Here is a 71,909-nt window from a genome sequence, read left to right on the forward strand (position 1 = left end):
CCCCCCTTCCATGCCGGTCGATCGTGCATCCTTTCTGGGTTCCGACAAGAGCGTCAGAGACCTAGATCCCACCAGCGTGGAGGTGGAGTGTGTCCCACCATCCCCTGCTGAGTCACTTGGCTCACCCACCAATGTCGACTCCATCTCCAAGTTGATGGTTGGCCTTTACCTACATGCCAACGAGGCATAGGCTTCTGGGGGCGTTCAGCCCCATGGTTTCCACTACCTAAGGCCAGAGCGTCAGCTTGACACCATCCTAGGGCCACGCCCGTCCCAGGAAGATCTCCATGGCTTCCATTCCATCTCCGCCAATGCCTTGTCATAGCTCTCAGGGGAACCACTACTCTCCCTGGAGATAAGCGTTGCGCCAACACAAATGGTGTGGCCTTATGGGCTACACAATGGTATGAAGACTTACAGCCATCTCACATGGTGTGTAGAGGATTCCTCCGCGGGTTTGCCATGCCACCACTTGGAGTCCCTCTCGGAGCTCCTCGCGACCACCACGACGTCCTCAAGCATTGACTCCGAGGAGGACGATGGCAGCTGGGCTGATGCTGATTTCTCTAGGCTCAATGACCCAGAGGCTCTGTGCTAGTTCCTTTTTAGCAGCAACTACCTTCTTGAGGGTTTTGACTCCGATGACGAGAGCCACGACCCATCTCGAGAGTGCTTTATGTGTGATGGGGAGTTTCACGAAGGAACCCCCAACGAGAATGAGGGTGAATGTTGATGGTGGATAACATCAATATTTTATATGTGAATAAACAAGAGAAATGGTTCAAGTACAAGAATATACTTAGGTCTAGGGTTTAAACCGATAAATTCCATGAGTTTTGGTGAATCTCTATTTTCTGTAGGAATATTCTAGAAAATGTAGGAAGGGGGGACCTAATTGAGAAAAAAGGATGAAACTTGATCGTGGTGAAGGATACACTAGAAGACTATAGAAGACACCAGAAGGCACGGGAACGAATGGGAGGACGAGACGCCGCTAGGTGGGGCTGGCCAGCCCCACCCTTGTGCCGCTCGGCGCCCTATGAGGGGATTCTTCCATGAGCTTCTAGAGTATTCCTCCTCCACCTCCTAGGATGCATCTCCACCCTATGTCAAAGTCAGTTTGATCCAAGGGCTTGCGTTCAACCCCTAGGGCTATATAAGGAGCCCTGCACCCCCTTGAAGCATCAAGTCATCAAGCTATTTAGTTGAAGATCAATTCATCCAGAGCCAACCCTAGATCCTCAGAGTTCCTCTAGATTAGAGCTTAGGCTAGTTAGATTAGGTCTAGAGGGAGATCAAGCAACGCTTGGATTCCCAATGTTGGCAAGAGCATGGTTCGGTATATCTCTTATACTTTACTCTATTTCTTTATTTCATTGAGATTGTATCATTGCTACTATGTTTATGTCAACATTAAGCTTTATATTATTTATGTCATTGAAAGCAATGTTCATTGTTCGCTCTAATTTTATATTCGGTGTAGCTAGATTATGGAAACCATGCATAAGATCGTATAGCGCTCACCCTATAGGACCATGGGTGAGTGATAGACATTATGTGAGCGTGGTGCTTAGATATTTGTTCATCTGCGGATGCCCTTATATGCTGGGACATGTGGTAGATAGCATAGGTGACAGCTGCGTTGAGTCCTTTGCAGTCCATCCCCCGTATATATTGATGTTGGTAGAACCCAGTCTCAAAGGAGAGGACTCTGTTTCCAACTTTCCTAAGTTGATGTTCCTTATGTGGCATAATTTGGCTATGATCACTAGATATAATTAATTAGACTAAGCATTTGACATGTTAGTAAGACTACCTAGGAATTATCTTTCTAATATTCTAATTGGACTTAACCTATTGCTTAACTAGAGTGCTCTGAGTTACTATTTATTTATCATGATGATTGATCAAGTACTTATCATTTATATATCTTTATTTATTATCTTGTGACTTATCCCTGTTTTGAGTAGAGTATATGATATTGGTTCATTCTCTCATGCATATTCATAAATTATCAATACTATTGTATTCATAGTCATACCTTCCTAGTGGTAGAATTATAAATCGATAGCCTAGTAATACTCTAGGTAAAATGCTACAATGGTATAATTATCTGTCCGCTTGCATAATTCTTTTCATTCTTATCTTTATATTCTTTTTAGTCACATGAAATAATAGATTCATGTTTAGTGTTATTCTTGTAGTAATGCTAGATAGAACCAACAAACATTTCTAAGTTCCTCACTAGGGATGACAACCTAGTTTAATATTAGAGATGAAGGTTAATTGATAGGTGGTTGGCTACTGTAACAGTGACAAGTTAATAATTACCATATCATTTCTGGCACCATTGCTATTAGTAGGAGTAATTCTATTTTTAGTAGTGGTGCTAAAAAATGCCAACAAGCATTTTTGGCGCCGTTGCCGGTGAAGGTATTTAACTTAGGAAGTATTGATAATTTTATGTAACTACTGAGAAGAAAAAATGACCATTGATCTCTGCTCATAACAGGCTTACCCTTGTTTTTCCTACTTGTGTATCTTATGTAGGGTAATGTATGTGTAATCTTCCAGAGAACTTTGTTGACGATCTAGAAGCATTACTCAAGAAGACTAGAGCTAAACTCAAGAAGGTTCTTGCTCTTGAGTTGGAAGATCACCGAATCAGAAGAAGTTTGACACCAGAGTTTGAGGCTATGGCATAGAAGAGTCTCCGTGAATTCTCTGCTCCGACAACAACAAATATTCATACTAGACCAGAAGTCAATGTTGGAGACAATGGATTCGAGCTCAAGCCTGCACTCATCACTATGGTGCAAGCTAATCAATTTTGTGGAAAGGCTCATGAAGATGCAAGTGCACATTTACAACACTTTCTAGAGATCTACAGCACCTTCACTATCAAGGGAGTACCTAGAGATGCTATTTTACTCCGCCTTTTCCCATTTTAACTATTGGGGAAAGCTAAGTAGTGGTTCTATGCAAATAGAGAGAAACACACTACATGGAATATCTGCTCAACTGCTTTCCTGGCCAAGTTCTTTCCCACAAGCAAGACCAATGCTCTGCGTAGAAAAATTTCAAGCTTTCAACAACAACATGATGAATCAATCCCCGAAGCTTGGGAATGCTTTCAAGATTACATTGCAGAATGTCCTCATCATGGGATGGAGAATTGGCTATTACTGCAGACTTTCTATCACGGGCTAAACACTAGCACCAATGAGACCATTGATGCTACTGCTGGAGGTGCATTCTTGTCACTCAACCTCGTAGATACAACATCACTTATTGAGAAGATGGCTTCCAATCAGAGCTGGAATGAAGAACGTGTTCAACCTCGTAAGAGAGGAGGAGGTATGCATCAACTCAAAGAGGAAGACATGTTGATTGCCAAGGTAGATCTGCTGATCAAGAGGCTCAAAGATCAAATGGGTGAGAAGAAAGAAGTCATGCACATTCATGATTCCCGCATGACTTGTGAAGAGTGTGGAGACACTAGGCATTCAGGGAGCAACTGCCCTGAACTCCAAGAGGATGTGAACTACATCATCAACAACAACAACTATCGTCCTCAGCAAAATTAAGGATGGAATCAGCAACAGAGGCCAAACTATCAAGGTAACTTTCAAGGTAATAATTACAATGCTTCAAATCAACCACCTTTGAGAGATGTAATTGCTGGTCAATCTAGATTGTTAGATCAAATGACTAGAAAGGTAGCTTCTACTGATAAAACTTTAGAAACTATAAGCACTAGAATGGATGCCTTTGCTTCAGCCATTAAGAATCAGCATAGCTTTAATAAAATGATAGAATCACAATTAGCTCAGCTAGCAGCTGCTGTTCCTCCATTGGAAAAGGGTAAGATTCCGGGCCAGCCGAAAGATTTAGAAACTGCAAATCTTATCGATATTTACAATGCAGCCAATTATTACATCGAACCACCGGAAGTGAAGTGGATTGATTACACACTTCCCGACAAGAAAGGCAGTCCAGGGAGACCAGTCATTCCTATCTCCATAGGATGTCACATTTTCCAGGAAGCTATTTGCAATTTTGGCGCAAGTATCAACATCATACCCAAGGTAATTTATGATAAGATTTTAGGAGATCCTTTGTTGTACACAAATATGCGTTTGCAGCTTGCAGATCAAACACTATGCTACCCTGAGGGAGTTCTTGAAGATGCTATCATCAGAGTGGGACAATCATATGTTCTTGTAGACTTTGTGGTTGTGGACACAGGAGAAGATGAGAAATCACCGATCATTTTAGGCCGACCATTCCTATGCACCACGAAGGCCATCATTTATGTGGAGCTTGCTAAGATTGTTTTCACTATTAAGGACAAGAAAGAGAAATTCTCATTCAGGAGCTGGATGCTGCACACACCTGCATGACCTCATGTGCCATACAAGAGAGATGAACCAGTGATGATCAAAGAGAAGAAGAATCCTAGAAGTTGGAGGAAGAACAAGGCTTGCTAGGCACAAGAAGAGACTATCAAGATGATCAACACAATCCAATCAGAGTATGAAGGTTTGCTCACTCCACCATTCCTAGCCAAGAAGGATGATCCTGGAGTACCGACAATTGAATGCTTAATCAATCAGAAAGTTTTCCATAAGACCTGCGATATTGGATCAGGTGTCAACATAATGTCAAAGGTAACATATGAATATTTATTTGGTAATGAACCCTTGTATCCTAAATATATGCAGTTGCAGATGGCAGACCAATCAGTTCGGTTCCCAAAGGGAATAGCGAAGGATGTCATTGTACAAATCCAAGATCGTTATGTTCCTGCTGATTTTATGGTCCTGGACATGGGAGTAGAAGACAAAGAGACCCCCATTATCTTGGGAAGACTATTCCTCAACACCACCAACGCTGTCATCTACATTGGATCTAGACAAGTCCACTTCCAATTCCCAGATGGAAAGGTATGCTGTCACTTTAATAGTTATACTAATTATGAACAGCCCAAGAAGAACCGCAATAGGAGGAGATGTTGATCCCGCCGTCAAGCAACCTAGCCCTTGAAGGATGGATTGGCAGATTACCCAGGAGAAGTATCAAGGTATGAAGACCGCTGGAATGAATGGGACACTCAAGACAAGAAGATTGAGGAGCCTATTAATGAAGAAGCTACATAGCCAGATTATGGTACACAGATGTGGCAGAACCGCCTAATCTGATGCCTCTTAGGAGTGCTTGTCTTCCATTAGATACTAAGCACTCAGGGGAGAACACTAAATTACTCGGTTCCGTCGGGCACACCCGAGGAGAACCCGAAAATCCATATTTTTCATCAGGATTACAAATAAGAGAATAAAGCTCACATCATTCTTAACCATTTCTTACATCACTTTACATGTACATCAGAGTATAACATTTATTATTATAACAATGGAATATAATCATATTATCAGAGTTGTGAACAATTTAATGTAACAGCCAAATATAAATATGTGATCTGAATTACAGCGGAAATAATTATCTATTCATGGCATGGTGAAACATTGATATGTAAACTATGACAACAGATTATAAATCTTTCCTTTATAAAACATTTGGTGAGAGCTATAAATAAAAACTATGATAGCAGCGTAAAGGAAATCCTCGCTAAGCCCACAGGAGATATCCACACACAAGGGTCAGCTCTAGCATCCACCTATCACCTGCAACAGGGGGAATAAAACTGTGAGTACTTAATTGTACTCAGCAAGACTTACCCGACAGGAGGAAAGAAAAACCTCCAAGGATATGCAAGGCTATCTGGCTTGAGGGTTTATTGCATTTGCAGGAAGCATTACTAAACGTGCGTCCTTATATTCGATTTTTATTAATAGCCGCATTGGTTCATTAACTAACCATTCCATGTAAGCACCTGTACTACTTTCAAGCAGGTGGTAAGCAATCAGATTTCCTTTTTTCATCTTTCATCTTCAGTTCTTACTATGGTGCTAGGCATAAGACAAGCCGTACTGACTCGACGGCGATTCACAAACCAATGTCCCAAGCTGGGTACCCCGAAAACACACGCCCCACTTATATCCAAGGCACAAGCAGGACCAACCCATCACCCTCCTGTCTTGGGGTCCTAGGTCCCTGTCCAAATTAGGACTCCAAGCCCCCGCCTTTGAGTCTCGGACTCTGTGGGGTGCAAGGACCTCCTCCACCAAAACAAAACCCTAACAGTCGATCCGGAAAGAGACAAAACCCACGACAAGAGAGCAACAAGTCTTCCAAGCACCCATACACAAGTATGTGCTCGGGATAATAAATCTGTGACTTGCCTCGATGGCTTATGCAATGACTGGTCCTTAACCGACATAGATAGGGAAAGTAGTGTAACCAAGCCATGCCCCGCATCCACGGTGACAACCTCTTGCACCCACCAATACCCAAACCATATCCCTGCCCGGTCACCATTTTTTCTTTCCACCATTTATATTTTCCAAGTGATGATGATATAGTAACATATTTCCTATATCTCGTGAGTGACAGGCAATCACTCGACTTCTATCGTTTCCTGTAGCATAGCAATCTACCCGATCCTGTAGCATAGCAAGTGGGTTTCAATCAACTCCTTAAAACTTAATGCACAATTATGATTTAAACTACAGAAAAGTAGGGGTTATGCACCGGGGCTTGCCTAGGTAAGATATAACCAAAAGTTAGCATTCTATTTCCGTGACATGATCACCATAGCATCATCTTTCAGCTACTCCAGTTGATCCCACGATCCCTCATTGTTCCTCCGTCGGCGTCCTCAGCAAACTCCTACTAGCAGTCTAGGATCTCGGGTATGGCCTCGAACTCACGGTACTGGACTCCAACATCCTCGTTCTCTGGCTCATTCAATCCGTCAAGCATGCAACGATCGAAACAGGCAAACAAACACAAATAAATATTCACATAAATTCAAATGAGCTCTAAAAATCATGAAATTTATATGAGAGATAGAGTTTGATTTTAGATGAATTTAAGAAGAAGAATCGATGTAATAGGATTTGGCATTTGGTTGTGCGAGGTGGCCGCAATTTAATCACGTGGAAAAAGACTAATGCGTGATTAGGGAATATTCTTTGGTCTTCACGTGGGTGTTTGGCATGGTTCTTTTGCATGTGTTGTTGCTTAGGGCCCATGCGTCATGTACACATGCATGGGATGGGAGAGAGAGAAAGCTACGAGCGTTCTTCTTGCTTCATGCATGAACGCCATGGCCAAGCTCGTGGAGCTTGTGGGCAACTCGGGTTGGAAGAAGAGGAGCAGGGAGAAGGTCACGGGGGAAGAGAGGAGAGCAAGGGGATGCTCATGAGCTGCTCACCTTGCCAGGCGAGTAAGGTCAACTCCAACCCGCATGCAGCTTGTAGACAGAGCAAGGAAGTCGAGAGAGTGAGAAGAGAGCTAGAGCTATGGAGAGAAGAGGCTCGGCTACTCGGCGTATCCTTTTTAAAGGCATGAGACGCGGAACTACTGCTGTCATAGCATAGCCCTATGCTGCTACTGTCCCCGCTGGGTCTTCAGTCCAATCGTCGTTAGTCTTCACCCTCCGACACGACAGGCACGGCTCATGGAAAGTGTCCATTATGGAGTAATAATGCTACTAGCTCTCTAGTAATGCTAGCTCTCCGATCAGTGATCAGCTGTGGTAGACTGAGAGCGGAGCCGACCGGGTGGCCAGCGATGCACGGCAACATATGCATATAGGGAGCTAACGACGGCGTATATGCAGATGCAGGAACGGGCCACACACGGACGACATTTATTTGCATGCTCGGCGTGCACGGGCAGTGATGCACTGCATGCATGGTGGCATGCCTCCCTAGCAGGGTGGTCGGGTGGTCCTATGCATGCATATGGGCCGGGATAGCAAGCAGTGTAGTACTAAATCCTATCTGTGTATGCTTTGGATGGGAGAGCCAAGGAGCCATTGCAGTGCAAGTGCAGCATAGAGTACTCTACTCTATACTACTACATAGAGTACATGTTAGTAGTACACAGGAGTTATGGCGAGAGTAGAGTGGGGGGTGGTCGGTTTGGTCCGGAGCAACGAGTAAATGCATGCCTCGGCTCTTATACTACATGCCCAATTCAATGTGCAGCATCATGCACTGCCTACTACCCCTTGTTGATGCGTGCTTGCTAGGAAAATGGTGTGCTACTGGCCTGCTGGGGAAGCCAAGCTCAAAGTTGCTCAACCACTATAGTACACTAGCACTATTTCGTGGCACATCTAATGATATTAGTTTGATGTTATAAAAGTTAGCGGTCTTTTCTATAAATTTATTTGAATTAAAAACATTGATTAAGACACAAATCCTAAGATATTTTGTATATTAAATTAATGGAGGATCTAAGTTCCAGCGGGATGTGTTTGCATAGAATCATGCATATGGTCATTAGTGGCCACAGTTGAGTCATCGTCTCACAAACAAAGTGGCATGTTGCTTTCACCCGTCCATCTCAATCGACTCGTCAAGATGGTGTCCATCAATCATCCTGCATCCCAAGTAGCACGCACTCCATTGGTTTAATTATCCTAGTCAAGACCTATAGTATCTTCTGTGCTGCTACAGTGTTCATCTACAGTATTCCATGTGGAAAGGGTGCCTGAGCTGCGTTTGCAGAGCAGTGAGCGAGCGGCGTGCTCAGCGGGCCGAGCTTGTGAGTGTGATTCATGCGTAGCGTGTGTGATGCTGTTGTTACGGTCGGTCGTCGCTGTGCGCGGGCTAAGCAGAGTAGTGGAAACAGCGGTAGCCGAACTCAAGCTCGGAGGCAGGGGAACAAGCGGCAATCGTAGCTCGGCCTCGGCTTAACGACGCACAAGACACCGACATGCATCGTGGTAAGGACACGGGCAGCAGCAGAGTGAGAGAGAGAGAGAGAGCATTATGCGGCAAGGCCAGCAGAGGGAGGGAGAGCAAGCAGCCGGCAAGACCAGCAAGCTCAGTCCTTTCTCATAACGGGCGCATCGTACCAGCGAGATAGGGGAGATGAGTGGCCAGTGACACTTTCATTTTTATTTTTATTTCATTCATATTTATTTTTAAACTAACAAACATCACATTGACACTCGAACAAGCATACCAACATATTCACGATGTTCATATCTTGCTGATGATATGATTTTTTTTCTGTTTATATTTTATATTATTTTAGCTTCCAAAAATTTATTTTCTAAAACAACTTTATGCATTTACAAGCGTAACTAAAGCTCTAAGGTTTTATTATTTAGCAAATTTTACTTTCAACAAATTTTTGTTTTGCATCTCACCACATAGATCAATATTAAAACATGATACTCATGACATGATTAGCAGACTTAGCTAGAGTCAGCCCTCCCTCCTTAAAAGAATCTCGTCTCGAGATTCGAAGCTAGAACCAGAAAAAGGAGAAAACGCGATTACATTTCGTAGATCAGGGATTACACAAAAGATTACACGACTTCGAATACTAAACCACACGGGGATCTAAGGATACATGGTTAAGAGCAACCTAATATAAACGAGACTTAATCTAGAAGTTGAGATAGACGAGGACAATGGAGAAACAACAAGATAATAAGTATCCAAAACATGGCATAGGCCCAACAGATCCAGAAACAATCGACTGAGAAGTAAAACATCGCGAATCCTAAAATCGAACTATCCAAAGGAACTTGAACTTCTTCGGCGAACCAGATCATTTCTTCTCTTTAGGTTACACCATCACCTCAGACTGACGAACCTAGCTTCACAAGGTCAACTGGATTCCGTAGCTCTGCTCTGTATGCGAGGGGAATGGGGATGAAGAAGAAGAGCAAGCACAAAGGGTTTCTTATAGTGGCAAACGGCGGTGGAGCGCAAATCACTGGCAGTGGAGGCGGAGTGGATGGGATACATAGATGGTTCATGCTGTGAAGATAAGATCGGACATGGTGTGCTTCCTGCGCGAGCGACAGAGGGGAAATAAAGGAGAGGAGAGGGGGAGGTCCGCTTGACGAGGCAAGCGTGCGGGCGGTTGTGTCCTCAAAAGGAGAAAGAAGAGAAAGGGGATGGAGGGGGTCCGATACAGGGGGACGAGGCGTGGGAGTCGAGAGCCAACCGGATGCTGGGGAAAAGGAAAAACGCACGGTGCACATCGAAAAACATAAGAAAAGAAAGAAAGAAATCAGCTGAGGAAATGGGCCACATGGACACATATATTTTGTCAGTGCTTGTTGGCATGTTCTGGCGATATCAAGCCTAGGACGCTAAATGATCTTGTTGGTGGCCCAATTACAAAATGGCCCGGCTGCCTAAACAAAATAAGGCCCATTTTCAGCTTTCTTTGTCCACGAAAAATGGTGCCTGCGTTGGGCAATCTATAACTCTTATAAAGCAAAACCCCACTACCTATTTCTCTTGACATGCAAGGTGTCCACCTCAGCAGTCCACTATCGCGTCCACCTCAGCAGTCCACTATCATTTGCAATTAAAGTTCACTACCACAAGAATTATGATATACACGTCAGCGAGACACATCTTCCACTATGGATACAATCTCCACGATTATACTAATAAATCTATACATATATTATATCATGTTCCTGCATTAACAACACCATACATATACATCTCCTAATTTTTATTAGTTAACATTCTAAACTATTTATCGTACCCGCGGCAACGCGCGGGGAATCCTCCTAGTTTGATTGATGATGGATACCATTACACGGCAATCATGATCCAGAGATACTGAAACCTAGAACAACAAGAAGGAATCACATATAGTGCTTTCCGACCTTAAAATCTTGTATCAATGAAGAGAAAGATACAAAACTCAGAGTACACTCTTTCAAACCCGTATATTGTGAAACGAGTGCAGCTTAGATGATTGGCTTTCTTGTGTGGTGGAACCAGTCCACCTAAGTTTAAGTCATGGGTGCTCACACTTTCCTAAATTTGTTTCAGAATTTGGCGACGTTAGTTGTTCTTTTAGCGGTAGATGTCGTGCTTGTTGACAGCAAGGTGTGTCAATGATCTCAGAAGCGCGTGGTCAACATATTATTATTAGGTGTGGATTTTTTGTAATGTAGCCCCTATGTATACGTATCATATCAATTTAGGACTGAATCCACTAACTTATCCCTTGACATGTACCTTGGCCATCTACAACCCAACGCCTCAATGCAAAATCCAGTGCTACCACCATCTTCTTTGCAGGCGCTGTCACTGCATGCTCTCTACCTGAACCCTAGGCTAAATCTTTGTAAGCCCATGCACCCCCAAGTACCTACTATGATGTCGGCCATGAGTTCTTGTTCCTTGCACCCACTTGTGTCACCTCCATCTTGGATCCACCGAGGTTCTCAAGTATGGGATGATAAGTAGGCTACCCCTTGTCCCTTGTATAAATGCTGCGGCGACAATGTCATTAAGCTCACATGCGGTACATAGTTCCTCTCAAGTTCGAGGACATATTTTGTTCAAGTGCAACCTCCTTGAGAGAAATGTAAGTCTTCTTCAATTAATGTCACATTTTTTTTTGCAGAGTGTGCATGCCGCACACAGATGAACCGTAGCAACTTGGGCTGGCCGGTCTTTGCTGGCATTAAAAAATGATTAATTTCAATGATTACTTCAATTTAGGTGGCACTAACTAGCCCTTTCTACTTGTTTGCTGACAAAAGTATCAAAAGTGGCTTTTGCAAAGTGGGTACAATGTATATTTAGTTAGAAGGATGGACCTTGCTGTTTCTGAGATTCCAGCTCGAGGAATCGACCAACAAATCAGCCAAGAAGGCTCATTGCTGCTTCACGTTGGTCGCTGCCTCCTTTATCGCGCATCCGACAACCGATGATCACCGCTAACAATCTTTGTGCCCGTTGACCCCTCCTCTTTCCCACAGGCAACACACTCGAGGGGATATGGGAATGGTTGTGTGAGGGGAGGGTACAAGGACCTTTCTCCAATTTGTTTCCCAAATACACCTTGACCACGTGCCCCTAATAAGGCGGCATCCTTCCAGGGTGGCAGTTCCCTCTTCCCTTTATGCGGCAGAGTCCTCGGTGACAATGATATGGCCGGATGGCAGCTATGGTACCGGTATAGATCCTCGATCAGATGTGCAAAAAAAAAAGTTGATGGACCTAGGTGGAAGGTGAAAAAAGTTTAAGAATGCACACCACAATTTACTCAAAAATAAATTTGCCGGAGTGTATCAGATGGCTCAACAAAACTTGCATGCATTGTACCCCTGGTACTGATGATGAAAATAGGTATACGGTAGTAGCAGGTAGTAGGTACAGTGCGAATTAAGCAGGAAGTTGCGACAAGTGTTCCAGTAAAATGTTGTGCTGCTTATATTATTATTTGCGGCCTTGCGGGGGTAGAAAATTAAGACATGCGCGTAGTATAATAGGCCTGTGAACGAAGAGAGAAACAATAAACATCACATGCACAAATGATATGTTGGCTGCGCCCTATATTTGAACGACGTGGACGCGCACAAAAGATAATAAAGGGCGACCTTGACCCGGCCCGGCCCGGCCCAGCCACTAGTTTGCGCGCGCGACAGGAAATGATACAGCAACAAATAACAAGAAGCACAGTCAGTGGGTCCCTGTATAAAAACCCAACTTGCAACACGTATTATTGATGAACATACGGAGAGGAGTAATTATCAGTGTGCTCGACGACCGCGGAAACGTTCTTTATTTGGGCCTCCGTTAACCATTGGCTCGGCGTTTCTGTAGTCAATTCCGTGGGCATTTTTTCTTTCTCCCAGTTTTTCTTGTAAGCATAAAATAAATACAATATTATAGGTTTTTGAACTCTTAACTTTGTCCTAATAAATAAATATTTCCATCACTAAATTGTATTGTTGATGTAGTTTCGATCAGAAATAAAAATTATTTTCATCAAAATCTAGCTAGATCAGCCGATTTTAACTCATAATGTAACCATGAATTGAAATGTTGACGGTTTATTATCCAATCTATCTATAATCTAAATAAATGTATCTTCAAGTTGTACGAATAAACTCGACAAGGCCGGACACACCAACACAATGACAACTAACTCCTTCAAAAATTAGTACCTATTTCTACCCGTCCACGATGAAAATGAAGAAGCTCAACATTTAACTCTACCAATACTACATGGATAGTATGGATGTTATTTTCATCATAAATAAATTATAGCTTCTTAATTTTATAGAAATGGTAAAACATAAACAAATATATGTGTAATGTCCCGTCTTAATTTGTTTTCTATTAATATTTGATAGCTTTTTTATTCCGTTGTAGCGCAAACGTTATTATTATTATGAATATACATGACGAGAGCTAGCACAAAGGTCGTCGTCGACCATGTCTGCCCCGTCTATAAAAGTCACCAGCCATATGATACATTGGCAGTACACTGCAGCACCGGCGGGGAAGCAAATAAGGCAAGGCTGCTAGGTACGACGACGACCTTTAGATATAACTACCTCGCCGGCCGGCCTCGTCCATCCTAAACCGACGGGCGGCGCTAGCTATATATCCACACCACACGGTGATCTCTATCGAGACGATCGATCGATGGGCAGCGTGGGCGTGGAGGCGGATGACAGTAGTAGCGTCGTCAAGGAGTTCCTGCAGCGGTGCGAGCCCTCCGGCGACGCCGCCTACGGCGAGCTCAGATCGCTGCTGGCGCGCCTCCACGACCCCGCCACCAGGCGCGACGCCCGCGTCTTCCTCGCCGCGCTCCGCCAGCAGCAGCAGCAGCAGCAGAGCTCGTCGTCGGCCGGCGGCGGCGGCGACCGAACACATGAGAACTTCTTCCGGCGCTTCGGCTTCCGCATCCAGGAGGTGCTCCTCCAGGATCCCACCACCACCGACATCACCGCCTCCACCTTCCTCTCCACCAACGCCGCAGGTACATATAGAAACCTATATTTTAGTATGTAATATAAACCCGCTCTTGTTTCCTTAATTTTCTTGTTTTGGAAATTGGAAATATATATACTGTATATAAGATAAGATGACACAAACTAATTAAGGAAGCCGTCAATATCAGTACGAACTAAACAATTCATATAATCGTCGTGCAATGGCCGTAGTACGTAGCCGATCGACACTGATACATTAGTATCATAATAATATCGATCAGTTGCTTTCATTCACTAATGAAAACATAAACTTATATTACTACTAACACACACTAGAATAATGCATGCATGCAAGTATATACAGTGGTTGAGAGATGGTGACGACCCACGGTCCATCGTTAAATAATAACCCCTCCGTTCATAAAAGAATTGGCTTTTCGGCAAGGCAAACAATTTAAACTTTAACTAAAATTATAAAAAAATACTAACATTTCTAAAACAAAATTAGTATCATTCATAGAATATACTTTCATAATAAATTTACTTGGATACATAAATATTAATACTATTTGATATAAATTTGGTTAAACTTCAGGTACTTTGACCGGTACGATCTCATAATTGTATTTTTTTATAAATGGAGGGAGGGAGTATTGTATATATATTGGGATCAATTATTGGCCACATGCATTGCCACGCAACTTTCCACCGTAGTACCGCCATACAAAATTCAAGCGTGTCTCTTCACTTGGCACATCACATTCTCACTCTATATTTTTCTTCTTTGACTGCACGCGGGGGCGGTGCTTTGCTTGCTTGCTTGTGTACCAACCTGATTTTTCTGTATATATAATCGGCTCTGCCTCCTCCGCGCTTTATACAAAAAAAAAAATCGGTGCTTAAATGAAACACACTACTTATTGAAAGAGAAAATTATAGCTAATTATTAAGTGGGATCTATCCAAAATCCAATTATCTATGGTTGCTTGTCTCTTCAATTTTGCATTGGTCCTTCCCGCTCCGATCCACCTGTCAACGTACCGTCACCGTCACCGTCACCAGCCACAAAGAAAAGAAACACACAAAGTTAAGCAAGCATACGAGATGAACCATATATATTTGACAAGGCCGAAGCCCACACTTGAATAAAAAGATAATTCCATCAAGATCAAGACTTCCAAAGCTACAGATTGTTGAATGGACACCACACACCATCACGTACCATTTATACCTCACAAGTCACGACCCCTTCCATGGTCCCTACTATTATTCCCGGGTGATAGAGATATTATTCGAATATCCTACTATGATCACTCAGTCTTGAAAAGGACAAAAAGGACACATGTGTCCCTACTGTTTTTATTCTTCACGTGTATTGATTGGACAAAAGCAAACGACAGATTGCACCTATAAACCTATACTTTATCGCATTGTATTTCTGATGAGACGACCATATGGTTGCTGCAGTGCTAGAATTACAATCATTCTACCTAAGTAGGGAAAAAAAAATAAACATGCATGCTGCCCTTATAACTGACAAAGGCAATAATAAGCTTTAGCACGCGCTAGCGAAAAGTAAGAGTGCATTCTATTCTATTAATTGATGGCCGGCCGGGTTGTTTTTTTATTTATTTATTATTGGTTTTTGCATCGATTGTCACGAGAACTTAAAAAAGAGGATGGGAGGAATATTTTGCGCGTGTGTTTAGTTCGGTGAAAGTTGGAAATTTGGCTACGGTAGTATTTTCGTTTTTATTTGGTAAATAGTGTTTAATCATGGACTAATTAGGCTCAAAACGTTTGTCTCGTAATTTTTAACCAAACTGTGCAATTAGTTTTTTTTCGTCTACATTTAATGCTCCATGCACGTATCGCAAGATTCGATGTGATGCTTACTGTAGCACTTTTTGAAAATTTAGGGTGAAAACTAAACACGCGCTTTATTGGTTTCAACGACAACACGTAGATCCGTATCGGACCTCGATGTGTGAAAAGGACATCGGAAAGCTGCCTTGCGCCCTTGCCTTAATTTCCTACTCACCAAACGCACGCACGTACTAGTACGCCAATGAGATGAGCCTGTCTCTCCGTTTTTCTTTCGAAAAATGTGGAACACATGATTTCAATTTTTGTGGCACCGAGATGTAGACAGGAGTATTTTTTTTTGTAAAATATAAAAGGTATACATTTACAGGCAATGTTGGAAGCTTTTTTATAAAAAATACCACGCCTCTTCAAAAATTAAATTACATTCAAGTTTTTTTCTAAAAGAAAATAAAGGCGCCTCAATCTTTAAGAGGGTACAAAAGGAGACACATTCCACGCTCACACCACACATGCATGAGCCCATACACGTGTAAAGAAATAGACCGGGAGACTCTAGCCTCTCGTGCATGGAAAATACGCAAGAGTGTGTATACCCTATCATTCTTTGGAAAAAAAAATTTAGAAAACACTTTGTGACATCAGGTTCAAATACTAGTGGGTAGCATCTCAGTGGACAGGTCCTACCACGACCTTTTACCAATTCTATAGCATCTGATGTACAATTGTAGGACTTGTTTCTTGAGGTCAAAGAGGGTAGGAAGGGAGATGCAACCAATTTTACGATTTACTCCCTCCGTCCTATAATACAGTGCATTCTAAAAATTTAAAAGAATTTAAGAGAACACTCAAATGACGCGTGTGACCATGGATTATACCCAATTAAAGAGTTTCTTCACAAATTATGGTTTCCTTTTAAACAGACTATGCCAAATCTAGGCTTACTCGTCACATAGAATACATTACATTTCTGTATAAATTTTTGAAGTCACATGCACTATATTTCTGAAAAGGAGGAAGTATTTCTTAAATTATATTCAACCTAGTGCTAACAAAAAATATATGTACTAGGATGCTATTTGAACGTCTTCGAGCCCCCAACCATCGTTCTTCATTAATGAAAGCATCATTGACAAATATTTTCATAGTAGTTCGTCTTTCATATATGAACCCAAGAATTTCACCTCTGATTATGAAATATGAATGTCTCCCCGGCTATCACTATTAATCATTACTCCAATCCTGAAGGCTGACACAACATGACAAGAATCCTATGACGTTATCCCATGCTAATGTATCCAGAGCGATGACTTACTTTGAACACTCTAATTTCTTGAAAGTAAGGGGGTGTTTGGATGCAGGGACTAAAGTTTAGTTGGTGTCACATCGGATGTTACATGAGGTGTCACATGGGGTGTTCGGATACTAATAAAAAAATAAATTATAGATTCTGTCGGTAAACCGCGAGACGAATTTATTAAGACTAATTAACCCGTCATTAGCACATATTTACTATAGCACCACATTGTCAAATCATGGACTAATTAGGCTTAAAAATTTCTTCTCGTAAATTAGTCTCAATCTGTGTATTTAGTTTCGTAAATAGTCTATATTTAATACTCCATGCATGTGTCTAAACATTTGATGTGATAGGGACTAAAATTTAGTTGGCTGAACCAAACACCCCCTAACAACATCAGAGACACAGCCCTGACAATTAAGGCTAGGAGTGCATCGTCGATAAAAGGGTCGAGTAAGTTGGTTCTTGCCATGAGGCAGACCAGCGGACCCGACCCAAGGTCCAAGTATGAGCTTTTTAACCGCGACAACTTAAATATACACTACTGGAGCTAGAATTACTGTGGCTGTCTGCACCAGACTTGCCCCCCAATGGATGATGTTAAGGGATTTAGATTGTACCCACTCCAAATACCAGACAATAACCCACCCAATATTATTATTTATTGTCACTACCTCCTCGTGTCAGAATTGGGTAATTTGTGCGTGTCTTCCTTGGATGTGGTAGCTGTTTCTCAGACTCTCTCTCCAAAATCAAACCCTAATTCTCGGTCACCTGTCACCACCACGGTAAGCCCCTATCCTACCATCAAAAGTTGTTAGGGAAGAAATTTGAATGATGCATTTAAACCGGCACAAGGGCAGTGCGACCCGTCAAGTTATCATGAATTATCGGATTAGCGAGCAGAGCCCGCATCAGCCTTTTATCTAATAAATGCAAAGTCAGGGTTTGTTGCACGACTCTAGAATTATTACGGTTATCCGAGTAGCATGTACCATCAAACAAATTATAAATAATTTAATGAGTTATTCATAGTTTCACAGTTTGAATTAATTTATACTCACATGCATCTTAATTTTGAGACAAGCATATGAGACTACCGACAGAATTGAAGGCTCTAACACTCATTTTCTATACATATATGCCTACCCATTATCGTAGCTATAAAGTAGCTATAATTTTGGATAAAAACTGCTCCCTTCTAACAAAAAAAAGTTGTTTTAAGATTGTCTTAAGTCAAATATTTTAAATTTTAACTACAAATAAATTCTTTTAGGTTGAGTTTGAAAATAAGAAAGTGATGAAAGTAGATTCATCTCAAAATATAGTTTTATAAAAGTATATATTGACTATATTTTATAGAAAAAAATTCGGTCAAAGTTGTTTTTGAGACCATGTCGATATCCAAAACGACTTTCTTTTGGGACATAGAGGAAGTATATGGTATAAAAAAATCATGTGGTGGGGGACTATTATTTATTACCATCACAAAAAAAAGCATAAAACTCTAGATAAATATAAGGCCGATCTGAATTGAGAGTTTCATCTCCCAGTTTCCCAGACTCAATATGTTGAAAAAACACTAGGTTTTATTCCCATAAAACTCATTTTATCTTATAAAACTTTTATCATCTCTCTATTTATTCCATGTGACGTCAACTTATTTAATAACATGAAACTCGTGAAATTCTTATCGAGACTGACATAAGACGATCATAAAAAAAATTCTAAGATCCGGTTAACCTACGGTAAAGGTGAAGCAGTTAAAATCATTTTACTTGTTTACCCCCTGCCGACCCCGGTGCCCTCGTCGACGGCGGCGTCGTCTCGTCGGCCCGGCCCACCACCGCCTGTAAAGGCCCCTCCCCCGCCATTTTCTTTCCACCTCACTCTCCGTCTCCTTCTTCCCACCTCGCACTCTCCTTGAAGCATCCAACCATCTCCCCCACCCGCGATCTCCAGACCAATCCGATGGCGGCGCCGGCGGGCGGGGACAAGGACGTCGACGCCTTCCTCGCGGACTGCACGCCCTCGGGCGACGCCGCGTACGGCGCCGCCAAGGCCGTGCTCGAGCGCCTCCACGCCCCCGCCACCCGCCCCGCCGCTCGCCGCCTCCTGGGCGCCGTCCGCCGACGCTTCGCCGCCTCCCGCGCCGCGGGGGAGGAGTGCTTCCGCACCTTCCACTTCCGCATCCACGACGTCGTCCTCGACCCACACGTACAAGGTCCTGCTCGCCTCTCCATCTCTCATCCGTCGCCGCGGCGCGGCGCGCCACAGCCACAGATTTGTTGTCTTTTTCGTCAGTTTTGGTTGTATTTGGACTGCACTGTGCGATCTGCTTTTCATCAAACCAAATCTTGCGGCAACGTGATTTCCCATGCACATTTTTTACGGCCTGTCACCAGTAATCCGTGGTAAAATCTGCTCATAATTTTCATTTTCAATGTAAAAAAAAAAAAGAATCTTGTGATACCTCCACTACCCGCTACTAGTCGCAGTACCAGACCCATGGGTTTTCATCGGAAAACAATTATCTTTATATAAGAAAAAGAGCGATTATGCCTACAGTACCCACAGGATCTTCTGGAACCATGTGGCCGACGCATAATGATGCTATATATATATATATAACCAACCATGTGGCCGATGCATAATGCTATTGTTTGCTACAGGGATTTATGTGTACACTTCTGGAAAGCTCTGCTTTCGATGCTCGTTATCCAGGGAACAATATGCTTTGGTTGTTGAATAATTTAGATTATCTGTTTGTCTACTGCACATAAAAGGCAACTGTTTCCTTCATTTGTCTTCCAGTAATTTTTTTGGGAGGTAAATTATTTACTTTTAAATGACATCAGCCTTGCTTCAGAATTTCCCACTATATAAATATGCGCCCCTCGTGCAAGGCATATTCTGAGGATGACTCACTCTAAACACATTGAATTAGAAATGTTTTATCTATTGTATCTCACACTTCTCTGTGCCCAGTTGAGTACCTCTTGGCATTCCTGCTGTACAAGCTCACATTTTACGGGCACCATACATTTTACTTGGTTTTCTTACATTGGATTCAGAAGGTAGTTGTTACATTGTACTCCCTCCGTTCCAAATTATAAGTCGCTTTGATTTTTTTTTGTACATCCATTTTGCTATGTATCTAGACATCCGTTATATCTAAATACATAGCAAAATGGATGTACCGAAAAAGTCAAAGCGACTTATAATTTGGAACGGAGGAAGTAATGACTATAATTTAATAGATCGTAACACAATCTATAGTCCATTACCTGATGGGAGGTCTATTGTTGTCATTTGGGTGTATAAACTGTTGTCTCTTGTTGGCTTTGGCCCAGTGGCAAAAGCTTGGCCCAGTCTTTTTTTGGGGTAAATTATTTACTTTTAAATGACATCAGCCTTGCTTCAGAATTTTCCACTATATAAATATGCGCCCCTCGTGCAAGGCATATTCTGAGGATGACTCACTCTAAACACATTGAATTAGAAATGTTTTATCTATTGTATCTCACACTTCTCTGTGCCCAGTTGAGTACCTCTTGGCATTCCTGCTGTACAAGCTCACATTTTACGGGCACCATACATTTTACTTGGTTTTCTTACATTGGATTCAGAAGGTAGTTGTTACATTGTACTCCCTCCGTTCCAAATTATAAGTCGCTTTGATTTTTTTTTTGTACATCCATTTTGCTATGTATCTAGACATACGTTATATCTAAATACATAGCAAAATGGATGTACCGAAAAAGTTAAAGCGACTTATAATTTGGAACGGAGGAAGTAATGACTATAATTTAATAGATCGTAACACAATCTATAGTCCATTACCTGATGGGAGGTCTATTGTTGTCATTTGGGTGTATAAACTGTTGTCTCTTGTTGGCTTTGGCCCAGTGGCAAAAGCTTGGCCCAGTCTTTTTTTGGGGTAAATTATTTACTTTAAATGACACCAGCCTTGTCTTCAGAATTTTCCACTATATAAATATGTGCCCCTCGTGCAAGTCATGTTGTCAGGATGATTCACTCTGACTACATTGAATTAGAAATGTCAGTTGAGTATCCCTTGGGATTCCCACTGACAAAGCTTGCATTTTATGGGCAGCATGTCTTTTACTTGGTTTTCTTATGTTGCATTGAGAAGGGAGTTGTTGCATTGGAATGACTATAATTTAATAGGTCGTAAGTTCATAACACAATCTATAGTCCATTACCTGATGGGAGGTCTATTGTTGTCATTTGGGTGTATAAAACTGTTGTCTCTTGTTGGCTTTGGCCCAGTGACAAAAGCTTCCAGTATATAAGCGCACTAATTCTACCAAGGCATCTGGTTTTATCATAACAAATTTACAAACTGTTTCTAGGTTTCCAACAAAGGAAGAAGCTGACAATGATGGAGATACCAAGCATCTTCATTCCTGAAGATTGGTCCTTCACTTTCTACGAGGGCCTCAACCGTCATCCAGACTCCATTTTCAGGGATAAGACAGTAGCTGAGCTGGGATGTGGCAACGGTTGGATATCCATTGCTCTTGCAGAAAAGTGGTGCCCTTCAAAGGTTGACCTTTCTTTTCCTGTGCACATTTTTTTGTACCCTTAATTCCTCATTGGTAGCATAAGCTGATCTGGGAGCACTTTTACACTTGGGCATTTGTTCACGTTACAAGATGGATTAAGAGCTGCTGACTTGCCTAGTGCATCTGAGGAAACAACATCCACTGACTCAAAAGTTTTATTTGCATTCAGCTTGACATGACCCTGTCATTTTAATCATTTGTCTGGGCTATTTTTTTTTGTTGGAATCCAGACTAACTATTTTTTTTAACAAAAATTCTTTGAAGGTCTATGGTCTTGATATAAACCCAAGAGCTGTGAAGATTGCATGGATAAACCTGTACTTGAACGCATTAGATGACGATGGTCTCCCAATATATGATGGGGAGGGGAAAACGTTGCTCGATAGAGTTGAATTCTATGAATCGGATCTCCTTTCTTACTGTAGAGACAACAAGATAGAGCTTGATCGCATTGTTGGATGCATACCACAGGTACAGTTAAGAGTCAGTTGTTCCCATGTTTGGTGAGATGAAATGAAAGAAGGAAAATATTTACTTCCACTATATCTTTATTTCAGATTCTCAACCCAAATCCAGAGGCGATGTCAAAGATTGTAACAGAGAATTCAAGTGAGGAGTTCTTGTACTCCTTGAGTAACTACTGTGCTCTTCAGGTTAGTTGGAGGATGTCTTTCATATATTTGTCTCTCGATCAAAACAAACGCAGTCAGATGCATGAAACCTAACACATGCTATTTAATTATAATGATTTGTCTTCAAGTTATATGTTGATCTGGAGTTTTGGATCAGAGTAAATCTATTTATGCACTATTTACTTTGTAGCTACATTTTTGGCTGTGTGCATTTAAACAATAGACGTCTAAACACCATGTTAAGTGTATGTCATGTTGTTTCTCGAAATGGTGTATGTGAAATTTATTGATAAAGTAGTAGCAACTGCAGCAATGCTATTTATTTGTGTTGCGGTTCTAAGATTCATGCAAATTGAATATCTTGTAACGATTTTGGATGTATTGAGTCCTCTATCAGAGTTGAAGTTAATAGTGATTTCTAAAAATGTTAGGACAAAATGCTGCACGTAGGTTTCCTCAAGTCAATATTTACTTAAACTATTATTCTAATTTCCTTGTTTGCTGACATTGATATCTTTCTGCATCCAGGGTTTCGTCGAGGACCAGTTTGGCCTTGGGTTGATTGCACGGGCGGTGGAAGAAGGGATATCTGTCATAAAGCCTTCAGGTATTATGGTATTCAACATGGGAGGTCGACCAGGACAGGGTGTCTGTGAACGTCTATTTCAACGGCGTGGTTTTCGCATCACTAAGCTCTGGCAAACCAAAATTATGCAGGTAAGTAAGGCTGTGGCACACTAGAACATTTTCCGTGTCTGTAGTATGTTCTGGTTTCGGTCTTCTATAGGGCCTATAGTTTCATCTATTTTCTAATGCTTTATTTTGTTTAGCATCGTTACTAATAAATTGGTTTGCTTGCAGGCTGCTGACACAGATATTTCAGCTTTGGTTGAAATTGAGAAAAATAGCAGGCATCGCTTTGAGTTCTTCATGGATCTTGTTGGGGATCAGCCTATCTGTGCTCGCACAGCCTGGGCATACTTGAAATCTGGTGGCCGCATTTCACATGCTTTGTCTGTGTATAGCTGTCAACTTCGCCAGCCCAACCAGGTTACTTTGTGTTCCCTAATGATTTCTAAGAGTAATAATGTGGCAGTTGGAATAGTACTCTGATTATTGAACTTTCAGGTGAAGAAAATATTTGAGTTTCTTAAAGATGGATTCCATGAAGTAAGCAGTTCCCTTGATTTATCCTTTGACGACGATTCTGTAGCTGACGAAAAAATCCCCTTCCTAGCATACCTTGCTAGTTTTCTGAAAGAGAATAAGTCAAATCCCTGTGAGCCACCAGCTGGATGTCTAAACTTTAGGAAACTTGTTGCTGGATTTATGAAGAACTACCATCACATTCCTCTAACTCCTGATGTAAGATTTGTCTAAATTTGGCTTAATCTACCAGTTCTATGTTTCTTGTCTATGATATGATTCACATGATACTCATTTTTCTCCTGTCACTAGAATGTCGTTGTGTTCCCTTCTCGCGCTGTGGCAATAGAGAATGCTCTTCAATTGTTCTCACCGGCGCTTGCAATTGTTGATGAACATTTGACCAGACACTTGCCCAAGCAATGGTTAACATCCTTAGCAATTGAGGTACCTTGCTTACTCTGTTATATCTGTGTGAATGGTCATGGGTCTGGATGTTCTGCCATACACACATTTTTTTATGAAATTTCAGGGAAGTGCAGATTGTAATCATGCCGACGGTACAGTCACTGTAATTGAGGCACCACGCCAATCAGATTTACTGATTGAGTTGATCAGGAAGCTGAAGCCTCAGGTGGTTGTTACTGGCATGGCTCAATTTGAGGCTATCACCAGTGCTGCTTTTGAGAACTTACTAAACGTAACAAAAGATGTTGGCTCCCGGTTGTTCCTGGATATTTCTGAGCATTTGGAGTTGTCTAGTCTGCCAAGCTCTAATGGCGTATTGAAATATCTTGCTGGAAAGACATTACCATCGCATGCAGCTATACTGTGTGGTTTAGTAAAAAATCAGGTGCCTACAACTTTAACACATCAATTGATTTCCATTGGTGCACTGGACTGGCATGCTGTTATCTGTTCCATTTGTAATCGCTTTATCTGATTTGTGGATTAAACTTGTAGGTGTATTCTGATCTGGAAGTTGCTTTTGCCATTTCCGAAGATGCAGCTGTATATAAAGCGTTATCACAAACTATTGAGCTATTGGAAGGCCACACTTCTCTGATCAGCCAGCACTATTACGGCTGCCTTTTCCATGAGCTTCTGGCATTTCAAATTGCTGACCGGCATCCACAGCAAGAGGTAAAGGGTTAACCTCATCCATAATCCATGCTTACCATTAACTTTCATGTTCAACAGTTTCCCTTTGTAATGATTAATGAACCTTCCCTTAGCATAAGTCAGGTAGTCCTTATCTTCACCTAGTTTGATAGTAGCTACCCAAAATGAACAGCTAAATGTGTAGTAGGACGACTTATTTTGTTTTCCAGACCTTAATAATGGTATCCTTGCTCTTTTTTTCAGAGACAACCTGCAGAAGTGATACCTCAGCAGATGATAGGATTTTCTGATCCAGCTATGTCTACCCTAAAGGCTGCTGAATTTTTCGTTCCTGATTCAGCTGAATCCAACATTATTCACATGGATTTAGATCGCAGCTTTCTGTCAGTACCTTCTGCAGTGAATGCCTCTGTTTTTGAAAGTTTTGTCAGGCAGAACATCACTGATTCTGAAACTGATGTCCATTCCAGCATCCAACAGCTGGTGAAAGATAGCTATGGTTTATCAGCAGATGGTTGTTCAGAAATTATCTATGGCAACACCTCCCTAGCACTCTTCAACAAGCTTGTTCTTTGTTGCATGCAAGAACAGGGCACCTTGCTTTTCCCCTTGGGCACCAATGGCCATTACGTCTCTGCAGCAAAGTTTGTGAACGCAAGCACCTTGACTATACCGACGAATTTTGGTACAGGATTCAGGATTGAACCAAAGGTTCTAGCTGACACTCTTAAGAATGTATCTCGGCCATGGGTGTATATTTCTGGCCCCACGATCAACCCTACTGGTTTTCTGTACAGTGACAATGATATTCAAGAGCTGCTCTCTGTATGCGCTGAATATGGAGCTAGGGTAGTGATAGATACCTCCTTCTCTGGCCTGGAGTACCAAACTGATGGCTGGAGTAAGTGGAATCTGGAAAAATGCCTTTCCTCTTTGAAACCTTCAAAGCCATCATTCTCTGTGGTCCTGCTTGGAGAGCTGTCCTTTGAGCTGACTGCAGCAGGGCATGACTTTGGGTTTGTGATATTGAGCGACTCATCATTGGCTGAGACGTTTCATAGTTTCCCCAGCTTGAGTCGGCCGCACATCACATTGAAGTACACTTTCAAAAAGCTACTGGGCCTTAAGAACCAGAAGGATGAGCATTTCTCCAATCTAATGGTGGAGCAGAAGGAGGAACTGAAGAATCGCGCCAACCACTTGATAAAGGTTAGCCCATCATACACTCTGAAACTCTTGTCTGATTCCATCTATCCTTTTCACACTAGTGCCCTGTTGAAGTAAGATCAACAGAATGTAGCTGATTATACCCATTTCACTACATTTAAATATCTGACTGTGACTTGATAAACACATCTAGCTATGAACTGAATGTTATATTGTGTTAGTCGCTGAATTCTCACTCTTGGTAGTAGGAGAATTCTTACTCTCATCGAGAGAGGATGACACTAGGAGTTGGGGCAATTTTCTTGTCTATTTCTCACACAAGCTCACACAAATGCCATGCCAACCAGAGGGGTTGGGGTTACATATTTATAGGCTGCTAGCCAGCCAAGCATATGCCAAGATGCTAGTCTAAGATGCTAGTCTAAGATGCTAATATGCTGTCCTAGCTAAGATGCTGTCCTCTAGTCTAAGATGCTGTCCTCTAAGATGTTGTCCTCTAGTCTAAGATGCTGTCCTAAAAACAGAAAAACAGCCACAAGGACCATGACCATGTGAGCATCATAGCCCCACAAAGACCAGCCACACATGAGACTTATCCATCATTCTCCCCCTAAGTCTTGTGCGTCGTCTTGTGGGAGAGTTGAACCAATCCGGTCCTGGAGCAGAGCTCAAGGAACTTGATCCTCCCAAGGGGCTTGGTGAGCAGGTCCGCAAGCTGGTCCTTGGTGTTGATGTAGCTCGCCTTGATGCTCCCTTCCTCCAAACAGCCTCGGATGAAGTGGTACCTCACCCGGATGTGCTTGCTGCGTTCGTGGAACACGGGGTTCTTTGCCAGGGCCAGAGCGGACTTGCTGTCCACCCTGAGCTCCACCGCTCTGGTGTCTCTGCCGAGGAGATCACCAAGCAGTCGAGCGAGCCAGAGCGCCTGAGTCGAAGCGGTGGAGGCCGCTATGTACTCGGCCTCGCAGCTGGACAGGGCCACCACCTGCTGCTTGACCGACTGCCAGCTAACGAGGCACTTGCCGAGGAAGAAGAGGATCCCGCTCGTGCTCTTGCTGGTGTCGATGTCGCCGGCGTGGTCGCTGTCGCTGTACCCGACGAAGTGTGCCGCCCCAGGGCACCTCGGGTAGTAGAGGCCGTGGTCGAGAGTCCCCGCAACGTAGCGGATGATCCTCTTCACAGCTTGCTGGTGCTCCGTCGTCGGTCGCTGCATGAACCGACTAACGTAGCCGACGGAGAATGCCAAGTCCGGCCGTGTGTGGGCGAGGTAGCGAAGGCTCCCCACAAGACGCCGGTACTGCGTAGCGTCCACCTCCTCCGTCGTGCTGTCGCGGCTCAGCTTCAGCCTCTCCTCCATCGGAGTGAGAGCTGGGTTGCAGTCGGTGAGCCCAGCTAGCTCAACGACGCGCTTGGCGTAGGCGGTCTGTCGAAGCGTGATCCCAGAGTCATCCTGGTGTACCTCGATTCCCAGGTAGAAGGAGAGAGGCCCCAGGTCACTCATCTGGAAGGTGGCCTTCATCTCTTCCTTGAATGCCGCCACCTCCGCATCCTTGGTGCCGGTGATCACCAAGTCGTCGACGTAGACACCCACCAGCAGGGCATTACCTCCATTGCCCCGTCGGTAGATGGCCGCCTCGTGCGGGCTTTGCTCGAAGCCCATCCCCTTTAGCGTGGAATCCAGCTTGGCATTCCACGCCCTCGGTGCCTGCCGCAAGCCATAGAGGGCCTTGCGCAGGCGGAGCACCTTGCCCTCCTTGCCGGGGATCGCAAATCCCGGCGGCTGGTGCACGTAGACCTCCTCCTTCAAGTCGCCGTTAAGGAACGCCGACTTGACGTCCATGTGATGAACACGCCAGCCCTCCTGGGCAGCTAGCGCAAGGAGGAGTCGCACGGACTCCATCCGTGCCACGGGAGCAAAGGCGTCGTCGAAGTCGACCCCCTCCTGCTGCACGAAACCTCGTGCCACCAAGCGAGCCTTGTGCTTGACGATGGCACCGGCTTCATCCCTCTTCAGCTTGTACACCCACTTAAGGGTGATCGCGCGATGACCACGAGGAAGGTCAGCAAGCTCCCAGGTGCGGTTCTTCTCAACCGCATCCATCTCCAACTGCATCGCGGCGCGCCATGCCGCGTGTCTCTCGGCCTCTGCGAACGACCGAGGCTCGCCGTCGTCACACGCAAGGTGCAACTGCGCCTCCAGGTCCTCCAGGTCGTGAGGCACCAGTCCCGGCACCGGCTGGTCGCCGAGAAGGTTCTCCACCGTACGGTACCGCAACGGCTCACCGTCGTGGTACGCGTCGACGCGCTCCTCGTCGTGAGAGAGCGGAGTAGCGAGCTCAACCGGGCCGTGCTCGACACGAGCTGGTGGTGGAGTAGACGTGCCCGGAGTGGTGCCTGTCGGTGCTGGAGTGCGTGGCGTTGCCGGCTGTGGTGGAGCCGGCGAAGAGCTCATCGCAGCCGAGGTCCTAGCTGGAGAGCGTGGTGCTGTCGGAGTAGCAGGTGCCGGGGTCGGTGGAGGCTCGGAGACTGGGGTAGACGCGCTTGCCGAAGAAGAACTGCCTACTCCCCCAGTTCCCTCGAAGTGGACGTACTCGACAGTGAAGTCGTCGTACGTCGGAGCTGAGCCGTCGTCCACTGCCTTGTCCCACGCCCATCCTCGCCCTTCGTCGAACACAACGTCGCGCGCCGTGCGCACACGCTGTGTCTTCGGGTCGAGGATGCGGTAGGCCTTCGAGCCCTCCGCGTAGCCGATGAACACTCCCGGAGTGCTCCTGTCGTCGAGCTTGCTGATGTGGCCAAGCTCCTTGGCGAATGCGAGGCAGCCGAAGACCCGCAAGTGGGAGACCGCCGGCTTGCGCCCATGCCAAGCCTCGTACGGCGTCCTGCCGTCGAGCGCCTTGGTAGGCGAGCGGTTGAGGATGTAGACGGCCGTCACCACCGCCTCTCCCCAGAAGATAGCCGGCATCCCCCTCTGCTTGAGGAGGGCCCGAGCCATCCCCACAACCGTCTGGTTGCGCCGCTCGACGACGCCGTTCTGCTGCGGGCTGTACGGCGCGGAGTAGTGGCGCTGAATGCCCTCGTCAGCGCAGTACGACGCGAATTCAGCCGCCGTGAATTCGCCGCCGTTGTCGGTGCGCAGCACGCGCAGCTTGCGGCCGCACTCCGCCTCCGCAGCAGCCTGCGCGCGTCTGATGGCGTCCGCAGCCTCTCCCTTGCTGCCGAGGACCATCACCCACATGTAGCGGGAGAGGTCGTCGACGAGCAGCAGGAAGTAGCGTCGTCCTCCCGGTGTGGCCGGTGTCACCGGGCCACACAAGTCCCCGTGCACGAGCTCGAGCCTCTCCTTGGCTCGAAAGCTCGCCCGCTGGGGAAAGGGGAGTCGCCTCTGCTTCGTCAACACGCAGACGTCGCAGAGCTGCTCCACATGGTCGAGGCACGGCAGGCCTCGCACCATCTCCGTGGCACTGAGCCGCTTCAGGGCCTCAAAGTGAAGGTGCCCGAAACGCTCGTGCCACTGCCACGCCTCGTCGTCCCGACGAGCAGCGAGACAGAGGGGTTGTGCCACCTGCACGTTAAGGACGTAGAGTCGATTTGCGCTTCTGGATACCTTGGCAAGAAGGCGACGGCGACGATCCCAAATCCTCATGACTCCGTCCTCAACCACCACGCGCGAACCGTTCTCATCCAGCTGTCCCAAGCTGATGATGGAGTTCCTCAACGCGGGGATGTAGTAGACTCCGGTGAGCAGCCTGTGCTCACCAGACACGGCGGTGAAGATGATGGAGCCGACGCCCTTGATCTCCACGCCGGAGGCATCCCCAAACTTGACGGAGCCTCGGACGCTAGAGTCAAGCTCGGTGAAGAACTCCCGTCGACCGGTCATGTGATGGGTGGCGCCGGTGTCGAGGCACCACCCGTCAGTCTTGTCGTTGCCGGAGCTGTCGCCGAGGAGGGCGTGTGCTTTTGGCTCGTCAAGGTGGAGGAGAGCCGCTGCGGCCGGTGCCGCTGGAGGTAGCTCGATGCTGGCATGTGCCATGAACAGAGCCGGCTCCTCCTCCTCCGCCTGTGCGACGTGGGCCTGGCCGCGTCGTGGCTGTCGACAGTCCTTGGCCCAATGGCCAAGCTGGCCGCAGTTGCGGCAGGTGTCGTCTCGTGCCGGCTTGTGCCTGCCGGCGGACGCCGCCCTGGGCGCCTCCGCGGGCATCACCCTCGGCACGTCCTCGCGCCCCGGCCTGGGCGTCTCTGCGCGCCTTGCGCGGCTTGCCACGCTTGCGGCCGCCTGTCGCGGAAGAAGGCTCCCCCTTCCTCCGGTCACCTTGGCTGGCAAGCCACTGCTCCCGAGTGAGAAGGAGCTTCCCGCCAGTGGTGATGGGCCCCGAGAGGGACTGTGGCTCATCGCTGTCGACGACCTTGAGGCGACCTATCGCCTCCTCGATCGACATCGTGGAGAGATCCAGCAGAGACTCGATCGAGCGAGCCATCTGCTTGTACTTCTCGGGGACGCAGCGGAAGAGCTTTTCGACAGCTCTCTCCTCACCGTAGGTGTCGTCGCCGAACTGCACCATCTTCTGCAACAGAGTATTGAGACGGAGAGCAAAGTCATCAACGTCCTCACCTGGCTTGAAGGCCAGGTTCTCCCACTCCTTGCGAAGTGCCTGCAGTGTGGACTTGCGGGCGCGGTCGCTGCCGATGCGTGCCGCAGCGATGGCGTCCCAAGCCTCCTTGGCAGTCCGCTTGCTGGTAAGCGAGAACTGCATCTCAGGCGGGACTGCAGCGATGAGAGCATCCAGCGCCCGTCGATCTAGGTCGTAGTCGACGTCGCCGTACCGGACTGCCTCCCACATGTGCCGCACCTGGAGCTTTACCCTCATCACCGCAGCCCACTCGACGTAGTTGGTCTTGGTGAGGGTAGGCCACCCACCGCCGGGACCGACGTCCCTGACAACAGCCTGGAGCCCGTGGTGACCACGGTACCGATCCGGGGAGAGAGAGCCATGCTGCCTGTGAAGGCCGCGCTCTCCATCGACCCGTCGGTACCGATCCGGGGAGAGAGAGCCACGCTGCCTGTGAAGGCCGCGCTCTCCATCGACCCGTCCGCCACCGTTGCCGTGCGCGCCTCCTCCAGGAGCGCCGCCGCCGTGCGCGCCTCCTCCAGGAGCGCCACCGGCGCGTCCGCGCCTGTCTGGGCTGCCGCCGCGCTCGTGGGCGTGCGCGGCCGCCCCAGGAGCGCCACCGCCGTGCGCGCCTCCTCCAGGAGCGCCGCCAGCGCGTCCGCGCCTGTCTGGGCTGCCGCCACGCTCGTGTACGTGCGCGGCTGTCCACTGCGCCGCCCGCGCTCGCGCTGCCTCCCTCTCTAGCAGCTCGAGGTCCGCGTCGGCGGTGTCGTCAGCGGAAATGGAGCTGCCGATGCTGCCGCGCAGAGCCTCGACCTCCGCCGCCGCCGCACGCGCTGCATTCGCCGCCGCCGCTGCTTCCGCCTCCGCTCTGGCTGCTGCCAGCTCCGCCGCTGCTAGCCTCGACGCCCTTGCCGCCGCTGCAGCGGTCTCTGCCGCCGCTCGCTCGCGTTCCTCTGCCGCGGCAAGTTCGGCCTCCTGCCGACGCCGCGTGCTCGAGGCGACCGAGCGCTGAGACTGCCCTGCGGACATGACGCGCTACCGGGGGGCTGCTGCGTGGGGAGAGGGCTGCTTCAGACGAGCTGGGAGAGGAGTGAACAGGAGCGGCCGGAGGAGCTGCTGCTGCCAACAGCTGGGGCTGTTGTGGGGCTGGGAGAGAAGATGAGCAAGAGATGCTCAGGCTACAGGATAATACGGCTCTGATACCAGTTGTTAGTCGCTGAATTCTCACTCTTGGTAGTAGGAGAATTCTTACTCTCATCGAGAGAGGATGACACTAGGAGTTGGGGCAATTTTCTTGTCTATTTCTCACACAAGCTCACACAAATGCCATGCCAACCAGAGGGGTTGGGGTTACATATTTATAGGCTGCTAGCCAGCCAAGCATATGCCAAGATGCTAGTCTAAGATGCTAGTCTAAGATGCTAATATGCTGTCCTAGCTAAGATGCTGTCCTCTAGTCTAAGATGCTGTCCTCTAAGATGTTGTCCTCTAGTCTAAGATGCTGTCCTAAAAACAGAAAAACAGCCACAAGGACCATGACCATGTGAGCATCATAGCCCCACAAAGACCAGCCACACATGAGACTTATCCATCATATTGGTCACTCAACCTCATTTTGTCATTGTACAATGAACAGACTCTGGAGAGCTGTGGCTGGGATGTTGCCATTGGTTGCGGTGGCATCTCAATGCTGGCGAGGCCCACTGCCTACATCGGGAAGCCCTTCAAAGCTGATGGTTTCGAGGGCAAGCTGGATGCGAGCAACATCAGGGAAGCCATCCTCAAGGCCACTGGGCTCTGCATAAACAGCAGCTCCTGGACGGGGATCCCTGACTACTGCCGTTTCAGCTTTGCTCTGGAGAGCGGCGAATTCGAGCGTGCAATGGGATGCATAGCTCGGTTCAAGGAGTTGGTTCTGGGAGGGAGTGGCCAGGCTCAGATGAATGGTGTGTGATGGAGCAGGCTGACACGCTTCTGGGAGGCAATCCATCTTTGTTTGGAAACCTTACACGCACCTTAGTGCTTTGTAGTAGTGGTGATGGAGATATCAAACGTGTAAAGGATAACAGCAGCAGCAACAAATGCCTGCTGTGAATTGAATGTACTAGGATGGATAGGGCGCTTTGCTGTGCCCGTGCCCATTCTGTCTTCGAATTGCTGTGCTGTGCACGGAGAATAAACAAGCAGTTGTTCGGACAGCCATGCAGCTGCAGAAAATCACTGTTGCTACAGTTTTGTGGCATGCATGTGCAGCACTGCTGCGAAAACTAGCAGCCGAACAAATTCTTGAAAACTAGCTTTTACTGTTTCCATTTCTAGTTTTCTACTAACACATATACTACCCCACCCCATCTCTCTTCCTCTTGTGTCGTGTCCCAAGCACCCATAATAAACAAATTCTGGAAAGTTATTTCACGCCTTTGATCAAATTTTTTCATTAAAATACACGAATTCGGTAATATAAATTTAGGCCGTTGGATTCCCCTGAGACAAGTAGTTATGACTGATGTTGTATCATGTAAACGACACAAATAGAGTATAGCTGTATAGGTCAAAATCATTAATTTCAAACGGAGGGAGAAGAAGCTGGTGAGAATTGGTTTCCAATCATCTATAGTATATTAATTATTCTTTTGAAAGCTAGCATTAATCAATTATTTTTTTTACAAAGTACAAATCTAGAGGGAGAATTGATTAAGCAAAGCAAGAGAAAATAGCAAAAAGAAAAAAACATCTACTAGTACATCAAAGAAAACTGGTGGGCCTAAAATAGCGGCCCAGAGCCCAGTAAAGAAGACATCCCCTCCCATCCTCGTGCAACCCCGCCCCGCCTCCGTCGCCGCCGACCAGCGCGGGTGCGCCACCGCAACTGCCGCTCCGGTGCCCGCAGCCCGCTTGCTTCGCACTTCGTCTCAGGCAGTGCTGTGCAGTATCCAGCAGGGTGTTTGTGCTTTATTTCGTATTGTGATTTTTTAGTTCTTCATCACTGTTCCATGTTTTGTTAACGCCCAGTACCAATGCTCAAGAATTCTAGGTCAGCCATTGCTTGCTGGTACGCCCCAGTCCCACCTCATCCTGTCCTCCTGTGATTCCATGGTGATTTGGAGTTGCTCTTCTTGTCTCCGTGGATTCATTCCCAGAGCGGCATGGAGGAGGCACTACCCACTCTTGTCTCCCAGGCCTACTGCATCGCCGCCTATCCACCACTTCTTCTCCTCCTCCGCTCGACGGTCCACCAAGAAATCTGCCGCAAAGGCGCCAATGGACTCTTCCAGAGAGCCCTTCTATGTCATCCGCAAAGGGGATGTCATTGGCATCTACAAGACCCTCAGTGATTGCCAAGCCCAAGTCAGCAATTCGGTGAGGACGATAGACAGACACATCATGACTTTTCCTTCCCTTACCACGTGCAGCGATTGCTATTGCTTCATTTTTGCTTATGATATGAAATGTATCGTGCTTCGGACCTAGGTATGTGACCCTCCAGTCACTGTCTACAAAGGCTGTTCTCTGCGTAAAGAAACTGAGGAATATCTTGCTGCGCGTGGGTTAAGGAACGCTGTCTATTCCATTGATGCAGCAGATGCAAGGGACGAATTGTTTGGCGATCTGGTTCCCTGCCCTTTCCAGGTAAACAATGCAGTGCTCTATGTCTCCATCACTTGGCAATGTTTTACACTACAGATTAATCCGACTTCTAGACATGGTATCCATTCATATAGTAATAATATATAAACCAACACATTATTATCACGAAAATAATTGTGTCTATACATTATATATTATTATCTATGCAACTGCCTCTGATTCTCAGGGCCTTACTTTGTCTCAGACAACTTGAGTGTTAAGCTGATCTTTGAAAGTTATATCTTCAGGTGGTTGTGTTGCACTGTTGCTACTTGATTTTGCTTTCTTTTTCCATGAATTTATTGTACAGTACTGATTTATGCAAGTTTCATTTCAGCAACCTGATGAAACCAAACAATCTACTTTGAAAATGTCACAGGAGATGGTAAGATATATATTTTTTTTCTTCATGATAAGTGTGAATGTATGGTCTCTTCAAAACTGCTCCCTATAGTACTTATGAATTTGTTATTATCTTGTTTACTTACACTGACTATCATTTTCTGAAGGAAACCAGACTGTCACAGCATTCCAAAGCTGCTGATCTGGAAACATTACCTGATAGTGAAGTGAGTATATGAATGAAGGCTTCTTGCCTGATTTGTTCTGTACTTATGTAGTTATGGGTTGATGTCTGCATGTATATTTGTGATGTACCTTCACTGTCTTGGGGATCTTGAGCTCTTCCCACCAGTGCACTCTATCTTTTACAGCTCTCTTGTATTCTTGAATTTGATGGAGCTTGTAAAGGAAATCCTGGGAAATCAGGTGCTGGAGTCATAATTCGGCGGTTAGATGGATCTGTGGTATGTACACCAGTCTTAGCTCAGCTGTTTTTTTTTTCCTTCTTTTCTTCAATTATCATTCCTAGCTATTTATTGTGTTCCCCCCTTCTACTGAAGATTGCTCTACTACGTGAGGGTTTGGGTGTTATGACCAACAACGCTGCTGAATATCGTGCATTGATCCTGGGGCTAAATTATGCTTCCAAGAAGGGATTCAAGTATATTCGTTGTCAAGGTGATTCTAAGCTTGTCTGTAACCAGGTGAGTTGCTATTTCTCGGCTTTTGTAACGAGTGCTGCAGTTCATTCTAAGTCTTCAAATTCCACTAAAACACTAAGTGTGTGGAGGGCTGGCAATTTTAAATGGTTTTCCTCATGGACTTTGATCTGAAAGTCATATTCTGCAGTTTTTCTTCACCAAAGGAATCTTTTTATTCCAATCACTTAAAATACATGGCCCAAAGTATACGTCACAATGATAGAATCAGGTCTCATTTGTATTAACGGGCCTTCATTTCTACAGCATATGAAGTCTGGTAAGCCTAGATGCTAGAGCACTTGGAATAGCTTGTCTTAGCTGCGAGCAGCTCTAGCAACATTCAACTATTTGCAAGCAGCTCTAGCAACATTCAACTATTTCATAACAAGAGTAACAGTTATGATTTCTGGAGCAGGTTCGAGGTGACTGGCGTGCTAGGAGTTATAATATGGCTGTCTTGTGCGATGTAGCCAAGGAACTAAAGGAAACATTTCTTACATTTCAAATCAACCATGTTTTGAGGGTAGGTCTCACATTTCCATTGTCATTTGGCCTCGTTCACATTTACTGCTAGATTTGTGGTACAACACGTGTTAGCTAGACATTAGCATAGCATTAGTTCAGAATGGATGGAGTGGCAAATGATGTTCAAGGTTTGTTGCTTCCAGTTATCCCAATGTCAGGTGCTAGTTAACATATTTATACCAGAATTTCATCAATCTTTATGACTTGAAAACATCTAGGTTGACAGCTCTACAGATTTGAAAGAGTTTCCTAGTTTGATTTAGCAGTCAAGACAAGGTGGTGATTTTCAGCAGCCCTCTGAATACCTCTCGAGTAGGAACTCTAAATTTGATCTGTTAGCATGGCAGGCACACACATATATAAACTCTACTAGATTTCAATCGCACTTGGAGTTTTCTCCATGGCAACTAATCCTTGAAAACATTGTTACTAAAATTTGTTTGTTACACAGGAATTCAACTCGGATGCTGACGTTCAAGCTAACTTTGGAACCCAACTTGCTGGTATGAGGCTGCTGTGATTACCTGACCTTTGAATTGCTAGCTACAAAACAGATACCTGATTTGATCTCTTCCTTTGTACAGTTGATGAAGTTCAAGAGCTGTCCGTTTGTTGAGTTGTCATTGGCAGAGAAAACAAGACTTGGGACTTGAGAGCATAGACTATTAATACTAATTGACCCAGGTGATTATATCACAGGGTGCAGTTGATATTAGATATTCACATCTGTGTAGTGACACATTCGGCAGAACATATGTGTAGTGCCAATCCACTGTATTTTGGAAAGGGCAGAAGTTAAAGTGTTGCTGGTGAAATTTTCTTCTCTTGTGCCCTGCCCTGCCTTGCCCTCTGTTTTTTTACATATCGTATTAGGGTTGTCCTAAGTCCAAGATTTCTCTAACTTTAGCCACATTTTAAAAATATTTGACTCGGGATAAAACTAATACGATATATAAAACAACGGTGAGAGTATGCCTATGACCACTGTTGTAGCAACTGACAGTTGACTGAGCATTTTGGTAGCCGACGTGGATGTCAACTGCCACATTTTTGGCACAAGCAGATATGACCAAGTACCGTACCTGCAATATTTTGCTCTTCAGCAAAGACAGGTCCTAAGGGTTTGAATGTCTGACCACGTTTGGCGTACATAGTTTGGTTTTGTTTTGTGTTGTCATGAGGACCTTGATTCTTTGTATATGAAATTATGAACTGAATTGAAGTATCACAAGTGCATGGTTACGGAAAAACTATTCAATAATGGGTGCCGTATCCTTAAACTCGCGACGTACGTCCACAATCATCGTCCAAAAGGAATCTAATTCTAGATTTGAACTAAAATTTAACTAAATTAGTAATAGAAAAAAATAATGTCAATGTTTATGCCTCCAAATAGGTTTACTATTTTTTTATTTAACAAACAGATTTACTTTGAAAATTTTATTCTACAATTAATCTAATAAAACTTATTTGGTATTATAAATATTAGTATTTTTATATATTAGAGTTAAATTTAAAATTGTTCGACTCCTTAAGGTAAGTCTTTCTTTCTTTTGAACAAATGAGTACTTAAAGAAGTTAGAGCATCTCCAGCAGAATACCTCCTCCTATCCTCATAAAACTGTCATATTAAGGACAGCTATGTTTTTTTTTTCTTGCTCCAGCAGTTCCCCAACACCTCTCCTTTTTTTATGGCCACCAATATTTTCCTTATCTCCCCTTAAAGAAAGGGGGAGATACAACTCCTCCAATACCCTAGGGAACATCCCAACTATCACTTTTCAGTCATATTTTCTCTTACACTTCTGTGGGACCCACCTTTCATACGAGTATTGGGAAAGATATATTATAGTACTGTCACAGAAACTCTCTCAATATTAACAAAAGATGACATTGGGCTACCCCAATATATATATATAATATAAAAGATCGGGGAACTACCACTGTAGCGGTACGTGGATTTTGAACTCAACAACCAACACCACATCTTTCCTTGTTTGATTGAAGACGTACTCCTACTTGCGTTTGGCGTCACTCCCCTTGTCTTTCCCTGCTGCTGCTGTCTGTTGTCTGTGTCCGGCGGGGAGGGGAAGCCAAAGCCATGGCGGCGGCCGGGGACGGCGTGGCTCGGCAGGCGGAGCTCCGCCGGATCGAGGGCAACGTCTGCTTCAAGAAGGCCCGTCTCGGCGCCGCCATCGACTGCTACACCGAGGCAAGAAACCTCCCGGTGCCCTCCTCCCTGACTTCCCCCAAATTCCCCCGTGCCCTCCATCCACTCCCGCGAGCTGGCTGTGGCCTGAGCTCGGAGATTCCTTCCAATTTTAGAATGCGCTCCACAACGATGTGATTCACGCGTCCTCCTATCCTTTGATCCCCTGCAATGACCGCGTCTTCTTCACTTTGGTTCCGTGCCGTGTGTTACACGAACCAAAGATTTTTCTTCTTCTCCTTGGTTGGTTGTTTCTTGACGAAACTTGACTGCCTAATCTGTGTTTCCTCGCCAGGCAATTGCGCTCTGCCCCGACGTCGCCGTCTACTGGATGAATCGGGCCCTGTGCCATTTCAAGCTCAAGTGAGTGAGTTTACTGTTTGCTAGTAATTGCTACCTCCTCTCCCACCCTTTTTGGCAAGAAAGAAACGAATATCTGAAATCTCGTGCACAGGGAGTGGGCCAAGGTCGAAGAGGACAGCAGGAAGGCTCTCGCGCTTGATCACACTTTAGTCAAGGTCACATTCTTATTTCTTCTTTCCTCTCAAAACTAATGTGCCAATTTCAACTAACCACTATATATTATGTAATCACTATCCTTAACTAACCGTTCGATTGATAAATAAAGACAAAAAAGTCACCAGTGAGGCCACGTGATTGCTCTGTTCCTTGTGTGATGTAGGGGCACTATCTGCTGGGGTGTGCACTGCTCGAGAAGGAAGAGTCTGCTCTTGCTATCAAGGAATTCGAAAAGGTTCCTCATTTGTCCCTTGTACGTATGATGTGAATTCTCAAGGAGTTTCCTTGTGTAGGAGTAGTTTGATTCACCTCATATGGAGGCATTTTTGCCTGTCTTGCCATGATTACATCTTGCCCCTGAAACACCAACTAGATGCACTAACTTCCATATTTAATTTAAGATGCACTAACTTCCATTTATGATAAATAAAACATCCAAATATGTACTACCATAGCAGATGTGAAATGGCGCTGACCTCTGAGGAACAATTACCATAAGAGTTAACTTGAAAGTTTCTAGACTTGTACAAACATGTGGTTGTTTCATGCATCTAAGTTGTACTTACCTTGTTAGTTGTTAATCTAAAGTTGTTTTCTTCACCTTGTAATGCAATTCCGACATATCTATACCTGTTTCCATTTACTCAAACCTTTCAATAGCAGTGGTCAATAGTACTCAACTATAATTAATAATCGCATAATATTATCTTGATATTCTATTTCCTCTGTTCTGTGGTGGATATATTGTTCCTTGTCGGTACTTTACTTTTGAGAAGTAGAAGCACAGTGATGTAATAAATGTGTAAAAATTAGTATATTCCTGGGCATATACTACTAGTAACTGGTGACATGCTAAGGCTATGGGGATGCTTGGTTCCTTTGCTAAGGGTGTCTAACTGGGTCACTACACACCACAACTATGTATTGACATCCTTGTTTTGACTCCGGCTACTGATGTCTTGTCCTGTCACATTATTTCTAAGCTCTTGCTCGTCTTATCATGGGAAACAGGCTCTGATTCTCTTGAAGTCCGCGAATTCAACGGATGAAATGGCCGAGGAAATTTGGCAGGTCCTTGCAAAGGCAAAATACTTAGATTGGGAGAAGCATTCCACTGAACGACTATGGAGGATGCAAAGTCTGAAGTATGTTAGATATTAAACCTAAAACAACATAGCACTATCATTTTGCTTTAGATCAAGCACTTCTTGTCTTGATATGGCTGATCAGTTGAAGTTTCCGGTTGTTAAAGTCTCTTAACAGAAGCGTATCCCGTGGACATGCAGGGAAGCTTGTGAAAGTGCTCTGCAGGAGCATCACTTTCTTACTGGTACACTTGAGGAAGACTCCAATGGGTCAAGCAATGAGTATTCAGAGCAATTCAAACTGCTATCGGAGGTCTTCAGCCAAGCGACAATTGCCGATACACCAGCGGATGTATGAGCAATGCTCAGAATAAACTTTTGTTTTTGTTAACCCTTTGGTTTCTATACCTGTGATCTGAAACTGCTGCTGCCATGCTGAATCCCTAGGTGCCCGATTACCTTTGTTGTCAGATAACTTTCGAGATTTTTCGAGATCCAGTGATCACACCCAGTGGTGTAACATATGAGAGGGCTACACTTGTTGAACATCTCCACAAGGTGTGCCCTTTCGCTAACTTGTGAACTTGTTTACTTTTTGTATGTACACAATGACAGATGTGGTTACCATTAGCCTAACCTAACCTAACCATTGCCTTGCTGTTTCAGGTTGGCAATTTCGACCCGGTGACACGAGAGCCTTTGAAAGAGCATCAGCTGGTTCCGAATCTAGCCATCAAGGAAGCAGTGCAGGCCTACCTGAAGGAGCACAGCTGGGCTTACAAGCTGAACTGATGGATGTCGAGTGCTTTGCTAACTGCAGATGCTGATGAATGGGGGTTGCCTTTATTAGAGTTTGATTTTCTGATGCGTTGGGATCATGAGATTGATTAGATAGCTCAATTCATCATTCTTAGTATTGATTGGGCAACTTGACTTGTAACTGCAAACACTGTTTGGATGGATGTAACGGAGTAAGTGTACATAAAACATTGGAGGTTAGAATGGAGATTTGCATAAGTTGTTGACTTACCAACTGTTTGGTTGGTTCAGTTCACTACGTGTGTGATTGCTATATATATGGTGCAAAAATCATGTCGCAAAATCAGGGCTCTCGCCCTCGTCTAATAAAACTCCGGCAAATCCCTTGCCGCTTTTCTAAAAAAAATCAGGGCTCTCGCTCTCACTCATCCTGGGTCTTCTTCAGCACAAAGATTTGTATCGATATTGTTGTTCCACCACAATGGATGATAAAATAATAACTTGGATCCACAGTCTTGATGGCCAGTGGATCAACTTGAGTCTTGAGCTGGTACAAGTACAGATGGTACAAATCTGACTGAAGCTGCATGACACACATACTTGCACTTTCTGCACATTTGATCCCTGTCATACTCAATCATCTTGACACCACCAGACCTGATCACAGTTCCCTTCATAGTGATCAATTTCATCATGTGCGTGCAAGAAGTATGAGCAACAAGTAGTGATTTCACAAAAAAAAAAAGAATCATTCATCATTTGACCAAAAGAAGATGATCGAAGAAGTAGGCCTGTCATCAAAAGAAATAAACTAAACAGGCAGGTACGGAATAAACTCTTTTTAAAGGATGAACGCATCACAGATAGATTTCTGATTTTAAAATGCTAGCTTGTTGTCCAATTAAACAACTGACTGAAACATCAAATTGAGAATTGGATTGCGGTTGCTGTTGCGTTGCATTCGCATGTACCCGTTCCCCCCAACCTTCTCCAATATTACAATCTAGCAATCCACCTCTGGATGACCGAAGAACCAAAAGAGATGCTGGTATAATATTGGGTCTCCCCCTCCTGATGGATCAAAAAAAGGTTGTATTAAAGTTTCGATCGCAAATTGAAGAAATGAAATGAAATCTTTATGTACTAACTCCTAAACGAATTATTTAGGATTGTGAAGTGAAAGAAATCATTTTATCTACTAATAGTGGCCAAATTGGTGTATTACCAAACCACGCCCCCATTAACACAGAGTCGTCGAAAGTGGTACCGGTGGTGCTGTAACCAATCGTGGTTCAGCGAGTGTCCACAGGGCCTTCGGTACACGCCGCCGGGGTATCGCTTGCCGACGGAATCATCGGAGGCGTCGATGGTAACCACCATAGGCACAGTTCGACGTCCAAGCAGTGGCGGAACCAGCAAAATGATAAAGGGGGCCAGCCAAGCCAATAAATATGGGTAACATGACCATATTTTGATGTATATATATAATATTTATACTCATATGAATATTTTTTTTTGCTATGACAACACACAAAAGTGACTTTCGGAAGAGAGGATAAGAGATTTTTTTTTTCATTTGAGGGCGGGCCGGGGAACCCGTTCGGCCTGAAATTCCGAGCCATTGGGGAGAAAAGTGCGAACCTTTTTGCGAGTTTGGTTCCAAGACGGATATGGAGAGGATCCTGGCCGGAGCGCCATGGATGGCGGGCAGACATGCGGTGATATCGCAGGGGTATGACGAACGACTAAGCGCGTCCGAGATCATCTTCGATAAGATGGAGATCTGGGCACGGATCATGAATCTTCCCCTGGGATGGATGAATCAACACAAGGGAAACCGAGCCATGAGCCTGATCGGCACTGTGATCAAGTTGGACGTGGATGCTGACGGGAAGGCGAGTGGGGCGTTTCTTCGTGCTCGCGTGGCAATCGAGATTGATAAACCCCTAAGAAGGGGGGTGCTCCTTCGTATGAGCAGATCGGAGGATCCAAAATGGTTTGCGGTCCAATATGAGAGGCTGCTATGGCTGTGGCATTCTAAAATCGAATGTTGGAACCCTGTCCCTCGCGATGAACGAAGAGGGCCGATTGCCGTATGACGTCCAGCTGAGAGCTCCTGAGGAGAGGAAAAAGAGAGTTAAGGGTTTTGCAGAGGCCGCGGCTGAATCCTTTGGGAGCGGCTCCTCTTCTGGTTCACGACCTCCTAGGACATTCCATGGCAGATCAGGTCATGATAGGTCCGGGACAGATGATGGTGGGTCCTGTCATTCCTCGTTGGAACCCAGGAGGGAGGACTCGCTAGAGGTACAGTCGCCTCTGAAAAATCCTTCATCAGAAGCTGTGGGAGGAAAAGCAGATGGCTCGGCCAGCAGAAGGTTAAATATGGATATGCTAGTTGATGAACGCCAAGCTGCTCGAAAGAGGAAATCCAAGGCTGCAGTGCAGACGCTGGACTTAAATTTCCCGGCGACGGGCTCACAGGCCATCATACCGGTTGGCTTGGTGAACTCGCGGGTGAGTCAGCTTGGAGGCGGTGGTGGGTAGTCTGGAGGAGACTAAAAAGAAGCAAAGGGGGAGTAGCACTAGCACTACACATAACACAAGATCGGCGGCGGCTGCGAGTGAGCTGCCGGGGTCTGGGGCGGCCCGAGGCAGTTCGAGAATTATGTAGCCTATGTGAGCTACATCACCCAGGTTTTTTAGTGATCGGGTGGATGGTTTGGTGCGGACGCTAGGAATGGCCGGTGGCTTTGGAGTAGGGACCTATGGTCGAGGAGGTGGCCTTGCTTTACTCTGGAGCCGGGAAGTGTCAGTGCAATTGGAGAGCTACGACAAGATGCACATTGACGTCACTGTCCAGATGGCATCACCGCGGCTGCCGTGGCGTTTTACAGGCTTTTTTTATGGCGAATCTAGAAGAGAGCTAAGATATAGAAGCTGGGATTTGTTAAAACGGTTGAGTACGCATGGTAATCTCCCGTGGATTTGTGCGGGAGATATCAACGAAACCTTACGAGCTGAGGAACAGATTGGGGGGCCAAGGGAGATCAGAGCGGCAGATGGAGGGCTTCCGAGAAGCTGTACAAACCTAACCTGCAGCCTGGTTGATCTTAGTTTCATTGGGCTCCCATATACGTGGGATAACATGCAGCAAGGTGACGCAAACATAAAAGTCCGCTTAGATAGAGCTAGGATTGGCAACGGCGGATTTCCTGGACCTGTTCCATTAATTCAGTTAAGGTGTGGGGCATGTACAAACCACTGAATCGGACCACTGTTGCTTAGTGCTTGAATGTTCTCAAGGCGGAAGAGGGAGACGGAGAAGAAAGGGCTTCCGGTACGAAAATATGTGGAGGACTGGAGGCGTGACCCTTCGTATAACACAATGGTTGTCACTTGGTATGAAACAGAGGTCCCGAATCGATTGGTTGAAAGAAGGAGACCGCAACACTGCGTTCTTCCACACAAGGGCGCGAGAAAGGTCACATGCTAATCGCATTTCAGCCTTGCGGAGGACGGATGGATCTCTACCTAGCTACCAACCAAGAGGAGTTGGAGACAGAAGCTCTGGAGTTTTACTCCAGGCTATTTACACACCAGGAGATGCTGGACCCAGGACCGATCCTGGAGTACGTTCCCGCAAAGGTGGCACCCCAAATGAATGATTCTCTGTTAAGACCCTTCACAGGGGAGCAAGTGCGGGACGCGGTGTTCATGATGGGTGCAAGTAAGGCCCCAGGACCGGATGGCCTAACGGCTGGCTTCTATCAGCACCACTGGGAATTGTTGGGCTATGATAGGTATCGGAAGGATACGGATATACGGCAATTTTCTAGAAAACATGATACGCGAATATGTTTTACTATTTTTTTAATAAATAAATAATACAAATTAAAATTGTGAAACTTAGTCACAGGAAATTATAATGTCTGTTCTCTGTTGTGATTGTGGCTGTGCTCAAGGTTACCAGGTTGTCACTGACACTGGGAAATTAACCATGTGCAGTGGTTTCAGCCTTGTGGATAATGATATATACTAGCCACTACTGTCCGCGCTTCGCTGCGGGTGATTTGCTTGGTATAGGAAAAATCTTAGGAAATATGGCCCATATGTCTAATATGCTTTCTCATCGCGTTGCTACGAAAGGTTGGTCTATTTGGTACATTAAATGGAAAAATATGGGAAGAAAAGGTAACATGGTTTTTTTTCATTACAATGTTGTAAATAAACATAGAGGTTGGTTGTCATTACATGGTGCCTATTCTAGACCAGCAAATCAATGACATGTTAGTGGAAAGAAGTATTTAATGGAGTTGGGCTCAAGCAACTAACACACTTAGATTCAAAGCACAACATTGGATATGATTACATTATAGGTGGAAAGAGCACAAACTACAACACAAGTACATCTCCTAACGCGAGGGTTTACATAAGAGTGAATTAGAATCCACTCCCTTTAGGCGAAACTACAACACATTTCGTAAAAATCTAGAATTATACGAAAGATTACACGACGTCGAACACTAAATTACACCGGGATTTAGTGTCACATGGTTAAGAGCAACATAGTACAACCAAGGCTTACTCCAGAAGTCAGGATAGACGAGGACAATGGAGAAACAACAAGATAATGATTATCCAAAACATAGCGTATGACCAACAGATCCAGAAACAGGAGACTGAGAAGTCAAACATCGTGAACCCTAAGACCAAACTAACTAAGGGTAGACTTGAACTTTTTCGAAAACCAGATCCTTTCTTCTCAGATTACACCATCGCCTCTGTCAGACGAACCTAGTTCCACAATGACGACTGGATCGCGTAGCTCTGCTTCGGATTCGAGAGGGATGGGGATGAAGAAGAAGAGCAAGGACCAAGGGCATCTAATAGTGGCAAACGGAGATGGGGCGCAGCGCACCGGAAGTGGAGATGGCACGGATGGGATACACTGCCGGTTCACGCTGTGGGGATAAAGTCAGCCATGGCGCGCTCCCTGCGCAAGCGAGCGGAGGGGGAATAAAGGAGTGGAGAGAGGGTTCGCTCGACGAGGGAGGCATGCGGCCGGCCATGTCCCCAAAAGAAGAAAGAAGAGAGGGGGTCCGGTACGGGACTTGACATCCACTCAGGCTTTTCTAAGCACTCCCTACTACCCAAGGCTAACTTTTCCTAGATGTTCTTCTTTCCTTTCCTTGCTTGTCCACAATATGCACCAACCTTTGTTTGAAGTGAGATCGTAACATACATGCTTCCTCTGAAACCACCTCCTCTTGTTTACTTTGAGATAACTTGGTAAAGGTACTTGGTCAACAACCTCGATACCAGCGCGTGCCGAGCAGCGTCACCATGTGGCAGCTGCTCCACAGGGGCCCTCGGTTTCGCCGTGGCACCAAAAGCTATTAACCAGGCAACTACCAACCTACACGTAATGAAGACGGTGGGGTCATAGACCACAGAATCAGAGGAGTATTGCAAGGGAATATTCAAACAACAAGGGTTCCTTTCACAACAAGGAACAGGGACTTCAAATCCAACAACGGATTTGATTTAAAGAGATTCAAGTGGTCTGCTGGGACATGCACAATTAGTCGATACAGTGTCTTATGTTATCCAATCACGGCTGGTCTGCTCGTATCCGAATGGTAATTTCTCTTGTAACCCACTTAACATCGCCCTCGAAAACCCTAAGCACGTCTAACGAGACTTAAGGTAGATGGACGCAATAACAAAGTGAAATAAATAAAATGCATATTCCGAATGTCCTTATCCTGGTACAACATACATGCACTCACTCTCCCATCGTTCACCTTTCCTACGATCGGACTACCTCAACAACTATGGATGAAATACAACGGAAATATTACAATACCGGTGGACAGCGACAAAATACACTACTAATTATATGTACATCATTCCAAGGCAACTAATCTACTTTGGACCACGCATCTTCATTCCCGAACTCAGTGGATTCTTCTACCACCCTAGCTATGGATCTGCCTCCTCTCTTGACAACGGTTGAGTGAGAGGAATCAAGGGTTCTACTTCTGACACTTCCGAGGGTGGAGGTGCTGGCGGTACTGCGACACCGGTTCTCCTTCTTTCTGGCGGGTGGACAGGGATCCACTCCACAATCAAGGGATCCTACCGTTCAGCAGCCAGCGTTCTCCGCTTGGCCCTGGTGACAAGGTAGGCCTCTCCCAACTGATGGGCATGTCGATCTTCAGCCTCCTTCAGAGCTTCTGACATGGCAGTCTCCTGACTCTCAGCGGCTGCCGCACTGGCATGTGCTTCGGCAAGCTGCACCTGGAGCATCCTAGAGAAGATCTCGGCTTCCTCAGCTCACCGAAGGCACTTCCTCAGCTCCGAGGCTTGCCGGTCATACTGCTCATCCAGAGCAAGCAGGTATGTGGTCAAGTGCACCATGGTAGGACTATCTTCTTGCACAGCCCGCCCTTGCAAAGTCTCCATGCGAGCCCTCTATGCTCGTCGATTCTTTTCCAAAGGTGGAAAGAACCTCATGGGGGTACGAGCAATGGGCTCTTCATAGATCTGGTAAAGGTACCGCAAGGCTTTGCGGGCCACAACCTAGTAGGTGTCCACGAAGCGAAACCCGGCTGCGGTCACATTCCAGGCTTCAGTGATGTCGAGGAACTCTTCACTCTTCCCAATGTAGACGATAACTTCACACCGCTCAGTGGCATGCTTTTCATACTCACGGCCCTCATACTCAGGACGATCTTTGACTCCGAGCTTTTGCAGGGTGGCATACAGGATCTTGGGAAAACCCTCAGTGTTCAAGCAATAACTACTAACCCAGGCTCCTACCATCGCTGGCGGTGGTTGCAAGGAAGGATTGAGCGAAAAGCTGGCTTAAAAGGAAAACCTAGGCGAGCTAAAGTGCACCTGGTGGTGGTACCAACAGCTAAGCCAGACCCTGCTTATAAAGGCAGAGTGGTCAGTGGTCCTGGCGTGGTCCACCAAGGGTCCAGCACGAGATCACAATAAATGAATGGACCAAATTTTTCGTGCATTCGAGGTGAGCGATGTCTGAGGACATTAATGACTAATATGGCTGCAAGACAAGGTTCCGACAAGAGCCAAGAAAAGAGTACGGGGAGACGTGTGTCACGGCAGGCGTGAACTACAGGCAACACGAAGCACAACGCCACAGTTTAGCATTAACTCCAGAACAGAAACGAGTCAGGCGTGCATCATACGACATGCGTGACACCTATGGATGGAGTATCTGCAAGCAATACGGGCACCACAATACACAAACAGGATATGCATGAATGCACTCCCTATAGGTCCTTTTACTGTTGCCAACATATAGGGCAACCGTTCTTAGGTTTTCGGCACACTGATTTCTCCCTGTAGCTAGTCGATACTATAGGACTATGCTTGGGGTCAGTGTACCTACAGAGAACTTGATTAAGTCTACCTAAGTCAGTAAAGTGTCATCTATCCTGGATACATAACCATAGTAATAGGGCTACTTATATAACTTCGCATGCAACGTCGTAACTTTTTGAAAAGAATTTGTTGGCAAGTTTTAGTTTAGAAATAGGTCCCGAAGCTTTATTTCCTCATTTATGCCGATGGTGCTGCTAGTAGTGTAGGGCACACGAGCAGTGCAAGGAAGGCAGCAGATCTTCGGTCGTAGTCCGCAGCGATCGCCTTGATGTTTGCCATGGTGAGGTGGATACGGAGGTGCTAATGGATGATGGGACACTGCACGGCTGGGAAGTCGAACCTGCACCGGCTAGGGAGTCATATTAATGGCGACCAACCCCAACGACCGACCACCTCGGGAGCAACGTGCACGCAATTCAAGCCGACTCTTAGATGCATGGATGCATGTGTAAGTACAAATGTTCCTGCATGGTCGGTGAATTGTTTTTATCTGATGGTAAGGAGGAGAGGCATTAAATGTGTCCACCTGACCGACTTGTTTTTATGTGATGGTAGCATGGAGGGGAGGCATTAAATGTGTCCACCTGCTTTCGACCCACCCTGCGTAGGTGAAGATGTCCAGTGCTTTCAAATTTACTGAGTGAATTTCTGGATAGCTTAGGGAGGCACTCACCATCTTGTGTTATATACTTTGCACGTTCAGTCTATTGCACTCGTCGTATAAATTCTCCGGGGACCACCATTTATTGCTTCATCTTTACTGTGTTTTTTTGTGGGTCTTTACCATGCTTTTAGTGGACTATAAAACTTTATTCGCGGACAATTTTGAGTGTAAACACTTAAGTACTCTCTCTGTCCTAAAATGAATATAATTCTCACTTTTAATTTCAATATGTCAGACAATTTTAAATTTAATCAATGAGATAGAGGGTGTGGTTTTAAAGACGTGGCCAGAGATAACGTGATGTGAACCTCAGGAATTGCCTTCTACTTTGTCAGGACCATATAAAATCTTACAGACACGATTTACGCTTCCAAGACGTTGAAAAAGTTAGTTCAAATTTGGTCACCTCCATTCTTTTTAGGTTCATACTTCGCCATTAATAGTGTCGCTGTGGCGCCATGGCTGCACAGGACGATGGCTGACACTGCAGGTGGGCGGTGCGGCGTGTAGCGGGGGGTGGATGCTCGACATGCATGGCCAGTGGCTCATAGCGTGATGGTCGGCACGCATGCGAGTACAAACCGCATGCATGCTGTTGAGGCCTTTGCTTGTGCCTGCGTGTTAACTTTGCATGGTGCATGCAAATGAACGGCGGCTAGTTAGCGTGGTTAAAGGTAACAAGATGGTGCTGGTGCGTGCGTGGTAAATGTGGTGGTTGTCTGTGTGCGTGCTTGTCTTGCTCTATTTGCTGCGCATATATGGTTGTGCTGCTCATGCTGCTGCCATGCATGGAGAAGGGGGAGGGAGGGAAGGTGACGTTGCACATCGACATTGAATGCTAACGGATTCCTGTGTCTACTTTGTATGATTGCCATGTTCGCAAATTCCTTTCAATCTAGTCTAAAAAAAGTCCTTTCAAACTTTATTATATTTGTGCCTTGATCAGGTGGAACAGAACCTTCTCCAAACAAATACCCAATTTTAGTGGAACTGTTGCCACGTGTGAATACAAGAGCAAGTGAAAACGCATAACCTAATACTCACACAAGGTAAGGCGTACAGTAACGACCAAGCCTCTTCAGACACGATTTCTGTCATCATTGCTTTAACCATTGGGGACAGGACTCCGGCTGTCACCATGATATGAACCACCACATTTAGCTTTCTCCCTTGGTGGTAGGCTCCTGGTGGGTCTTACAGCTGTAACTGGGGGAAGGTTTCTTGACGTCGATTCTTCACCACCAGAATTACGGTTCCTCCTACCTAGGGATAGCAACTGACTGTTAACAAGAAACACACAGCTAATTATGATCCTTGTTACAAAAGCAACCATTAACAAAAAGGAATGGAAAGCCGAACTTTCATATGCTATGCATTATACAAAATAATTCAGCAGTTGTTATTTTTTTTAAGCAAGGTTTTCCCTTGGAAACTTGTGTTAGACCTAATGCGGCAGTTTTAACAGGTCACATGTACAAGCATTCAATTTAGATGATAGTTATCAACTACCAAATAGAATATTGAGACAGTATACGTATTTTCGTACCACATCGACATATACAACACAGGAAGAACACAACTATAGCAACTTCGTCCCTCTTTCTACACCTCATAGTAACATTGTATTACTGCATTTCACTTTCCCTCAACAAGCACAAGCAACTAAGAATGGCACAACTGCAAAATATAGTCACAAGATTATCCTTCAAACAAGGTTCAACAGAAGACCTGTAACTCCTGCTACGTCTCCTTCTGTAACTCCTGCTACGGCTCCTTCTGAAATTCCAGCCTCGGTCCCTCCCATAACGAGAAGATGGGGACCTTAAGTAGTTTCTCCCTCTCCTGTATCTGTGAAACGATCAAAACTGTCTGCTAAAAAAAAGGAAGGCACATGCAATCTAGCTCTTGTGTTCAAGGAAATCTCCTGCGAGTTCGATAAAAAAATAAGAATTCAAGGAAGTACCTGAAACCCATAGAACTGTTCAGGCAGTTTCTTTTGAGATGATCCCTTTCTCCACACGAGTAGCGCCTTTCTTCCCAGTCAGCTTTGAAATCACGAAGAGATTAGGGAAAAGATCAACAAAGGGCAGGAAAAGTATAAATGGATGGAGCAACCAAAAAGAATTAACCAATTAACTCTATTTTCCTGGACAGCAATCAGTAAAGCTCTGGTGTAACTCCAAAACATACACCAAAAGAAGTGAACAGAATTTATTACTAAAATGTCACATGACATGTATGTAGTAGAGAATAGTGGTGGCAAGAGCTTACCTGCTCTTGCAAAATCAACAACTATGCGGCGTCCATGAAATTCTTGACCGTCAAGTTCACGCCTTGCAACATCTGCATCCCGGTGATCATAATACTTCTGCAATATGATTCAGCAAACAAAAACACAGGGGTGGGTCTTAAATGTGAACAGCATTATGAAGTACCCATTACTAATTCCAAAGATCACAGGTTGACATCTTGTGAATCAAAGAAGTGAGAAATTCTACTTACAACGAAGCCATAGGCCCCCTTCAGATTTACTTTCCGCACTCTTGGGAATGATTGACAGAAGCAGTAATGCCATCAAGACTCAGGGAATGAAAATGCATATCCAGTCAGTAATAAAACTACACACCACTTTGTCATAAGTGCTATTTTGATAAAATAAATGAGAATATTTTGAAAATAATTTCGAAAATCTACTTAAAACTTTGGAGCAACAGAACCAATTTCATTGATAGCACACTCCAACCATGGACACTGATTTAGGTTGACAGCCCCCAATGCCCAACAAGATTATCCAGTCAAAATTCATAAGGGACTTGGCATGTTATGGGAAATTGACAATAAAAAAGGGAAACCAAAGACCAAGTAGAAGTGCAACCTACCCGATCAGACCATCAAGCAATGCGTCCGCATTAAAAAGAAAGAAATGCACAATACTAACAGCGATATGTGTTTGAAATCTGCAGAATCATCTAGATAAGTAAACATTGAACTTTTGGTATATGGTAGTTAGCAAAGAGACCATGCTCAGTCAATAAACTAAAAAAAAATTCTAGGAGAACATGATGGAAGGGCTGGAGTGATCAGATTGTGAAGCACTGATGTAGCAACAGGAAACATCTTTTTTTTTCTATTAGTGAACTAAATAGAGCATGCCAATAGGACAAAAGTTAAATACTATACTAATAGTTATACTAACACTATATACGCGCAGCTCTCCTGCACGCTCGAGAAAAGTTAGACTAATACTGTAGCAGTTTATAATTCTGCCTACACCAATGATGAAGAACCCCGATAGATTAGTTCCATAGCTAAGGACGAACACATTCTATTAATCTTCAGGTTGCAAGTCATGAACAAATACCTTAAGAAACTTTCTTAATAGCTTGCAGTAGATCCATATTTCTAGTAGCGTGGCTGACTTTTAGCGAACATTTAGGGAACCAATCACAGTTAGTGGGGAATACTTGAATAAAAATAAACAGGTGTCCCACCTGGAGACCACAACAGGAAAAAATCGAATTCAATCAAATCAGGCTTTGTACCACAAAAATCACTGACCATGCAAAAATACAAAGAATTAGATGAATCCCACACCAAAACAGTCCCATGGATACCAAACCAGAACTATCAAGTAAACCAATCCGGAATATAAGCATCCACACACTGAGGTGAAGTGCATCACATATATAGCCAATTTAAATTTTGAGAGAAAATATACAGACACAAAAAAACAGTAGACATCAGCACATGTAGCACCAACCCTCAAGATGGATATTCACAGACTTAATTCTGTAAGGAAATATACAATCACTGCAAACCAGCAAACCACATGAGCCTATGGCAACGATCCTCACCACGGATCTATGGTGGGCCAAACATATATGTTTTGTTGCATCTAATGCTTCGCAGCCAGATTAGGACTACAAAGAAGCACACATTGTTAGCCTCATCTAGCATATGCAGTAGAGATAAAATCTGTAGACCTAATCTAGGATTCTCTGCCTAGCAGGAAGCAGCAAACCAAATATACAGGGATCTCTGGTGTGAAGGAAACACGAAAAATGAAGCATGTAGACATAACAGGCCTACCCATAGGCAGAAGTAGAAAACTACCATCCTTTGCAAGAATCCAAGTTACCAGCAGGCAGCGAAACATATACAGTATCTTTTCTCTCGTAGCATAGAGAATCCATCTTCATCACAAGCTATGGAGCAAAAAATATTTCCATCACTGGAACTGACCATCAGGGGAAAAACAGTAGTTTGGATAGGCAGGAAGTACTCAAATCTGCAAGGGTTCTAAAGTATAAAGCAGTGTGTGGGAATAAAATTTGTAAAATAAATGCATGCATCACACTGTATGCAGGTGTGTCCCAAATTAGCACGGGGAAACAATTCAGTAAGACTGGAGTGATTTAAATCCTTGAATACACAGGAATTGTGCTTCGCTGCATTAACAGGAAGGAAGTCCTGGAGCCACAACAGACAACAAACTCTCAAAGGTACAGACATGGTACTGAAAGAGAACAAAACGATAAACTGAACCTGCAGTCCACTACAATGAATCCACCACAATAAGAAAACAGAGAGAATGTAGTGAATAAGAGTAGCCTACACTATGTTGTTTTGCCATACAATGAGCATACAGAATGGTACCTGTTGATTACTCTTATTGCCCAAGAATGACGCCCAACACTATGTTGTCTCTTCCTTTTCGGCTTTGAGCCAGATACCAACCCCACATTAGTATCTGCAATTTGATGAGGCTCAATTAATAGTATGAATGTTCAAGATCTTTGACCTGACATTTTTGTTTCAATATTTTTTTTGGCAAGCATACTGAATTATTGAAAGAGAAGCCTATGTTAGTACCTTAATTTGATGAGGCTCTTTTTGAAAAAAGTCTCAGATGACAGGCAAACATTTTCATCCACGTAAAGATGGCAGACATATTACTTTTGTATGGCCAAGGCCTACATCTGCCTGTGTAGCCTCCACACCTAGGGAAAATAGACTCATTCTGTTTGCAACGAAAGTAATAAGTGGACTAAAACACCAGCTGTATATAGCATCCCAGTAACTGAACCTAGGACCATTGCAAGCTCGTAGTACAGCTGGAATTTAGAAGACTATTACTTAGGACGTCAGAATGTATACAGAGTTAGATGGATGTGGCAAGGAAAAAATTCGCAAAATAAAAACATGTCTCCACAAACAGTTACACTGGTACCGTGTTAACCTGCGGTCGAGGCCAGCAAGGTCAGCAGGTGAATGAAGGAGACTAAATCAAATGCAAGATAAGCACAGGAAGAAAGCAATTAAAATCAATATAAAATCAGGCAATAGGCTGAGTCCGGTGGATAGGATTGGAAACACAGCTCTCCTAGAGCAAAGTATTCAGACAGCGGGTGCAGCCCATGTCTGGTTTTAGAAGATCACTTTGACCAAAAGCAAATGAAACACATAAAGGGTTGGATAAAAGAACCAAAAGTAGTGGAGCAAAACCAATGTAAAATACACCTGAGTCCACATAACGACAGCGCACATAATTTAATTGTACCGAAAACTCAAAGGAGCAGGGAAAACAGAAGCCTGACAATGTAATCATTGGGAATAGGGCATGTGCTCAGAACCAACAGTAGATAATTTGGCGTGAGGAAGCCACGGTCACAAACAATGATCACAAGGCTAGAAAGAACAAGAATATAACTATCAGTTCACAGGCAGTAAACACAATCTCAGATTACACAAATTGTGTGTATTAACCTCACAGAGAATGATCATAAGCAAGTATGAGCGGAATATGATAGGCAATCATCAGAGGATACAAAGGAGGAAATCATCACAGGTAGCGTCACCAGAAACCGAGGTTTCATAAGAGATAATTGCAGCCGCATAGTCCGTGACTGAATAGGCAATAAATATTACCCCTCATTGGTGTCTCCAAACCACACAAATTAGAACAGGTAGGAAGAGATGCATTACAAATCAAGAACAACCAATTGACCATCGCCTCAATTACCACGGAACGGGTACAAAGAGATGTCAAAAATAGCACAGCCTATGATCATTGCCTCAGTTATGGACACAGCAAAGAGATGCGAAACGAAGGAAGAATCATCATAGCTCATGAGCATTGCCTCATTAGTCATCGCTCATGATCACTGCATCAAAGACTACAATAATCATCACTGCATTAGCCCATTCCCTCAAAGTAAAATGTAATGGCAAGAGAAAAGTGTATTCATCATTGCAGGTGACCAAAATGTAGACCACGAACCAGAAACCATCAGGACTGCAGTGTTGAAGGTCACATGCTCAGATCCATGGCACAATAACTACGTGCTCTCAAGATCCAACCGAACCGAGCAGGCCACAACCTACAAAACGCAAAACAATCCTTAGTACCATGCAAACTGGTAAGACAAGGGGACAAAAATAGATCTAGGCTGAAACTGAACTTCCTTTGTTCATTTGCCTCCTTTGACCAAGATTCCCCCTCCAAATCTCACATGCAGTGAAAAATTATGCAAGGGAAGGAGGGTTGAATAGAGGTAAAGTGAGGGAGGGGGCCGGGAGCCAACATGCGAGCAAACAGTGGAGCCACGTAGACCACCTGCACCAGCCGCCCCCGTGGGGGAGCCGTGGCCACCGGCGATGCCCGCTTAGCCGCTGGCGCCGTGTCGGAGGCACGGACCCCAGGCATGCTCATGCTGGTGCGCCGCGCACACGCAACGGGGATCTGCCTTCGCTCGTGGCCTAGCGGTGCGCCGCCACCCCGAAAGCAAAGGCGCGCGCGAGAGAGAGATGCGCGCAGCGAGGGGAGGGGAGGCGGCTGCGCCCAACGCCGGGGCCTGGCCACACCGGAGCGCCGAAGGCCGACCGATGCGGCCGCAGATCTGGAGAGAGGGAAAGGGAGAGGGAGAGGAAGAGAGAGAGGCATCGCCGGGCCACCCGCGCCATTGGCCGGCCTGGCCGGCCGGTGCGCTGCCGCCTCATCCTATCCGCCTAGATGCGCTGCCGCGTGGAGAGAGAGAGAGAGAGAGGCAAAGAGAGAGGAGGTCGTGAGCAGAGAGAGGGAGGAAGCGAAGGCGCGCACGAGAGAGATGTGCGCAGCGGGGGGAGGGGAGGCGGCTGCGCCCACCGCCGGGGTCTAGCCACGCCGGTGCGCCGGAGGCCGACCGATGTGGCCATAGATCTAGAGAGATGGAGAGGGAGAGGAAAAGAGAGAGGCGCCGCCGGGCCGCCCGCGCCATTGGCCGGCCTGGCCGGCCGGTGTGCTGCCACCTCGTCCTATCCACCTGGATGCGCCAGCGTTTGGAGAGAGAGTGAAAGGTCCTAATGGCTAGAGGGGGGGTGAATAGCCTAATAAAATTTCTACAACAACACTTAACAAAAAGGTTAGACAATTATGAAGCGAAGCAAGTGTTGTGCTAGCCTACTCAAAATGCAAGCCACCTACCACAATTCTAGTTTAGATAGTGTCGATTTACACAAGAGGTATGACACTACCCTATGTTAGTGTGCTCTCAAAAGCTAACTAAAGAGCCATACCAACCAAGCAAGCAAGCTCTCACAACTAGTTACACTAAAGAGCTTGTCAACTAGTTTGCGATAATGTAAAGAAAGTGATCAAGATAGTTATACCGCCGTATAAAGGAGTGAACCAATCAATTACAAGGATGGACAACAATGAAGACCAATCACCTCGGAATCAAAGGATGAACACAATGATTTTTACCGAGGTTCACTTGCTTGCCGGCAAGCTACTCCTCGTTGTGGCGATTCACTCACTTGGAGGTTCACGCGCTAATTGGCTTCACACGCCAAACCCTCAATAGGGTGCCGCACAACCAACACAAGATGAGGATCACACAAGCCACAAGCAATCCACTAGAGTACCTTTTGGCGCTCCACTGGGGAAAGGTCAAGAACCCCTCACAATCACCACGATCGGAGCCAGAGACAATCACCACCTCTGCTCGACGATCCTTGCTGCTCCAAGCTGTCTAGGTGGCGGCAACCACCAAGAGTAACAAGCAAAATCCGCAGCGAAACACGAACACCAAGTGCCTCTAGATGCAATCACTCAAGCAATGCACTTGGATCACTCCCAATCTCACTATGATGATGAATCAATGATGGAGATGAGTGGGAGGACTTTGGCTTAGCTCACAAGGTTGCTATGTAAATGAAAATGGCCAAAGATATGAGCCACAGCCGGTCATGGGGCTTAAATAGAAGCCCCCACGAAATAGAGCCGTTGTACCCCTTCACTGGGCACACTGCGCTCTGACCGGACGCTCCGGTCTTACTAACCGGACCCTGGACCCAGCGTCCGATCCACAGATGAATGCCACGCGTCATTAGCTTTAAACGTTGTTCGTCAGATTCCAACGGCTACTAAGTTGACCGGACACTCCGGTAGAACTGACCGGACGCTGGAGTCACAGCGTCCGGTCGAGTACAGTAAGGGTCGAAAATTGGTTTTCCTTGACTGGACGCGTCCGGTCCACCTCGACCGGACATAGCCCAGCGTCTGGTGGTAAACCCTAGCCTCTGTACCGCCAGTCAATGTGACCGGACGCAGGCAGTCAGCGTCCGTTGCTTTTGGATTCAGCGTCAGGTCACTTGACCGACGCTGGCATCAGCTCTGTTTTCACTTCTAACTTCACCCTTGCTCCAATATGCCAACCACCAAGTGTATCACCTTGTGCACATTTATTAGCATATTTTCACAAATATTATCAAGGGTGTTAACACTCCACTAGATCCTAAATGCATATGCAATGAGTTAGAGCATCTAGTGGCACTTTGATAACCGCATTCCGATACGAGTTTCACCCCTCTTAATAGTACGACTATCAAACCTAAATGTGATCACACTCTCTAAGTGTCTTGATCACCAAAACAAAATAGCTCCTATGGATTATACCTTTGCCTTGAGCATTTTGTTTTTCTCTTTCTTCTTTTCAAGTTTAAGCCCTTTATCATCGCCATGTCATCACTATTGTCATGTTATGATCTTCATTAGCTTCTCCACTTGAAGTGTGCTACCTATCTCATGATCACTTGATAAACTAGGTTAGCACTTAGGGTTTCATCAATTCACCAAAACCAAACTAGAGCTTTCAATCTCCCCCTTTTTGGTAATTGATGACAACCCTTATACAAAGATATGAATTAAAATTCAATTGAATCCATGTTGCTTGCCCAAGCATATTTACCATGTGTAAAAGGATATGGACAAGTTTCATGAACCCTAAATGGTAGCAATTGCTCCCCCTATATATGTGCTAAGAGTTTGGATTGAAGCTTGCACATATGCTTAGATAGGAAATATAGGAGTCAATGTCTACCACATGATGCTAAGGTATAAAAGATGGACCTTTGAAGCGTGATACCAATCGGAGTGCACCAATATACCATCCTTAGCACCATGGTTAGTTCTATATCACTTGGAAACATACTTTGAAAAGATACCACTTGTAATGACTTGCTTGGAAATGAAAATTATCTAGTGATTTCATTTCATCATTCAACCTTACAACTAACATTCATCACACAAGCATGGATGTGTAAATTGAATACTTGTGCCATGCGAGCAAACATATGAAATGCACATACAAATGCACCATACAAGTTCATGAGCTTGCTCCCCCTACTTGTGTGCTCAAAATTTTAGTTGATCTCTTTCCTTTTTCATATCTCTCCCCCTATGTCATATGTCAAGATATCTTTATGTTTCTTTCCCTTTTTCACTATCTTTGTTTCTCTCCCCCATATCTTTGTTTCTCTCCCTATCTTTGTTTCTCTCCCCCATATCTTTGTTTCTCTCCCCCTTTGTCATCAATGACCACAAAGGTTCTAAATGTAGATAGTATTACTTGTAGGGTCGAGATTATCAATGTCAATCAATGGGGTGAGGATCGTTTTCCCAAATTTGATCTAGTCTAGATCATTTACCAAAGATATTTAACTCGGTTTGATCCAAGGACAAGCTTCTTCACACCTCCAAATAAGGGTTATCTTGTACCATGTTGAGTTAAACACTTATAGCTCATTTTCTAGATTAAACACTAGGTTTACAAGCCCATAAATATGTCATATGCTATCACTAGATCAAATCAAGCATAGAAGCAATAGTGATATCATATAAACATCAAAATCATTTGATTTTCATGAATGAGCCTAATAAAATAGAACCATTTGAAAGGTCCTAATAAGATTGAAAATATGACTAGATGCACTAAACATGTCCTTAGCAAGGATGTATGCCATGCCAATCAACTTTTACCTTGGATTGCTCGAAGGAGAGGCATGTCATATGAATGGGGGGTGCATCAACACATATTTGAGAAATCCAATATGTTCAACTCATTCCTTAGCTTGCAAAACCTTTTCTCATCCAATGGCTTGGTGAATATATCGGCAAGTTGATCTTCGGTGCCTACACTCTCAATGCAAATGTCCCCTTTTTGTTGGTGATCTCTTATGAAATGGTGGTGGACATCAATGTGCTTTGTTCTTGCATGTTGCACCGAATTGTTGGTTAGCTTGATTGCACTCTCATTATCACATAGCAATGGCACTTTCTTGAACTTGATTCCAAAATCACTCAAAGTGGCCTTCATCCAAAGTATTTGTGCACAACAACTACCGACGGATATGTATTCGGCTTCGGCGGTTGATAATGCAACACTATTTTGCTTCTTTGATGACCATGAAACAAGTGATCTTCCCAACAATTGACATGTGCCCGAGGTGCTCTTCCTTTCAACCTTACATCCCACATAATCCGAGTCGGAGTAACCAACTAGCTCAAACTTTGCTCCTTTGGGATACCACAAACCAACATTTGGTGTATGCTTCAAGTATCTCAAAATTCTCTTTGTAGTCTTCAAATGACTTTCTCTTGGTGAGGCTTGAAATCTTGCACACATGCATACACTAAACATGACATCCGGCCTTGATGCGGTCATATAGAGTAGGCTTCCAATCATAGACCGATACAACTTTTGATCCACCATATTTCCACTTGCATCACTATCCAAGTTGCCATTGGTTCCCATTGGCGTGCTAATGACTTTGCTATCAATCATGCCAAACTTCTTGATCATGTCCTTGATGTACTTGCCTTGACTCACAAATGTACCATTTTTCAATTGCTTGATTTGAAGACTAAGGAAGTAACTCAATTCTCCAATCATGGACATCTCAAACTCATTAGCCATCATCTTTCCAAATTCATCACAAAACTCTTGATTTGTTGATCCAAAAATGATGTCATCTACATAGATTTGTAATACAAATAGATCTTTTCCAATCTTCTTGATGAAAGAGTGGTTGTCAACCTTGCCCATTGTGAACCCTTTAGAGAGTAGGAAATCCCTCAATCTCTCATACCATGCTCTAGGTGCTTGCTTCAAGCCATACAATGCTTTCTTTAACTTGTACACATGGTTGGGCTTCTTGTCATCTTCAAAACCGGGAGGTTGCTCAACATATGCTTCTTCATTGATATAACCGTTGAGAAATGCACTCTTAACATCCATTTGATAGAGCTTGATGTTGTGAGCACAAGTATAGGCTAGCAAGATCCTTATTGCTTCCAATCTAGTAACCGGGGCATATGTTTCTCCAAAGTCAAGACCTTCAACTTGTGTATATCCTTGTGCTACCAATCTTGCTTTGTTCCTTACTACTATCCCATCTTGATCTTGCTTGTTTCTAAAGACCCATTTGGTTCCAATCACATTGTGTCCCTTTGGTCTTTCTACCATTTCCCATACTTGATTTCTTGTGAAGTTGTTCAATTCTTCATGCATAGCATTTACCCAATCAACATCCCTCAAAGCTTCATCTATCTTCTTCAGTTCAAAATGATGCCAATCTTGATCTTGTTTGAACACCTCTTGAAATATCACCAATGATTGTGTCCAAAGGATGATCTCTTGCAATACTTGTTGGTTGGAGGATTGGAACTTGATTGCTTGTACTTGCTTGATCATTGGGTTGAGATGATGTACTAGCCACTTGATCTTGATTAATATCATGAGAGTCACTTGCACTAGCTTGACTTGTATCTTCTTGCACATTTGAGTTGAAGAGCACTTGCACTTGATCATCTTCATCATCATTTACTTGCCTAGGCCTCAATTCACCAATATCCATGTTCTTCATGGTATTTGAAAGTTGAATGCCTCTAACATCTTCCAAGTTCTCATTCTCTTCTTGTGAACCCTTGGTTTCATCAAATTCAACATCATGAACTTCTTCAAGAGTACCACTATCCAAATTCCATACTCTATATGCTTTGCTTGTAGTGGAGTAACCAAGTAGGAATCCTTCATTACATTTCTTGTCAAACTTGCCCAATCTAGTACCTTTCTTCAAGATATAGCATTTGCAACCAAAGACCCAAAAATATGCAATGTTGGGCTTTCTACCATTCAAGAGCTCATATGGTGTCTTCTCTTTCAATCGGCGACAATAGAGGCGGTTGCTACAATAGCAAGCCGTATTGATAGCTTCGCCCCAAAAGGATTGACTCACATTGTACTCACTAAGCATAGACCTTGCCATATCAATAAGTGTTCTATTTTTTCTCTCGACAAAGCCATTTGATTGTGGAGTGTACTTGGCCGAGAATTGATGTCTAATTCCAAATTCATCACATAACTCATCAATTCTAGTGTTCTTGAACTCACTACCATTGTCACTTCTAACTCTCTTGATGGTTGTTTCAAACTCATTGTGAATGCCTTTAACAAACGATTTGAATATTGCAAATACATCACTTTTGTCCACTAGAAAGAATACCCATGTGTATCTAGTGTAGTCATCCACTATCACAAAGCCATATTTGTTTCCACCTATACTTGTGTATTGTGTTGGCCCAAACAAATCCATGTGCAATAACTCAAATACTTTACTAGTGCTCATCATGCTTTTCTTAGGATGGGTGTTTCCTACTTGTTTGCCGGCTTGACAAGAGCTACAAAGCTTATCCTTTTCAAACACAACATCTTTCAAGCCTTTAACTAAGTCATGCTTAATCAATCTATTCAATTGTTTCATTCCAACATGACCAAGCCTTCTATGCCATAACCAACCCATGCTAGACTTAGTGAACAAGCATGTGGATAATCTAGCTTCACTAGCATTGAAATCAACCAAGTATAGATTCTCATATCTAAAGCCTTTGAAGATCAAGTTAGAGCCATCTACACTTATGATCTCTACATCATCTACTCCAAATATGCATTTGAATCCAAGATCACACAATTGTGCCATGGATAGCAAATTGAAGTTTAAGCTTTCTACTAGCAATACATTAGAAATGCTCATGTTATTGGATATTACAATCTTACCAAGCCCTTTGACCTTACCTTTGCCATTGTCACCAAATGTGATACTATCATAACCATCATTGCCATTGGTGTTGATTGAGTTGAACATTCTTGCATCACCGGTCATGTGTTGAGTGCACCCATTATCAAGAACCCAATGCCTTCCTCTAGCTTTGTAATTGACCTACAAAAGAAGATCAATTCTTTTTAGATACCCAAACTTGCTTGGGTCCTTAAAGGTTAGTAACCAAGCTCTTTGGCACCCAAATGGCTTTCTTCTTTGAGCCCATCCATGGTTTGCCAATGAACTTAGCCTTCACACCATTTTTACCCTTAGTAAGCATATAGCATGAATTAAACTTAATGGAGGATACATTAGCATTTTTGCTCTTGTTTTTACATTCTTGCTCTTTATGACCAACTTGCTTGCAACTAGTGCAAAACCGACCATTGTTCTTCATAAAACTAGTCTTGTGAGAAGTAAAGGCCGCTTTGCCTTTCTTGGGGGTATAGCCCAATTCCTCTTTATAGAAAGAAGCTCTTTGGCTACCCAAGGCCATAAGCAAGCGGTCCTCACCACCATAAGCCTTAGCTAGGTTGTGAGTGAGCTTAGTGACCTCCTTCTTGAGGTTCTCATTCTCAACCACTAGTGAGATATCACAAGTGAGACCATCACTACTAGATGAGGTAGAAGTGGAAGTGCTACAAGAAGGGTTAGTAGGAGTGACAATGATAGGCATAGATAGTGATGTATCAATTAAATCACAAGTTACACCTACATCACAGGTTTCAACATGCTTCTTTTTATCTTGTTCATTAAGCAAAGTGGAATGAGCTTTTTCAAGCTTTTTGTGAGCCTTGCCAAGCTTCTCATGGGCTACCTCTAGCTTCTCATGAGTTGCTTTGAGCTCATCAAGGGCTTGCTTAAGGGCTTTTACCTCCTTATTCAAGCTCTTGCATTCCCTTCTCTTAATGTCAAAGTGTTCTTTAGCATCTTCTAGCATGTCAAATAATTTATCTTTAGTAGGTTCATCATTATCACTATCACTATCATTTTCACTTTCATGTTCATTATTATCAACGTGTTCTTCATCACTTTCACCATCACAAGATTGTACTTTAGTGGCCTTAGCCATGAAGTATGATGAAGATTCGAAGAGAGAAGGCTTCTCATTGATGGCAATGCTTGCAAGAATCTTCTTCTTGGTGGTCTTGTGATCATCATTATCATCATCATCATCATCATCACTTGAGGAAGCATCACTATCCCAAGTGACTACATATGAACCACCCTTTTTCTTCTTGAAGGCCATCTTGTCCTTCTTCTCTTTCTTTTCCTTCTTATCCTTCTTGTTCTTCTTGTTGTCATCATCATTGTCACTATTGTACGGGCATTGAGCAACAAGATGATCTTTGCTTCCACACTTGAAGCACCTTCTTGACTCTTCTTTGTTCTTGAATGAAGATTTCTTTCTTCTTGCACGATAGCCCTTCTTCACCATGAACTTGCCAAATCTCTTGACAAATAGAGCCATCTTCTCATCATCATCATCATCCCATGAATCATCTTCTTCACTAGATGTTTCTTGCTTGGCTTTGCCCTTGGATGATGTGGCTTTGAATGCCACGCTCTTCTTCTTCTCATCCTTCTTCTCATCTTTCTTCTCCTTCTTTTCTTCCTTCTCATCATCATCTCTATAGGTGTCATCGGTCATTATATCTCCCAATACTTGGTTTGGTGTCATAGTGTCCAAACCGCTTCTTACTAAAATGGTGACCAATGTACCAAATCTTGAAAGTAAGCATCTCAAGAATTTTGTGGGAGAAGTCCTTGTCCTTCACCTCTTCTCCAAGTACTTTGAGATCATTGATAAGCACTTGAAGCCTATGGAACATCTCTGGCACACTCTCATCATCATTCATCTTGAAGCTTGCAAACTTCTCTTTGAGAATGTATGCCTTTGCACCCTTCACGGCTTGAGTGCCCTCAAATGATTCTTCCAACTTCTTCCAAGCTTCATGTGCCATCTCAATATTCTTGATTTGCTCAAATATTCTTTCATCAATTGCATCATGAATGGCACTTAGAGCAATGTCATTGTTTTGGAGAAGCACTTCTTCGGCGGCGGTGGGATTCTCCGGATCACCAATCTCAATTTTAGTTTCTACCACCTTCCACACCTTTCTATTGATTGACTTGATGTGTGTGGTCATCTTTGACTTCCAATAAGGATAATTTGTGCCATCAAATTGGGGTGGCTTCTTGGTGTTGTTGATTTGAGCCATTTTAACACCAAAGGTTGTTAAGCCTCAAATAACGGTGACTTCGGCTCCGATACCACTTGAAAGGTCCTAATGGCTAGAGGTGGGGTGAATAGCCTAATAAAATTTCTACAACAACACTTAACAAAAAGGTTAGACAATTATGAAGCGAAGCAAGTGTTGCGCTAGCCTACTCAAAATGCAAGCCACCTACCACAATTCTAGTTTAGATAGTGTCGATTCACACAAGAGGTATGACACTACCCTATGTTAGTGTGCTCTCAAAAGCTAACTAAAGAGTCACACCAACCAAGCAAGCAAGCTCTCACAACTAGTTACAATAAAGATCTTGTCAACTAGTTTGCGATAATGTAAAGAGAGTGATCAAGATAGTTATACCGCCGTATAGAGGAGTGAACCAATCAATTACAAGGATGGACAACAATGAAGACCAATCACCTCGGAATCAAAGGATGAACACAATGATTTTTACCGAGGTTCACTTGCTTGCCGGCAAGCTACTCCTCATTGTGGCGATTCACTCACTTGGACGTTCACGCGCTAATTGGCTTCACACGCCAAACCCTCAATAGGGTGCCGCACAACCAACACAAGATGAGGATCACACAAGCCACGAGCAATCCACTAGAGTACCTTTTGGCGCTTCGCCGAGGAAAGGTCAAGAACCCCTCACAATCATCACGATCGGAGCCGGAGACAATCACCACCTCTGCTCGACGATCCTTGCTGCTCGAAGCCATCTAGGTGGCGGCAACCACCAAGAGTAACAAGCGAAATCCGCAGCAAAACACGAACACCAAGTGCCTCTAGATGCAATCACTCAAGCAATGCACTTGGATCACTCCCAATCTCACTATAATGATGAATCAATGATGGAGATGAGTGGGAGGACTTTGGCTTAGCTCACAAGGTTGCTATGTAAATGAAAATGGCCAAAGATATGAGCCACAGCCGGTCATGGGGCTTAAATAGAAGCCCCCATGAAATAGAGCCGTTGTACCCCTTCACTGGGCACACTGCGCTCTGACCGGACGCTCCGGTCTTACTGACCGGACCCTGGACCCAGCGTCTAGTCCACAGATGAACGCCACGCGTCATTAGCTTCAAACGTTGTTCGTCAGATTCCAACGGCTACTAAGTTGACCGGACACTCCAGTAGAACTGACCGGACGCTGGAGTCACAGCGTCCGGTCGAGTATAGTAAGGGTCGAAAATCGGTTTTCCTCGATCGGACGCGTCCGGTCCACCTCGACCGGACACAGCCCAGCATCCGGTGGTAAACCCTAGCCTCTGTACCGCCAGTCAACGCGACCGGACGCAGGTAGTCAGCGTCCGGTGCTTTTGGATTCAGCGTCCGGTCACTTGACCGACGCTGGCATCAGCTCTGTTTTCACTTCTAACTTCTCCACCCTTGCTCCAATGTGCCAACCACCAAGTGTATCACCTTGTGCACATTTGTTAGCATATTTTCACAAATATTATCAAGGGTGTTAACACTCCAATAGATCCTAAATGCATATGCAATGAGTTAGAGCATCTAGTGGCACTTTGATAACCGCATTCCGATACGAGTTTCACCCCTCTTAATTGTACGGCTATCAAACCTAAATGTGATCACACTCTCTAAGTGTCTTGATCACCAAAATAAAATAGCTCCTATGGATTATACCTTTGCCTTGAGCATTTTGTTTTTCTCTTTCTTCTTTTCAAGTTTAAGCCCTTTATCATCGCCATGTCATCACTATTGTCATGTTATGATCTTCATTAGCTTCTCCACTTGAAGTGTGCTACCTATCTCATGATCACTTGATAAACTAGGTTAGCACTTAGGGTTTCATCAATTCACCAAAACCAAACTAGAGCTTTCAGAGAGGCAAAGAGAGAGGAGGTCGAGAGCAGAAAGAGGGGGATAGTAGCAGCAAGCTTACAAGCAAGTATCAGCAGTGCACCCGTACACACAAACAGATAGCTTATGCATGCATGCATCGGCCATGTCGAGAATCCATCGTACCTGCTACGCGCCACTGTCCATTTACGTGCCGCGTACGATCACCAGGGAAGCCCTTCATTGAATGCGTCCCGCCGAACGCATGGAGGAAGGCTGGCTATGACGCGCTTCATCTGAGCCGTGGAATTTCTATCTAACGCACTAACTAAATAGATATTATGTGGACACTCTGGGAGGCCACCGATTCGTTGCGCCATATATCTTTAATACTTTTGTGTGAGAAGTGGCTGGTAGCCACAGCCCACAGATCCTACGCGCGCCTCCCATTAGGCCCATCAGTAGCCTGACTAAAAGGAAGCCATAGGCTGAAGCATTTTTTGTCATGGATGGCCACCATTTCATTTTGCCGAGACAAAACTGGAGGGCTGGGCGGCTGGGAACCTAGCCACGCGCGCCTCACTCCACTTCTCAGGGTCGGCCGCCGCTCCCCTTCTCGCGCGCGGAGCACGTCCACTGGCACCACGGTGCTCAGCAGATCCGCGCGCTCGTGCGGCATATCTGCATCATGGGAGCTGGCCGCGACCATGACTGACTGGTGAGTGCTCCCCGGCACAGATACTTCCTTCTCATGCTCATCAACTTCTCACGGGAGCTGGCCGGCGGCCATGAACTGAAGAAGAGGAGATCGAGAACATGGAAGGGGATTAACTCACGGGATCCACGTCGCAGGGCGGAAACTCGTTGCTGGCGGCTGGCGAGTAGGGACGGAGGCTCGTCGCCGGTGGCCGGTGAGCGGGGTTGCGGCGTCACTGTGCGGGGATGCGGCGCGAGGCGCAGGCGTAGCTGTGCGGGACTGCGAACATCGGACGCTAGGGCGTCGGGGCAGAGGGATAAGGCTCTCTTCCTGCGCTTCTTACTGGGCTCGGCCCGTCGGCCGTATCGGCAGGATGGCGTATCCAATTTGCATGAAAATAATAAAAAATCGAATAATCCGAGGATACGTATCCTGCGCGTATCGGACACGTATCCGTATCCGATACGTATCGGATACGCGATACGTGGCTTCAGGCACGTATCCGTGTAACACCCGGGAGTGACAACAGCGGTGTTGGATTTTCTAAATGGGGGTGTAATGCCAGAATCGATTAATAGGACGACAGTCGTCCTAATCCCAAAGATTAAATGCCCGCAGGATATGAAGAATTTCAGACCAATCTCCTTGTGCAATGTGATATATAAAATCTGTTCAAAGGTGTTGGCGAATAGATTGCGGAGTTTACTGGATGAAATTATTGCAGAGGAACAAAGTGCGTTTGTGCCAGGTCGATTGATTACTGACAATGTGTTAGTGGCATATGAATGCACTCACTATCTGCAGAGGAAGAAAGGCAAAACAGGAGCCTGTGCAATTAAGCTCGACATGGCTAAGGCGTATGACCGTGTTGAGTGGGAGTATCTGAGGGAGATTATGTTGAAATTGGGATTTCATGAAGGTTTTGTCTCTCTGATAATGAGATGTGTAACATCAGTATCTTTCTCAATTAAAGTGAATGGAGTTCTTATAGAGAGTTTCAGGCCTTCGCGTGGTATCCGCCAAGGTGATCCTATATCACCCTATCTCTTTCTGCTTTGTGCGGAAGGGCTGTCTTGTTTGCTCAAGTCTGTTGGTCCAGTGCACTTATCCAGAGGTGTTCGCGTGGGCATCCATGCTCCCTGGGTATCACATCTTCTCTTTGCGGATGATTGCATCGTTTTCTCAGAAGCGTCGCAGAGGGGGGCCGCCAGAATACAATCGATCCTTGATATTTATAGTCGAGGATCGGGAGTCGGGACAGCTTGTTAACAGAGAAAAATCGGCAGTATTCTTCAGTAAAAATTGCCTAGAAGAAACAAAGGACATGGTGCGGCAGGAGCTCCACATTGAGACTGAGGCATTGGCTGACAAGTATCTGGGGTTACCAACTGCTGTGGGTCGGTCCAATGCTGAATCCTTCGAGTATATGCCTGCAAGAATCAAGGGCATCATTGGTTCCTGGAGTGGCAGGGCAGCGAGCAGTGCGGGGCGGGAGGTCTTGCTCAAATCAGTTGCGCAGGCGATACCAACCTATTCTATGAGCTGCTTCCTCCTCTCCAAGGTCACGTGCAAGAAGATGAGAGCGGCTATGATGAATATTTGGTGGGGAGGATCGGCTGACAACCGACGTATCCATTGGCTTCGTTGGGACCGTCTTACTCACCATAAGTCACAAGGAGGTATGGGTTTCAGGGACTTACATTTATTTAACAAAGCTCTGCTGGGTAAGCAAGGATGGCGACTGACCATTAGGCCTGAGCTTATGCGGCCGGGTCCTGAAGGGCCGCTATTTCCATGATACTGATTTTATGCTGAGCACTCAGGAAGAAACACGCTAGCCAAACACGATAGCTCTCCAAGAAGATCGGTGATGGCTCCTCGACAAACATATGGTCTGACAGATGGATTCCGAAATACTTTGATGCTCGTCCATTGACACCGAGAGACGGCCATGTAGTCTCTCTGGTGTCGGATTTGGTGACAGCGTCGGGGCAGTGGAATGAACAGCTGATCCGGGAGACCTTTATACTGGTTGATGCAGCGGCGATCCTTCGTATACCGCTGAGGCCGAATGCGGAAGATTGGTGGGCATGGGAGCCTGAAAAGCATGGTGAATACTCGGTGAAAACGGCCTACAGAAAGCTTGCTGATGCACAGCAGCAAGGTGAGCCAACAACGCCGGGAGGATCAGGTGATGCTTCATGGAACCGAATTTGGAAACTCAATGTCCCCCCGAAGGTTAAAGTGTTTTGGTGGAGAGTTCTCCATGAATTCCTACCAGCCAAATCGGTGCTATATCAGTGCCACATCGAGCAGACGGCTTTCTGTGATCTATGTGGAGCGGAGCAGGAGTCCATTCAACACATCTTGATTCACTCTACTGTCTGCTTGTAGTTTCTCGACTGGATTTGGTGTTTCTGGGGAAGTACGCTCATCCATGAGTTCTTCAAGGGAAGTACAAAACCCCATCCATCTTACAGTCGACACTGGCTTCACTAGGGGGAGGCTTCCATCAAAGCCTACATCTCATCCAACCTGTCCCTCGGAGATAGGCACCTTGCTGCTCAATTTCAGGAAATTCCTCTGGATCTAAGGATGATTGAGGCAGAAAAGGCTGGATGTATGTATCACTTTCCTGTCTGCTAATTCATCTATGATTGTTTTGGGTGACTGTAAATGAACTTCGAAGAACCGAAACACTACAAGCAATATGTAAATGGCATAGAAGAATGAACTTACTACATTGAAATATTGAATGAACCCACAAACTCTGCTAGCTGTAGCCTTTCAGTATTTGCAATGTTAAATTTGTTTACGTTCTTATATGTATTGAACTCCGCCTATGTTGTCTCAACATAGCAGGTCTCAAGCCCTGGTAAAGGAGGAGGGTTGTGTTAGGCGTGGCGAGCCAACGTTAAATCTAGCCATTCTAATAGAGATGAAACCCGAAAGAAAATCGTTGGGGCGTAACCCTCTTAGCGATGCGCCATATCGGAATCCGGGTATGGTGTTAAATGAGCAAGGGCCGGGTCGTCACCCCCATGACGCGCTGTGTCGCGATTTGGGCACGGTGTCAAATGATCAAGGATCGAGTTGTCGCATCCTTAGTGGTGCGCTACATCGGCGCCCGGGTGTAGTGAAAAATGAGCAAGGGTCTTCACATCTGATTCGACGGGTGCGAAGGGTAAGGAAGCTAGTCGAACCAACTAGGATCCGTTTAGGCAGTTGGAATGTAGGGTCGCTTACAGGTAAGTTAAGAGAATTAGTTGATACCGCGACTAGGAGGCGTGTAAATATATTATGCGTTCAAGAGACTAAATGGAAGGGTCAGAAGGCGAAGGAGGTGGACAATACAGGTTTCAAGCTTTGGTACACAGGGACAGTTGCGAATAGAAATGGAGTAGGAGTTTTGATTGATAAAGCCTCAAGAATAGTGTGGTGGGAGTGAGAAGGCAAGGAGATAGGATTATCTTAGTCAAGCTTGTCATTTGTGATATGGTCTTGAACATAATTAGTGCGTATGCCCCCCAAGTAGGCCTCGATGAGAGTGCTAAGAGATAGTTCTGGGAAGACTTAGATGGCCTGATTAGAGCTGTACCCAGTAGTGAGAAGTTTTTTATAGGAGGAGATCTTAATGGGCATGTAGGTACTACAAGCGCAGGTTTCAAGGCAGTTCATGGAGGTTTTGGGTATGGTAGTAGGAATCAGGAGGGTGAGGAAGTTCTAGACTTAGCGGTACCTTTTGACCTGATGATAGCCAACACTTTCTTTAGAAAGAGAGAATCTCATCTAGTGACCTTCAGTAGCGGACAACACTCTAGCCAGATTGACTTTGTCCTCACAAGAAGAAAGGACAAACGAGCATGCTTGGGTTGCAAGGTGATATCAGGGGAGTGTGTTGTTTCTCAACATAAGCTTTTGGTGGTAGACTTTCGTTTTCAGGTGCGTGCCCATAGGGATAAACAAGCTAAGATTGAAAGAACAAAATGGTGGAAACTAAAAGGGGAGATGTCAGTGGTATTCAGGGAAAGGGTTATCAAAGAGAGCTCTTGTAAGGAAGAAGAGGACATAAACAACATGTGGGAGAAGATGACAACCAACATTCGGAAGGTGGCCTCAGAGGTGTGTGGAGTAACCAAAGGAAGTGGAGGCGAGGCTAAAGATACTTGGTGGTGGAACGAGGAAGTCCAAAGGGCTATTAAGGAGAAGAAAGAGTGCTATAGACACTTGTACCATGACAGGAGTGTGGACAACATAGAGAAGTATAAGGTGGCAAAGAAGACTGCAAAGCGAGCTGTAAGTGTGGCAAAGGGTAGAGCGTACGAGGATCTTTATCAACGTTTGAGTACGAAGGAAGGAGAGAAGGACATTTATAGGATGGCTAGGGTTCGTGAGAGAAAGATAAGGGACTTCAACCAAGTTAAGTGCATTAAGGATGAAAGGGAGCATCTCTTGGCGAAGGAGGATGAGATCCGACATCGATGGCAAGAGTATTTTGACAAGTGTCGCTAGCTGCTACAGTCAATTTTAGTAGCAGAGTATTTTCAAACTTCCATCACAGTTACTACCTTTTGTTACAGTTGAGATCCTGAAATCTACCATGGTAGAGAAGCTCCCCAATGATCTGGAAGGAATGGAGTCCTCAATGGAGAAGCTTTACATTCTTATTGATGAGATCTACAAATACGTCGATGATGTTGTGGTAAGTATCTCTCCTGCAACATTTTCCTATTTCGTTTGGATGTGAGTGTCAATTGTCTCATATGTATGACATTGAAGGAAGGACGTGTGGCACCTGACAACAGAATTGGGAGGTTCATCTCTGATTCTGTTGCTTCAATGCCGAAATTGTCCCCAGCTGCTTTCGATAAGCATTTCAATGACAAGATTCAGGTAAATTACTTGTGCCTCTCGATGCCAGTGTAGGATGTCCACCTTGCTTTGGTTGCTGATGAGTTAACAATAACTGACCCCACAGGATAACCTTGCGCTGGTATACCTGTCAAGCATCACAAGGACACAAATCAGCATCGCCGAGAAGTTGAACACTGCTGCTCAAGTGCTGTAATTTTGGCATCTGGTTGGACGTGGATGACTTGATGCTATCTGGTGATGTTTGGCCTACGTGTCCACTTGGTGGCAGGAATTGTTATTATTACTAAATGAGAGACCTGATGAAAAGGGTTAGTCAACGATGAGATCCCATAATGTTGTCAGTAGGGTGGAGGGCGAGATGTTTCTGTTTGGATAGTATCCTGTGCTTCGGGTTGAATATTTGTAATGCTCGTTTGTTTTGTGTAGCGATACAGTTACGACATTTCAATGTGGAACAGTGAAGAGATTTGCTCCACATTGACGTCATTTGGAGGTGTAGTGGCGCTGGAATGATGTTTGTGTTCCTAGACTGTCCGCTGCTGGGCTTGCTGGATGGTGTGTTGATGTCAGCGACTTACCTGGGCCCGTCCCTGCACTGAGTGCGTCTTGTTATATGATTACTATGACCACCAATGAATGTCTGCCCATCTAATCTCATTGGTAATCAGTATGAAATATCAATAGGTTATAATCTCATGATGCGTGGATACATATATGGAACTGCTGTTGAATCTGTGTTGGAAGATTAATTTCTAATAAAGGTCTTATGCATGTTGATGAATTGTGGAAATGAG

At 44.9% G+C, this 71,909-nt stretch overlaps 2 protein-coding genes, 1 non-coding gene and 1 pseudogene across 15 annotated transcripts; 3 read left to right on the top strand and 1 right to left on the bottom strand.

Moving 5' to 3' along the window:
• Positions 1-3,060: 3,060 nt before the first annotated feature.
• On the bottom strand, positions 3,061-3,169 carry LOC136514690 (small nucleolar RNA R71). The gene has a single exon (XR_010773829.1). It is a non-coding gene; the product is annotated as a small nucleolar RNA R71 (small nucleolar RNA).
• A 10,240-nt stretch (positions 3,170-13,409) lies between these two features.
• LOC136512708 (methionine S-methyltransferase-like) lies at positions 13,410-36,424 on the top strand. Of its 11 annotated transcripts, XR_010773187.1 has the most exons (20): positions 13,410-13,893; positions 21,347-21,540; positions 21,824-22,030; positions 22,117-22,212; positions 22,720-22,908; positions 23,053-23,241; positions 23,320-23,556; positions 23,650-23,784; positions 23,870-24,190; positions 24,301-24,480; positions 24,703-25,668; positions 33,714-33,872; positions 34,207-34,254; positions 34,379-34,438; positions 34,583-34,675; positions 34,772-34,915; positions 35,328-35,435; positions 35,656-35,749; positions 35,889-35,940; positions 36,022-36,424. XR_010773187.1 is itself a non-coding variant. In XM_066506685.1 (19 exons), the coding sequence occupies exons 1-19, from the start codon at positions 13,557-13,559 to the stop codon at positions 36,051-36,053; spliced, it is 3,747 nt and encodes a 1,248-aa protein (XP_066362782.1). In that variant the 5' UTR covers positions 13,410-13,556; the 3' UTR covers positions 36,054-36,422. The 11 variants fall into 11 exon arrangements, 9 of the variants coding, with proteins under 9 accessions (XP_066362782.1, XP_066362784.1, XP_066362786.1 ...); XR_010773188.1 differs by lacking the exon at positions 35,328-35,435; XM_066506685.1 differs by lacking the exon at positions 35,656-35,749 and having other exon boundaries at positions 36,022-36,422.
• A 1,042-nt stretch (positions 36,425-37,466) lies between these two features.
• LOC136513195 (E3 ubiquitin-protein ligase CHIP-like) lies at positions 37,467-40,279 on the top strand. 3 transcript variants are annotated; one of them, XM_066507181.1, is made up of 8 exons: positions 37,467-37,649; positions 37,942-38,009; positions 38,101-38,164; positions 38,329-38,418; positions 39,177-39,310; positions 39,452-39,602; positions 39,698-39,808; positions 39,917-40,279. In XM_066507181.1, the coding sequence occupies exons 1-8, from the start codon at positions 37,539-37,541 to the stop codon at positions 40,040-40,042; spliced, it is 855 nt and encodes a 284-aa protein (XP_066363278.1). In that variant the 5' UTR covers positions 37,467-37,538; the 3' UTR covers positions 40,043-40,279. The 3 variants fall into 3 exon arrangements, with proteins under 3 accessions (XP_066363278.1, XP_066363280.1, XP_066363279.1); XM_066507183.1 differs by having other exon boundaries at positions 39,722-39,808; XM_066507182.1 differs by having other exon boundaries at positions 38,329-38,400.
• A 27,285-nt stretch (positions 40,280-67,564) lies between these two features.
• LOC136510239 (eukaryotic translation initiation factor 3 subunit F-like) lies at positions 67,565-71,308 on the top strand (annotated as a pseudogene).
• The last annotated feature ends 601 nt before the right edge of the window (positions 71,309-71,909 follow it).

The sequence above is a fragment of the Miscanthus floridulus genome, chromosome 16 (genome assembly GCF_019320115.1).
Source record: "Miscanthus floridulus cultivar M001 chromosome 16, ASM1932011v1, whole genome shotgun sequence".
Classification (NCBI taxonomy): Eukaryota; Viridiplantae; Streptophyta; class Magnoliopsida; order Poales; family Poaceae; genus Miscanthus; species Miscanthus floridulus.

What these genes read in the sequence shown, in the direction of transcription:
- LOC136513195 (XM_066507181.1), top strand. Translation starts at nt 37,539, where the DNA reads ATGGCGGCGGCCGGGGACGGCGTGGCTCGGCAGGCGGAGCTCCGCCGG. An exon ending in TTGATCACACTTTAGTCAAG is followed by an intron (nt 38,165 to 38,328) that starts GTCACATTCTTA and finishes TGTGTGATGTAG; the next exon opens with GGGCACTATCTGCTGGGGTG. An exon ending in TTGTTGAACATCTCCACAAG is followed by an intron (nt 39,809 to 39,916) that starts GTGTGCCCTTTC and finishes TTGCTGTTTCAG; the next exon opens with GTTGGCAATTTCGACCCGGT.
- LOC136512708 (XM_066506685.1), top strand. Translation starts at nt 13,557, where the DNA reads ATGGGCAGCGTGGGCGTGGAGGCGGATGACAGTAGTAGCGTCGTCAAG. An exon ending in AACTTCGCCAGCCCAACCAG is followed by an intron (nt 23,242 to 23,319) that starts GTTACTTTGTGT and finishes TTGAACTTTCAG; the next exon opens with GTGAAGAAAATATTTGAGTT. An exon ending in ACATTCCTCTAACTCCTGAT is followed by an intron (nt 23,557 to 23,649) that starts GTAAGATTTGTC and finishes TCCTGTCACTAG; the next exon opens with AATGTCGTTGTGTTCCCTTC.